At 36.5% G+C, this 72,089-nt stretch overlaps 4 protein-coding genes across 5 annotated transcripts; 3 read left to right on the forward strand and 1 right to left on the reverse strand.

Annotated features, from left to right (window-relative positions):
- Nucleotides 1-36,797: 36,797 nt before the first annotated feature.
- Nucleotides 36,798-38,174, forward strand: LOC107777177 (uncharacterized). The gene is made up of 3 exons (XM_016597167.2): nt 36,798-36,953; nt 37,613-37,727; nt 37,885-38,174. The coding sequence occupies exons 2-3, from the start codon at nt 37,634-37,636 to the stop codon at nt 38,019-38,021; spliced, it is 231 nt and encodes a 76-aa protein (XP_016452653.1). The 5' UTR covers nt 36,798-36,953; nt 37,613-37,633; the 3' UTR covers nt 38,022-38,174.
- A 509-nt stretch (nt 38,175-38,683) lies between these two features.
- On the forward strand, nt 38,684-40,043 carry LOC107777175 (senescence-specific cysteine protease SAG39-like). The gene is made up of 2 exons (XM_016597165.2): nt 38,684-39,164; nt 39,396-40,043. Exons 1-2 carry the CDS (start codon nt 38,753-38,755, stop codon nt 39,986-39,988), a joined length of 1,005 nt encoding a protein of 334 aa, XP_016452651.1. The 5' UTR covers nt 38,684-38,752; the 3' UTR covers nt 39,989-40,043.
- A 4,893-nt stretch (nt 40,044-44,936) lies between these two features.
- Nucleotides 44,937-45,797, forward strand: LOC107777176 (NAC domain-containing protein 78-like). The gene has a single exon (XM_016597166.1). It carries the CDS (start codon nt 44,937-44,939, stop codon nt 45,795-45,797), a length of 861 nt encoding a protein of 286 aa, XP_016452652.1.
- A 4,821-nt stretch (nt 45,798-50,618) lies between these two features.
- Nucleotides 50,619-55,456, reverse strand: LOC107784355 (calcium-dependent protein kinase 32). 2 transcript variants are annotated; one of them, XR_012709605.1, is made up of 8 exons: nt 54,196-55,456; nt 53,477-53,600; nt 53,250-53,393; nt 52,196-52,348; nt 51,977-52,092; nt 51,639-51,806; nt 51,212-51,520; nt 50,619-51,055 (listed from the first exon to the last, which is right to left on the reverse strand). XR_012709605.1 is itself a non-coding variant. In XM_016605480.2 (8 exons), exons 1-8 carry the CDS (start codon nt 54,694-54,696, stop codon nt 50,900-50,902), a joined length of 1,593 nt encoding a protein of 530 aa, XP_016460966.2. In that variant the 5' UTR covers nt 54,697-55,456; the 3' UTR covers nt 50,619-50,899. The 2 variants fall into 2 exon arrangements, 1 of the variants encoding a protein (XP_016460966.2); XM_016605480.2 differs by having other exon boundaries at nt 51,212-51,442.
- Nucleotides 55,457-72,089: the final 16,633 nt, after the last annotated feature.

Below are 72,089 nucleotides of genomic sequence, written 5' to 3' on the forward strand. Positions count from 1 at the left end.
ACGCATCCATCACCAAGGCAAATAAGAACGGGCTAAGCGCAGAACCTTGGTATAATCCCATGACAACCGGGAAATGCTCTGAGTCGCCTCCCACAGTCCTAACCTTAGTCTTAGCTCCATAATACATGTCCTTGATCGCTCTTATGTAGGCTACCGGCACACCCTTTGCCTCAAGACATCTCCAGAGCACTTCCCTAGGGACCTTGTCATATGCTTTCTCCAAGTCAATAAACACCATGTGCAGATCCTTCTTCTTATACTTGTACTGTTCCACCAACCTCCTAATAAGGTGGATAGTTCCGTAGTGGAGCGACCCGGCATGAACCCAAGCTGATTGTCGGATATAGACGTCGTCTTCCTCACCCTCACCTCTACCACCCTCTCCCAGACTTTCATGGTATGGCTAAGTAACTTGATACCCCTATAATTGTTACAACACTGGATATCACCTTTGTTCTTGTACAACGGCACCACTGTACTCGAACTCCACTCCTCCGGCATCCTCTTCGTCCTAAAATTTACATTGAACAAACCAGTCAGCCACTCCAATCCTGCTCTACCCACACACTTCCAAAACTCAATCAGAATTTCATCTGGCTCGGTCGCTCTACCCCTACTCATCTTACTCAAAACCCACACGACCTACTCCACCTTAATGCGCCTGCAATACCTAAAATCTCGAAGACTCTCTGAATTCACCAAGTCCCCTAGCACTATATCCCGGTCCCCCACCTCGTTTAGAAGACCATAGAAGTACGTCTGCCATCTCTGCTTAATCTGGGACTCTCCCATCAATACTTTACCATCCTTATATTTGATGCACCTTACTTGGTACAGATACCGGGCCTTCCTCTCCCTCGCTTTAGCCAGCCAAAACAACTTCATGTCCCCGCCTTTCTCCCCCAATTCCTCATATAGGCGGCCAAACGCTACATTCTTAGCCTCCGTGACCGCCAACTTTGCCTCCTTCTTTGCCACCTTGTACCTCTCTCTATTCGCTCTCCTCTCCTCCTCGCTTGTGCTCCTTGCCAACTTCGCGTATGCTACCTTCTTCGCTCCACTTTACCTTGGACTACATCATTCCACCACCAGTCGCCTTGGTGCCTGCCAGAAAAACCCTTCGACATCCCTAGCACCTCTCTTGCCGCCTCCCTCACATAGTTCGCCGTCGATGACCACATAGTGCACGCGTCTCCACTACTCCTCCAAGCTCCCACAACGGATAACCTCTCATCCAACTCCTGGGATTTATCCTTGGTTAAAGCTCCCCATATAATCCTCGGTCGGCCATGAGCATACCTCTTCTTCTTCTTCATCATAATGCTGACGTCCATCACTAAGAGCCTATGCTGAGTCACGAGTGTCTCTCCCGGGATAACCTTGAAATCCTTGCACAATCCTCTATCACACCTTCTGATGAGAAGGTAATCAATCTGAGTCTTCACCGCCGAATTTTGGAAAGTAACTAGATGCTCCTCCCTCTTCGAAAAAGTCGAGTTCACAATCACCAGCTCGAAAGCCTTGGCGAAGTCTAACAGCGAAGTACCTCCTCTGTTCCTATCCCCAAGGCCAAAGCCACCATGCACCTCGCCATAACTACCAGCAGCTGACCCAATATGGCCATTAAAATCCCCTCCAATAAATAACCTTTTAGTAGGTGGAATACTGCGCACAATCTCGTCCAAACCCTCCCAAAAGCGCCTCTTAACCTCCTCATCCAAGCCCGCTTGCGGCGCGTAAGCGCTTGTTGATACCCAATTTTTTTCTATATATTTTTAATACATAAAAATACTTTAAATAGCATATATGCATATATAAGCATGCATAAGTATTTTATAATTTTTTCTATATTTTTAAAGTCTTCAAATTGATTTATTTTCTCCCTTTTTACCCATAAAATCTCCAATAATTATCCTTCAAATTATTTTTTGTGGTGATTTAGCCATCTAAATTCTGTATTTATGCCAAAATATTGTTAAAATATTTTTAATGCATTTTTATAATTGCATTTACATTTTTAAAGCTAATTTGCATATATTTACAATAGTAGTCCTATTAATGCACAATTACATTTTTTTTGCATAAAATGATCTTCTATATTTTTAAAATATTAAATAGATATTTTAAATCATTTTAGTACACGAAATTATTTTTTTAGAAGTTATTTATTATTTATTATAAATTATATAAGGTTGAATTGTCTATTTAAAACTTAGCCAAATTGTATTTCAATTTCAGCCTCATTCAACCCAATACCCCAACCCAATTCTTGATCCAATTACCCGACCCAGGCCCTAAATACACCTACCCGACCCAAGACCCCCATCAGATCATGGTCGTTGATTTAAAAGATCAACGACCCTCGTTAAAACTTACCTTTTTAAATTCCAAATGACCCCCAACCCTTATCATTTCTATGCACCCGCCGCCCTATGATCCTCTCTGCTCTCAAAACACTCTCGACCTAACCCTAATCTTCAAACACCGATCTCCCATCTCCGGTGACCTCTCATCATCTCTTGCACCTCAAATGGCTTCTCTCATGCCATTCTTGCGTTCTCTAAGGTCCTCAAGGGCCCAGGGCCATGCCAACTTGCATCTAGGGTTCATCTCCTGCCTGTTCCTGGCTATTCCAGTGTGATTTCAAGCGAAATCATTCTATATTTGCTACGATCCTTGGGATTCTAGACAGGTTTCTTCATCTCTATATGGGTTTCTTTCGAAACCCTAATTTCTTTTCTACACCTCCTAGATCTGTACAAATCTAGGATGATTTGAGTTTGTTTCTTGAATGTTTTACACTATCCTTGAGGTTCTTTACAAGAATCATGTGATTTCAAGTGTTTTTCATCTTCTTCTAAAACCAGGGTTTTTGGAACATCTTTTAAAACCTTGTCTAACTGATTCTTTGTGTTTAAACTTCTATTTCTTACATATTTTGATTGATTCTATGAGTCTACTACATCTTAACTCGCCTATGCTGAAAGCCCTAATTTTTAGGGTTCTTCGTTTGGTTCTGTGTATTAGCATGACTGACCGGTTCTCGTTTTTGAGTTTCTGTGATTTCTCGTGACTATCTTGCCTTGATATGTTTCTATTGAGTTTCTTAGCCTAAACTTACACTGATTCTATGTGCTTGTGTTCATCTTAACTGTTCAAGACTTGCCTCTTTCTCATTGAATCAGTATTGTTTAACTTTCATGCTTGCTAGAGTTGTATGTCGACTTTTTCTCTTGACTATACATGTCTTACTTTATTTATATGCTAAACGCTAACTCTTTTCATGACTTTCTCTTTGATTGATTCTGAATTCCCCGTTTCTTGGTTTGATTTGAAAACTTTCCTTTAAACCTTCGATTCTTACCTTCCTACTCAATGTGATTGATTTACTTGCCTAAACTAACTTTCCCTTACCTTGTCTACATGGTTATTTGATTCTTACCGACTATATCCTGAATTAGAATTTTCTGAACCTAGCCCTAATTGTTTACTCTGTGCCTATTATGTTTGAATTATTTCCTTGTCTGTTATGCCCCAGTTACACATTGATTTCATTCCTTATTTGCTACATGTTCTTACCGTTTGAATAGATTCCCTTAATTAAGGGAGTACTTGTACTGATTTTGCTCTAATTGGTTCTGAGTTCCATAATTACTATACAATTGTGATTCTTGCCTTATTTTAACCTAGTTTCGAACTACTATATATATGCTCTCTCATTAATAGTCAGACACGAACACCTTAGTTCAAACTCTCTTACACTCAAAACCTTTCTACTCTCTCTCTTTTATTACTAGCTATTATTCTGAGTTAGCCGGCTGCAAGCTAAGGCTAATTATTGTGCTCTCCTATTCTTCACTTTGTGTTTACTATCTCTTGACTGGTATGTTCTGATTTCAATTCAAGTCCCAAAACCAATATGTTTCTTTTACTGCTTCAGTTCATCATGTTTCTAATTTGTTTCTATCTATGGTTTTGTTGTTCAACATATAATTGACATGTTTACGTTACTGCTTCATCTAGTGTGCTAGTCCAACCCTCTTAGGGCCTTTCAGAACATGTTCTACTCCCCTAGTAGTCTGTCTCAACGTGACTCTACCCTATTTTGAATGCTTGTCTATTTGTTATCCAGTTTTGATATGAATTTACTTTGCAAACTGATCTGTCACTTTAAATGTCTGATTCTATGATTGGTTCTGAGATTCATACTATGTTGATACCACTAGCCATCCCCTAATCCCATAAACCACAAGAACTACTATGCTCCTGTATACTATGTGCTCTATGTGTCCCCCAATTCCCATCACCCCTGTGTGTAGGACTGTTATTTGAGTGTTGCTGAATCTGTCTTGGCTATATGTTTGATCTGCTGTTTGTTTGATTACACAACTCTTGTTAAAAGTGTTTTACTAAACAACCCTCCTATTTATAAAACTACTGAGTCTTTTCAAATACTACTTTCCTATTAAACCTTTTCAAAACCATGTCAAGCACTCTCACTCTACTCTTAGGTCCTTAAGTTCTGCCCCTCTAGTGTGTGACTACCTTGGGATCCCTATGAGATCCCTCTGAACTCTGATACACTGGAGCTGGCTCTTCCAAACTAAACTTACTCAGTTCTGGTTATAAAGTCTAGGTGTGAGCACTGCCCAGGATCCTTGAGATCCTTAGGGAACTCTGACGCACCTAGACAATGATATTGTCTATGGAATTTGGCATTTGAGGCTATTGGAGGCTTGGTAAAATCACTTGGGCCTGCTTCAGGCTCCTTATATTGTAACTTCTTCTTTTATTTTTATCTATTTATGCAATTTATTCAGATGGTCTGTAATAATTATTTGTAAACGAATATTGGAGGTGGCTAGTGAAAAAGGGAGGGTAGTTATATATGTTATCAATATCAATGGGTAGAAACCGTGCCTTAGGTTTACATTTCCTATATGCGCATTAGAATCCATGTCTAGGACCAACACATTAAAAGCATGTCATGCATTAGATATCATGTTTTAGGTTTACTGCTTCAGCATCTCATTTGACCTTATTTATCACTTAGAAATCCTACTTCTAGGATAAATAACAGCATTAACACTAAATTGTGTTGCTCCTATGCATCTGGAAATCATGCTTAATATTTCTGTAACTCTTTGAGCATTTAGAACTCATGCTTCAGGAATTTTTCTGCATTTTTACATGTGCATATTAGATACCCTGTTTTAAGATCTCATTCATACTCGCTCGGTCACACCTAGTTAAACTACTGATGCATGAAAAAGGACATAAAATGGTATCACCTCTGATTCTACTGTTTTAAAATAGATTGGTAATAACTCCATGTATTCTCAGATTCACAACTCTTAGAACAACATACTTTAGGAATAATAACTTCTAAACCATTTTTAATAACTCTGGTAAATCTTGTGCATGATCCCACGCCTAGGCAAGCCCTAGGTAATCAAATTTTTATAAAATTGGAGACTGCCTCTTTATGTGTTCAATGTTTTATGGTTAACAGGCTTAAAATCAGTAGGCAAACTGATAGGGCCATTACTTCTGAGTTTATAAAATAAACTATCTATCTTCTATGTTTTGATATTCATTTAAACATCATGCCTTAGGATCCTGTTTAATAATACTGCCCTTATTTGTGTTTGAGTCGTGCTGCTTATGTGCATTATTTGTGGAGGTAAACTTGAGCCTCTAATTGTTTCTTTTCTACCTTATGTGCTAAACTCCTATTTGTTCTTTCCTGTCGCCTAGTATTTTCTCCTTTTAAACCTTAAGGGTATGTCTAGAACTGCCCGTAGATAGAAGTCCTGATTTCTTCCAGGACCATTAAGAAGGGACGGATAACAGCATGCAATAGAGATCGTTAAACAATACTCACTTTAATAACTGCTAAGGGGTGGGAAGGGTAGAAAGGGATATGATGACTACGCGCTAATGTCACGTGTAGCCCTTCATTGAGAAGTGTTTACCGGACATTGCGTGGGGTGATCCTGTAGGCTAACTAACCTAGGACCCCTCCTTTCCAAATTCCTTTCGCTTAAAACTTCATTTTTTATGTACACAGCTTGTTCAAATCCTTTATCTTATTATCTGAGTCATACAATGTCCAACATGCTTTATTTGTAATTATTTGTTTCAACTACTTATTTGTTAAAGGACTAATTTTATAAGTATAAGTTCGGCCGGGACCCACAGTTGTGGACCGAGAGGGGTGCCTAACACCTTCCCCTCAAGGTTATTTCGAGCCCTTACCCTAAATCTCTAGTAATGCAAACCAATCCAAGAGTTAATCGCTCTAGGTACCATAACACACCATAATCCGTTAGGTGGCGACTCTTCAAATACCCAATTCCCAAAAGGAAATGAGTTATTACCCCCATGAACGTCGGAACCCGAACTTTCTCCATGAAGGAAAAAGGGGCGCGACAGCATGGCAACTCTGCTGGGGATACCTTTAGGCTCTTACCATAATGAACTTATCTTTTGTGAATTAGTCCAAGCATGTTTTACCCCGTACCCTTTCCCCTTATTTGAATTTAACTACCTATTTTAAGAATTTACGTTTATTTTATTCATGAAACTAACTTTTCTCTTTGTTTTCTTTTTTCGTAACTGTATTTCAATTATTTAAATACTGTATTTATTTTTCTTACGTGCAAATACCTGACTACATGCTATTAATTGCTGCATATATCATGCTTCACATCATATCTCACTTGTGCGTATCAAATCCTATAGCAACGCTTAATGAGTGGTTGTGCTCTTCCTATTTATTACCCTTAAATTCGGAAAAGGCTTATTTGCAGTAAAACCAGTCGATCAGCGGTGTAGTCGACGGTTCCGTGCCTTTCCCCCTCAAGTTGTCCGCTTGAGGGTACCAGTCTAAAACTCCATAGTAACCTTACTCTAATCGAAATTGTGCATGAATCATGGTCAAACCTAGTAGGATCAGTTATGTTGTCCACATAATGATCCTTTAAGATAAGCCTTATCCAAATTCCACGGATGTTTCCATAATCCCAACGGACACAACCACGTTCTATGCATTAATTTGGAGAACTAAATACCAATATGGTAATCATGAATGTATAAATAGCTGAGTCTGGGGGGGAAGGCCTAACCCTTTTGTTTTGCAGAAAATGAGGCACGAGGTCCCCAAATTCGGTATAGTTAGCTACATTCCACCATTGCTGTTAGATTGGTAGGAGGACCTTTCCTCAAGTGACAAGAAACATGTAAGGAAGTACCTGGGTAACTTGCCTTCCCTGCTAGACATTGAGCCAAACAACAAGTTGATCGAGGCTGCCACTTTATTTTGGGACAGTGAGAGGTGTGTGTTCCGTTTAGGCAACATAGAAATGACACCACTTCTAGAAGAAATTGGAGAACTTGCAGGATTGACTTGGGATAGTCTCGGGTTATTGGTGCTGGAAAACCGTACCGGTAAAGGGTTCTTAAAGATGATGAGGTTGAAGAAGAATGCTGACCTGGTATGCTTAAAGGAATCTTACATACCCTTCGAATATTTGTATGAGAGATATGGCCATAACAAGTCCTACCGTACCTACCATGATGAGATCTCTCTCACTTCTCTGGGTCACATCCACCGCAGAACGTTCGTGTTCATTGTATGCTTCTTGGGCCTGATAGTGTTCCCAATGAAAAGGGAAAGAATCCACATTAGGTTGGCCATGGTCGCCAAGACTTTGATAGAAGGGATCAATGGACTGATATACACTATAGTCCACATGATCATAACCGACATCTACAGGGCTCTGGAGCGCTGCCAAAGAGGGGTCAAACATTTTGAGGGTTGTAACTTGTTGCTACAGTTGTGGTTGTTAGAACATTTTCAAAATGGTCAGTACCGCCAAAAATTTCCTCGAAGGGCTTGGAACAACCATATTGCCTTCCATCACCCCAAACAGATGACTTACATTCCAGACAGATTTGCTCAGCCAGAAAGTGCCAAAGAATGGGTAGAGTTCTTCGACAATCTGACCGATGAACAAGTGCAATGGATGTTTGAATGGTTCCCGATAGATGAATTCATCATCAGATCCAGAGACGCTCCACACTTGGTGCTGATTGGGTTGAGAGGGATATACCCTTATGTCCCTATCCGAGTTATGAGGCAAGCAAGCAGGAAACAGGTTGTACCCAGGGTTGCCAAGATGAGCTATTTCAGGGCAGACTTTCAAGATGACGATATCCCTTACAAGTGCCAAGCCCAGCACATGTGGCATTGCAAAATCATTGTGGAAAAGACTACCATTGAGCCAGCCAAGTATCATACAGGGTGTAAGCCTCTCTACCTAGCATGGTTGGAGGACAATCTGAAGGGGATGATGATGCCAGGAACTGGTCGAGGGAATAGGATCGGAGACGAGGAAGCTGAGGCTCAAGTCAAATACAACAAGTTGCGCAAGAGGGTCCACAACTCTGAGAATGAGCATCGGGAAATACATGAAAGGAATGTAAGGTTGATTGAAGAATGGAAAGAGATTGCAGTCACTTCCAATAGGAAACTGGAGTATATGGAGCGAGGAATAGTAGAGCTAGAAGGTAAAGTCATAAAGAGGATCGAGGATTGCCAGAACGCTGAAGGAGCTGAAGGAGGGCATCTAGCTAGAGCCTACTTGTTGCTGGGTCTGCACGAGCTGGGGACGTATATGATGGAGTCAGGAAGATCGAATCTGGGGAAGGTCCTTGTTGGACCAAATAGGCTAGATTTATTTTCTTTCCTAAATGTAATAAGGCTCAGTGCCAATAGTGACTTACTTTTCTATTATCTTAGTGTCGTTTTGGGATTCGCCTATTTTTGCATTATGAAATGAAGTATTTATTGGCATCCAAAGTTCTTTAAATCTATTTGTTGCTAGGCCTACCTCGGGCACAACGAGGCTCCCAAATTAGGACATGAATTTACATTCCCGCAATATATGTTTAAATGCTACAAACATTTCAAAATCCTCACTGACTTGTTACCTTTTTATTTTTTCTGTATTTTGATTATTCTCATCCCCTTAGGTTGGTTCGCTCATACTGGTCTCATCTGCATATCACACCAGATCAAGAGGCCCTCCACCTTCTCCTCCTCCAAGCAACATAAAAGGCAGAGGAAAAGCAAAAATGGACGACTTAAGTGGTATTCAAAAAGAGAATATTGAGAACGCAGAAACCTTAGATGACCATAGTACTTTGGCCCCAAATGATCTAGTCTTGAGACTGGAACAAAAGATACTGGAACTGCAAGGAAAACTTGAGCAGGTTCGCAACTTGGCAAATTTATCACTCACCTTAAATGTCCCCGACATCCACCAACAAAACACAAAGAACCCAACACCCCTCAGAACATACAAAACCAAAATCCTCCCGCGCCAAATTAATACACAACTCCACCCCAAAATCTCAATCTACTGCCAATACCAACTCCGCCACAACATCACCATCAGCCAACTCAGTACCCACCAACCACCACTTACCACACTCCCCAAAACATACCACAACCCATTCCCAATCCCCAAAACTCCACTAACGACCATCACTATGCCCAAGTCCCTGGCACCCTTCAAAGCAATCTTATATACATTGAAACGATACCTCATTCTACCCAGCCAATCTCCTATACACCAGAATCCTCTGAGAAGGACCTGCTCATTAAAAACATAGGTGAAGAGCTCAAGAAGTTAACAAGCCAAGTTTAGGGTGTTGAAGGCGACAGAGGAATAGAAGGTTTGAACTATAAAGACCTATGCATACAGCTAGATGTGGAACTGCTAGAGGGGTACAAACCTCCCAAGTTCGAGATGTTCGACGGTACAGGTGATCCCAGGGTTCATCTAAGGACCTATTGTGACAAGCTTGTCGGGGTCGGGAAATATGAAAATATCCGGATGAAGCTCTTTATGAGGAGTCTTATTGCGGATGCTTTGTCCTGGTACATCAGCCAAGATCCCAAGAAATGGTCTAATTGGGTAAGTATGGCGTCAGATTTCATGGACCGGTTCAGGTTCAACATAGAAAAAGCACCACATGTTTTCTACATCTAGAATCTTAAGAAGAAACCTACTAAGACTTTCCGTGAGTACGCTACTCGTTGGAGGTCAGAAGCGGCCAAGGTCAGGCCATCTTTGGACAAAGAACAGGTGAACAAATTCTTCATCAGAGCACAGGATCCGCAATATTATGAAAGGTTGATGGTTATCAAAAATCACAAATTCTCTGATATCATCAAACTTGGAGAAAGAATCGAAGAAGGAATTAAGAGCGGGATGATAACGAATTTTGAGGTACTATATGCCACAAATAAGGCATTACAATCAGGTGGCATATTGAAGAAGAGAGATGTTGGGGCAGTAATAGTGGCCTAGGGCCTAAAATATCCATTTATCTATCAAACCCCTCCACCCACATATCAAACACCTCCACGCACATATCAAACACCTCCTTTACATATCAAAACCTCCGCCCACATAAAAACATCACCTCCTACATATCAGCCTTCATCCCCCAGATATTCCTAACCAGCCATTGTCCATCACACCTATAACTCCTAACCATCCCATTTCCAATAACCTCCAACTTGCCAAAAATTTCCAAGACCAAGACCCAACTTCGACTGCAAGCCGCCCAAACAATATACCGCCATTGTTGAGCCCATTGACCAGTTGTATGAAAGGTTGAAAGCCGCGGGTTACGTCACTCTTGTTCCTACTGTGGCATTAGAAAACCCATCCCAATGGGTCAATTCGAACAAGACTTGTGTGTACCATTCCGGACGCTAATTGACAATTGACAATTCGAACAAGACTTTCATAAGATCCAGACGCTAATTGACAACAAGGTCATACTGGCAAAGGAAGCCGCACCTAATGTCCGCGACAACCCCCTCCCTGATCATATAGGTGGTGGAGTACATGTGATAGAGACGAACGAAGAATGGGACCCTGAGGGGTCGATTGGGCTTATTCAAGAAAGTGATGACTTTAAAGTTGCAGTCACACTTACCCCTATCATGGTACAGACTCAGTCACCGATCGAGGTTGAGGTAACTGCATCAGTTCCATTCGAGGTAGAGGTGGCTCCACCCGCTCCATTTGAAGTAGAAGTGGTCACACCTTTCACTATGACAGTATCAACCACACCTCTATTCCACTCAAAAGCAATACCTTGGGATTATGTTGCCGAGGCTCGGCGAAAAGGGAAGGCCAAGGTAGAGGAATCTAATGCCGCACAAGGAATGACTAGGACTGGAAGAGTCTATATGCCTGAACACTCGGGAGGATCAAGCAAGGATGCCACTACCAGGGAGCTCGTCACTGAGACAGGGCCAGATGACCTGTGGAGGAAAGTACATGCAAAGGAGTATTCCATCGTTGACCATCTGAACAAAACCCCAGCACAGATATCTATCCTGTCACTGTTGTAAAATTCAGAGTCACATAAGAACGCTTTAATAAAAGTGTTGAGCGAGGCTTATGTACCCAATAACATCACTGGCGGAGAAATGGCCAACATTTTTGGGGCAAGTATTGGAAAGTCATAAGATTATCTTCCACGAAGATGAACTACCACCTGAGGGGCTAAATCACTATCGGGCATTGCACATTATAGTGCAATTTGAAGACAAATTCATTGCCAGGGTCTTGGTTGACGGAGGTAAAAGCCTAAATATTTGTCCATTGGACACTCTAAAAAAGGTGGAGAAAGGCTTCCATGAAATATGGGTAGGAAGCATGAATGTGAAAGCTTTCGATGGGTCCCAAAGGGCCACGATCGGGGAAATAAATCTTTGCTTGCAGATGGGGCCAACTTGGTTCGACGTCGAGTTTCAGGTGCTTGACATACCAGCCTTATACAATCTTCTATTGGGCCGACCATGGATCCATGCCGCTGGAGCCGTGCCTTCCACACTACATCAAGCCGTGAAATTCGAATGGAATCGTCAAGAGGTGATCATTCACGAAAATGGGAGTAACCCTATTTACACTAGTCAAACCATCCCGGCTATTGGACACAGAAGAAGGCTAGGAGGAGAAACCTATCATCACATTGAACGGGTCAACGCCGTCAAAAAGGACAAATGGTGGAGTATTAAAATAGAAAGCATATTGGCATGGTCTAGATATGAACCCGGCAAAGGGTTGGGAAAGAACCTCCAAGGTATCACTAAACCGATACAGCTGAAAAATCATGGTACCACTTTTGGGCTCGGATACCAGTATACATGGAAAGTGTATAGGAATTGGTCGCCTCCATGGCATGGACCCTATTACCCTCTTGAGCAGCCAGTGCCACGTTTGGAACAAGCTTTTCATCAAGCTGATATGATATGGGGGACCGCAGAAGAGGAAGCACTAGCTGATTTAAAGAACTTGTTCTTGGAAGATGAAGACATGGACTGCAGTGCTATAATTGAGGAGGAGGAGGAAGAACACCTCACTATTCAGACCATGAAGAAAGGATCTGTTTTTAGGAACTGGACCGTCACACCATCCCGAGCCCGCCGAGTCCCTAGTGTTATTATTACTTTTCCTAATGAACCAGTGACTGTGACATGTAATGAGGCAACACAACATGACAATAGTGATTCAGATGAAGAAGATGAGATACCCGAGGAAATTGTTAGGGAGGTTGAAAACTTTGAGAATAAGCCTAAGTCCAATTTGGACGAGACCGAAGCAGTAAATTTGGGAGACGCCAAGATCGTCAAAGAGACTTGCATTAGCATTCACTTGTCACCTATAGAGAAGGAAGAGTACATTCGCTTATTAAAAGAGTATGAGGATATTTTCGCATGGTCATATGATGACATGACCTGCTTGAGCACATCTATAGTGGCTCACAAGTTGCCTACAAATCCCATATGTCCACCAGTCAAACAGAAACTCTGAAAGTTCAAACTAGACATGAGCCTGAAAATCAAGGAAGAAGTTACCAAGTAGATCAAAACCAAAGTTCTCAGGGTGGTTGAGTACCTAACCTGGTTAGCTAACATTGTGCTAGTTCCGAAGAAGGATAGGAAGGTTAGAGTAGGTGTTGACCATCGAATTTAAATAGATCCAGTCCTAAGGACGACTTCCCACTACCAAATATACATATCCTGATCGATAATTGCGCCAAGCATGAACTCCAATCCTTTGTAGATTGCTTTGCGGGTTATCACCAGATTTGGATGGATGAAAAAGATGCAGAGAAGACAGATTTCATCACACCGTGGGGTGTATACTGTTACAAGATGATGTCATTCGATCTGAAGAATGATGGGGCCACTTACATGAGAGCCATGAAAACTATCTTCCATGACATGATACATAAAGAAATAGATGCGTATGTGGACGACGTCATTATCAAATCCAAAAGGGCCGCAGATCACATAGCAGACCTGAGAAAGTTCTTTGACAGGCTAAGGAGGTACAATTTGAAACTAAATCCTGCAAAGTGTGCCTTCGGGGTTCCCGCAGGAAAATTATTGGGATTCATCGTCAGTCATCGAAGGATCGAGATGGATCCGTCTAAAGTCAAGGCTATTCAGGAGTTACCACCACCTAAGAGCAAAAAGGACGTTATGAGCTTCCTAGGACGTCTCAACTATATCAGTCACTTCATAGCACAATCCACAGTATATGTGAACCCATCTTCAAGATGCTGAAATAAGCTGGACAGAGGATTATCAGAAAGCTTTTGACAAGATCAAGGAGTACCTATCCACACCACCAGTTCCGGTCCTGCTAGAACCAGGATGACCTTTGCTACTCTATCTATCTATATTAGATGGAGCCTTCGGATGTGTTTTGGGACAACATGACGAGATAGGAAGAAAAGAGCAAGCCATATATTAATTGAGTAAGAAGTTCACACCTTATGAAGCACAGTACTCTTTGCTTGAACGCACTTGTTGTGCTTTGACCTGGACAGCTCAGAAATTGAGGCATTACTTTTGTGCCAACACTACGTACCTCATATTCAGGATGGACCCTCTGAGGTACATATTCCAGAAACCCATGCCGACTGGAAAGTTGGCCAAGTGGCAGATACTGTTAAGGTGGTTAAAGGACAAGCATTGGCAGATCACCTTGCTAAAAATTCGGTGGGAGGAACATACGAACCTTTGAAGACGTATTTTCCTGATGAAGAAGTATCATTTGTAGGAGAAGACATTGCCGAAGCATACGACGGTTGGAGGATATTCTTTGATGGAGCCGCAAATTTCAAAGAAGTAGGCATTGGAGCAGTTTTGGTATCAAAAACAGGTCAACATTATCCGGTATCTGCTAAATTCAGATTTCCCTGCACCAACAACATGGCAGAGTATGAAGCCTACATACTAGGACTCAACATGGCAGTCGACATGAACATTCTGGAGTTGCTGGTAAACGGTGATTCAGATTTGCTTGTGCACCAGGTACAAGGAGAGTGGGCCGCTAAGAATTCCAAGATATTGCCATATTTGCACCATGTGCAGGAATTGAGAAAGAGGTTCACGGAGATAGAATTCCGACATGTGCCCAAAATTCAGAATGAGTTTGCCGATGCATTGGCCACTTTGTCATATATGATACAACCTCCAGATAAGAATTATTTGATCCCATTCCGGTGAGGATCCATAACCCGCCAGAATATTGTGCTCATGTTGAAGAAGAAGCGGATGGAAAGCCTTGGTTTCATGACATCAAGGAGTATCTGTCAAAGGGAGAATATCCAGAGCATACAAATCACACTCAGAAATGCACACTCCGGAGATTGTCCAATCACTTCTTCCACAGCGGAGGGAACTTGTACAGAAGAACTCCTGATTTGGGTTTACTAAGGTGTGTTGACGCAAAGGAAGCTTCCAAGCTGCTTGAGGACATACATGCTGGGACCTGTAGCCCGTACATGAATGACTTCATCTTGGCTAAGAAGATACTTAGGGCCGGTTACTTTTGGATGACCATGGAAACAGATTACATCCAGTATGTCTGCAAGTGCTTTCAATGCCAGGTTCACACCGATATGGTAAAAGTGTCGCCAAACGAGCTCAATGCAACAAGCTCACCTTGGCCATTCGCCACCTAGGGAATGGATGTTATTGGTTCTATTGAGCCCACTGCTTCAAACGGACACGGGTTTATTCTGATAGCCATTAATTACTTCACAAAATGGGTAGAGGCCACATCCTACAAAGTTGTAACCAAGAAAGTTGTCACATATTTTGTCAAGGATCGAATTGTTGCCAATTCGGTGTTCCTGAATCCATTGTTACTGATAATGCAGCCAATCTCAAAAATGATCTGATGAAAGCTATGTGTGAAACTTTAAAAATCAAGCACAAGAATTCCACAACCTACAGACCTCAAATGAATGGAGCCATAGAAGCCGCCAACAAAAACATCAAGAAGATACTAAGGAAAATGGTAGAGAACCACAAACAATGGCATGAGAAGTTACCTTTTGCTTTATTGGGATACCACACTATGGTTCGCACATCAACCGGGGAAACTCCCTACATGTTGGTTTATGGTACCGAGGATGTCATCCCCGTCGAGGTGGAGATTCCTTCTTTAAGAATAATACAGGAAGCTGAACTCAGCGACGCAGAGTGGATAAGACGTTGCTATGAACAATTGGCCCTTATCGATGGAAAAAGGATGAATGCAGTATGTCACGACCAACTTTACCCGAACAGAATGTCTAGAGCTTTCAACAAAAGGGTCAAACCAAGACAGTTCTCACCAGGGCAGCTCGTATTGAAGAAAATCTTCCCACATCAAGATGAAGCCAAAGGGAAATTCTCTCCCAATTGCCAAGGTCCGTACATAGTTCATACGGTTCTGATAGGAGGAGCACTCATACTTGCAGAAATGGACGGAGAAGTCTGGCCAAAACCAATCAATTCAGACGCAGTTAAGAGATACTATGCTTAGATTATTTTACATTTCTCATTTGATGTAATTGAACTACGCTTGACCTGATTCCTGTTTAAGAGGGGATATGTAGGCAGCCTTATGGGTTCGGTCATATAATAATAAAATTTTCATTTCCCCCAAGATCAGAAACTGGGGCAAAATTTTGAAGAGGGTCCTCAAAATTCAGGAACAAGTCCCGCCGACGCCAGCACATTCCAGAAAATCAGAAATTGGTTAAGAAACTAGGGCAGAATTTTGAGAAAGATTCTCAAAATTCCAAAGAAGATTTAGCAAGGCCTATTATCCGCAAACAGTCGAAGGATCATCTACTAAACTGGGGCAGAAGTTTGAGGAGGACCCTCAAAATTCTGACATAAGAGAGCTGCAATGCCTTTGAGACGTGTTACAGTCACTCGTTCATCTAAATGTATCAATATATTTCTGAAATAACTCTATTTTTATCAACAATTGCGTATTTTTCAAAAAACTCTATTTCTATAACAGTCTGGTGTTACCTAGGGAAACTCAAAAGGGGTTTCCAGGATGGAGCAAAGCAAGGCCAGCGGATAGAAGCACGAACCAAACTCCCCCCACAAAACTTACAATTTTTCTTTGAATGCAGGCACATTTAACGTAACGATAACACTCGCAAACATATATACACAAAGAAAATTCATTATCCATCTGGCCATCAGACCCTGAATATATCTCCAGCTAAGACACACACCACTCTTATTTGCTACTCGTTCTTTGCATGGGACTAATCCCTGTCCCCCATATCTGCATGAGCCTAATCCTTGCCTACCTATTGCATGAGGCTAATCCTTGCCTCCCTATTTGCATGAGGCTAATCCCTACCTCCACACTTTCATGAGGCAGGGTGCCTCCACACTTGCATGAGGCTAATCCTTGCCTCCATACTTGCATGAGGCTAATCCATGCCTCCATACTTGCATGAGGTTAATCCTTGCCTCCCTATTTGCATGAGGCTAATCCTTGCCTCCATATTTGCATGAGGCTAATCCCTACCTCCACACTTGCATGAGGCTAATCCTTGCCTCCATATTTGCATGAGGCTAATCCTTGCCTCCATACTTGCATGAGGCTAATCCTTGCCTCCCTACTTGCATGAGGCTAATCCTTGCCTCCCTATTTGTATGAGGCTAATACTTGCCTCCATACTTGCATGAGGCTAATCCTTGCCTTCACCCTACCTGCATGAGGCTAATCCTTGCCTCCCCATCTGCATGGGACTCAGCAATGTCCCTCTTTGCACGAATAATGCTCTATTTCTAGTACTATTTATTTGCTTTTCAATCCGGCTAAGCTCTGCCCTCCATTTCACAAGACTAAACCTTGTCTTGATAACATCATGACTATTGCATATCATGGGCTAAAATATCGCCAACCTATCCAAAGGCGTCATAGTCTAAAATGCATCATCCTCATAGCCGAAAGACACCATGTCATAGCCTAAGGATCCCTCAAATTTGCATATCATTATTCAAGGGCGTCATGGTTTGAAGGCACCATTGTTATGGCCCGAGAACATCATTTCATGGCCTGCAAATCCCTCACTAAACAATTCATGGCCCAGAACATCATGGTCCAAGGACGTCATCTTTAACCGTCCAAAGATAACCTTCATGGTCCAAAGGGAATCTGCATCATGTTTAAATTTTCGCAAATACATGTTTGTAGCATCTTTTATCTGTAGATAACCAGTAAGCAACCGCTATCCTAGCAAGATCGATCTCGCTCCAGCTCCTTCAACTGTCCCGAACCTTAACCGCTCACCATAGCCACTTCTGCATCGCTTGTCCGTTCTTGCAATAATTTCATCGGCATATTCCGCTGATGAATCCAGAACTGCACATGGCCTGATTCCTGTAAAGCCAGGGATATGTAGGCAACTCAAAGACCGGAGTCTGGCCTCTGTCTTTCAAAACATCCCGCCCGGTCAAAATTGGCCATCATTTCTTTACCCGAAAACTCCTTCATCCTTCCCAGGTAAAGAGAGGCAACTGTTGATACTTAATTTTTCCTATATATTTTTAATACATAAAATTACTTTCAAAATAGAATATATGCATATATAAGCATGCATAAGAAGTTTTATAATTTTTTCTATATTTTTAAAGGCTTCAAATTGATTTATTTCCCCCTTTTTTACTCATAAAATCTCTAATAATTATCCTTTAAATTATTTTTTGTGGTGATTTAGCCATCTAAATTCTGTATTTATTCCAAAATATTGTTAAAATATTTTTAGTGCATTTTTATAATTGCATTTGTATTTTTTAAGCTAATTTGCATAAATTTGCAATACTAGCCCTATTAATGCATAATTACATTTTTTTGTGCATAAAATAATCTTCTATATTTTTAAAATATTAAATAGCTATTTAAATCATTTTAGTACACGAATATTGTTTTTAGAAATCATTTATTATTTATTATAAATTATATAGGGTTGAATTGGTTATTTAAAACTTAGCCAAATTGTATTTCAATTTCAGCCTCAATTCAACCCAATACACCAGCCTAATTCCTGATCCAATTACCTGAACCAGGTTCTAAATACACCTACCCGACCCAAGACCCCCATCAGATCATGACTGTTGATTTAAAAGATCAATGACCCTCGTTAAAACTTACCTTTTTTTAATCCAAACAACCCCCAACCCTAATCATTTCCATGCACCCGCCGCCCTAAGATCCTCTCTACTCTCAAAACACTCTCAACCCAACCTTAATCTTCAAATGCCGACCTCCCATCTCCGGTCATCTCCGGTGACCTCCCATTGTCTCTTATGCCTCCAATGGCTTCTCTCATGCCATTCTTTCCTTCTCTAAGGCCCTCAAGGGCCCAGGGCCATGCCGACTTGCATCTAGGGTTCATCTCCTGCCTGTTCCTGACTATTCCAGTGTGATTTCAAGTGAAATCATTCTATATTTTCTACGATCCTTGGGATTCTAGATAGGTTTCTTCATCTCTATATAGGTTTCTTTCGAAACCCTAATTTCTTTTCTACACCTCCTAGATCTATACAGATCTAGGATGATTTAAGTTTGTTTCTTGAATGTTTTACACTATCCTTAAGGTTCTTTACAAGAATTATGTGATTTCAAGTGTTTTTCATCTTCTTCTAAAATCAGGATTTTCGGAACTTCTTTTTAAAACCTTGTCTAACTGATTCTTTGTGCTTAAACTTCTATTTCCTACATATTTTGAAAGATTCTATGAGTCTACTACTTCTTAACTCGTCTATTCTGAAAGCCCTAATTTTTAGGGTTCTTCGTTTGGTTCTGTGTATTAGCATGACTGACCGGTTCTCATTTTTGAGTTTCTGTGATTTCTCGTGACTATCTTGCCTTGATATGTTTCTACTGAGTTTCTCAGCCTAAACTTACACTGATTCTATGTGCTTGAATTCATCTTGACTGTTCAAGACTTGCCTCTTTCTCATTGAATCAGTATTGTTTAACTTTCATGTTTGCTAGAGTTGTATGTCGACTCTTGACTATCCATGTCTTACTTTATTTATATGCTAAATGCTAACTCTTTTCATGACTTTCTCTTTGATTGATTCTGAATTCCCTGTTTCTTGGTTTGATTTGAAAACTTTCCTTTAAACATTCGATTCTTACCTTCCTACTCAATATGATTGATTTGCTTGCCTAAACTAACTTTACCTTACCTTGTCTGCATGGTTACTTGATTCTTACCGACTATCTTCTAAATTAGAATTTTCTGAACATAACCCTAATTGTTTACTCTGTGCCTACTATGTTTGAATTATTTCCTTGTCTGTTATGCTCCAGTTACATATTGATTTCTTTCCTTATTTGCTACTTGTTCTTACCGTTTGAATTGATTCCCTTAATTAAGGTAGTACTTGTACTGATTTTGCTCTAATTGGTTCTAAGTTCCATAATTACTATACAATTGTGATTCTTGCCTTATTTTACCTAGTTTCAAACTACTATATATATGCTTTACTCTCTTATTAATAGTCAGACACGAACACATTAGTTCAAACTCTCTCACACTCAAAACTTTTCTGCTCTATCTCTTTGATTACCTGCTATTATTTTGAGTTAGCCGGCTGTAAGCCAAGGCTAATTATTGTGCTTTCCTATTCTTCACTTTGTGTTTACTATCTCTTTACTGGTATGTTCTGATTTCAATTCAAGTCCTAAAACCAATATATTTCTTTTACTGCTTTAGTTCATCATATTTTTAATTTGTTTCTATCTTTGGTTCTGTTATTCAACATGTAATTGACATGTTTACATTACCACTAGCTATCCCCTAATCCTATAAACCACAAGAACTGCCATGCTCCTGTATACTATGTGCTCTATGTGTCCCCAATTCCCATCACCCCTGTGTGAAGGATTGTTATTTGAGTGTTGCTGAATCTGTCTTGGCTATATGTTTGATCTGTTGTTTGTTTGATTACACAACTCTTGTTAAAACTGTTTTACTAAAAAACCCTCCTATTTATAAAACTACTGAGTCTTTTAAAATACTGCTTTCCTATTAAACCTTTTCAAAACCATGTCAAGCACTCTCACTCTACTCTTAGGTCCTTAAGTTCTGCCCTTCCAGTGTGTGACTGCCTTGGGATCCCTATGAGATCCCTCTGAACTCTGATACACTGGATTTGTCTCTTCCACACTGCACTTACTCAGTTCTGGTCATAAAGTCTAGGTATAAGCACTGCCCGGGATCCTTGAGATCCTTAGGAAACTCTGACGCACCTAGACAATGATATTGTCTATGGAATTTGGCATTTGAGGCTATTGGAGGCTTGGTAAAATCACTTGGGCCTGCTTTAGGCTCCCTATATTGTAACTTCTTCTTTTATTTTTATCTATTTATGCAATTTATTCAGCTGGTCTGTAATAATTATTTGTAAACGAATATTGGGGGTGGCTAGTGAAAAGGGGAGGGTAGTTATATATGTTATCAATATCAATGGGTAGAAACCATGCCTTAGGTTTACATTTCCTATATGCGCATTAGAATCCATGTCTAGGACCAACACATTAAAAGCATGTCATGCATTAGATATCATGTTTTAGGTTTACTGCTTCAGCATCTCATTTGACCTTATTTATCACTTAGAAATCCTACTTCTAGTCTAAATAACAACATTAACACTAAATTGTTGCTCCTATGCATCTGGAAATCATGCTTAACAATGATGTAACTCTCTGTGCATTTAGAAATCATGCTTCAAAAAATTTTCTGCATTTTTACATGTGCATATTAGATACCCTGTTTTAGGATCTCGTTCATACTCGCTCGGTCACACCTAGTTAAACTACTGATGCATGAAAAAGGACATAAAATGGTATCACCTCTGATTCTACTGTTTTAAAATAGATTGGTAATAACTCCATGTATTCGCAGATTCACAACTCTTAGAACAACATACTTGAGGAATAATAACTTCTAAACCATTTTTAATAACTCTGGTAAATCTTGTGCATGATCCCACGCCTAGGCAAGCCCTAGGTAATCAAATTTTTATAAAATTGGAGACTGCCTCTTTATGTGTTCAATGTTTTATGGTTAACATGCTTAAAATCAGTAGGCAAACTGATAGGCCCATTACTTCTGAGTTTATAAAATAAACTGCCTAGACATCATGCCTTAGGATCCTGTTTAATAATACTGCCCTTATTTGTGTTTTATTCGTGCTGCTTATGTGAATTATTTGTGGAGGTAAACCTGAGCCTCTAATTGCTTCTTTTCTGCCTTATGTGCTAAAGTCCTATTTGTTCTTGCCTGTCGCCCAGTATTTTCTCCTTTTAAACCTTAAGGGTCTGTCTAGAACTGCCCATAGGTAGAAGTCTTAATTTCCTCCAGGACCATTAAGAAAGAACGGGTAACAACACGCAATAGAGATCGTTAAACAACACTCGCTTTAATAACCGCTAAGGGGTGGGAAGGGTAGAAAGGGATATGATGACTATGCGTTAATGTCACGTGTAGCCCCTCATTGAGGAGTGTTTATCGGACATTGCGTGGGGTGATCCTGTAGGTTAACCAACCTAGGACCCCTCTTTTCCAAATTCCTTTCGCTTAAAACTTCATTTTTTATGTACACAGCTTGTTCAAATCCTTTGTCTTATTATCTGAGTCATACAATGTCCAACATGCTTTATTTGCAATTATTTGTTTCAACTAATTATTTGTTAAAGGACTAATTCATACGTATAAGTTCGGCCGGGATCCACCATTGTGGACCGAGAGGGGTGCCTAACACCTTCCCCTCAAGGTTATTTCGAGCCATTACCCTAAATCTCTGGTAATGCAAACCAATCCAAGGGTTAATAGATCTAGGTGCCCTAACGCACCATAATCCGTTAGATGGCGACTCTTCAAATGCCCAATTCCCAAAAGGAAAGGAGTTATTACCCCCATAGATGTCGGAACCCAAAATTTCTTCGCAGAGGGAAAAAGGGGCGCGACAACGCTAACTACATTGAGGGTGCACTCACCAATCACAAACTTAATAAATATTAGCCTATTGTTCCCTCGCCTAACCTCCACCACAGACTCTCTAAGATCCCTATCCACCAAAATACCCACTCCATTCTTACCTCTCGCGACTCTAGAGTACCACAACTTATACCCGTCCACATTCCTCGCCTTCGACCATGCCCACCTAGTCTACTGGACATAAGCTATATTAACCTTCCTCTACTGGAGAATCTTTTCCAGCTCAATAGACTTACCCGTCAGCGTGTCTATGTTCTAAGACCCTATCCTCAATCTACAATCTCCCTCTTTCCCCTTACCCTCCGTGCCTCTCGTCCCATCCACTGACCCCCTCCCCACCCCCTTCTCACCCCCTGTACCCTTCGAGGACATGACCTTACTCTACCATCCCAGACCATAACCACTATGCCTACGACAAACTCCGAAAAACACTAACACATACCCAAACTAGAAAATAACGGGTAGCAACTACAAATGCTCTAATAATATGCTTAAAGTGATGCTAACTAAATAGTCACAATTTAACTAACATAAAGAAAGAGACAAGAAAGCGGGAGGTACCAACTCCCGATGGAAAGAACCTAGAAATATGACTTGATGCACCCACCGCCACGTACCACCACTGCCGCTAGGTGCAACTGCTGAAATCGTCGCCTCCGTGAACCCTAAGCTCTATTCTGATTGACCTGGACAAAGAAAAGGAAGAGACGAAAAAAGAAAAAGATAGTCCCGCTGCCTCTACTGCCATTGTATAGTGGGTAGCAAAGTTAAACAGGAAAGCAAAAGGGAGGAGTAGCAGGGAAGAAAGAGAGGAGAAAGAAAGAATGGAGGAAAGAGATATATGGGTGAAAATAGAGAGGGGAGAAGGTGTAGGGTAAAGAAAGGAGAGATGAGGGGGAAAGAGAGGAAGATAGAAGAGGGGAAAAGAACTCGAAGGGGAAATCGCCATCGCCGGTGTTCGCCGGAAATCTGCCGGCGCCGGTCACACCTGAGGAAAGGACAATGAAAAAGGAGGAGAGAGAAAGAAAATCAAGAGAGGGGAAAAGAGAAAAGAAAGGGAGAAGGGACGAGAAAGGAGGGGGGGACTTACCTGTGCCTCGCCTGCTATTGAGCGGCGATGGAGATGAGCATCGTTAGCAGGTGAACATTAGGGAGATGGAGAGGTGAACGTTTTAGAGAGAGAGAGAGATTAAAAATAAAATACTCTAAATCATATTTTCATATATTTAGGGTGGAGGGTCAGGGGTAGGGATGGGTGGATGAGAGTGGGGGCGAGGTTGGGATGTGGGTAAGGGTTGGGTAGGGGTAGGGGTAAGGGAGATGGGTGGGTGGTGTGAGTTGGTAGAGATGGAAAATGTTGAAAACGAGTTTTGAGAAATAGTTTCCCCTCTCTTGACAAGGAAAATATTTTCCTCCAATTGGAGAAGAACGAATTCATAAAGAAAATGTTTTTCAAACATTTATACCAACAAACATGGAAAAATTAGAAAATATTTTCCAGCACTTGGGTCAATGTAGAACTCTAAGATTGAGCATTTCCATGGGTCAAGGTTGGACATCATCATAGATCCATTTGAGCTGATGATTTTTGATGGGTTAACTTAAGCTAGCCCAAAACAACCTATTTTTAAAATTGTTCTTGCCCAAATCCATTAAAACTTGGGTAGTTTGGGTCCGGGTTAAATGAGTTTGGGTTAGTTTTTGCACCCCTAGCTAAAGCCTAAGACTCTACATAGAAAGGAAGGGACAACATCGGGTCAAAATCTTCAAAAGGAGCATGTTTTGTTTGTTTTTCAAAAAGGGAAACATTTTGGTCATTAAGTCTTTAAATGGGCTCTAAATGTCATTTTCTCATTCAAAAAATAGCACGAGCAAGCCAGTTTTCTGACGGGTAATTGAAACATAGCCATTATTTTGCTGCAATACGAAAAGTTCCAGCATAATATACTGGAGAATGATGCACCTGTGTATGAACTTCCAACATATTATGCTGGAACTCCAACACACGGAAAGTTCTAGCATAATATACTGGAGATTGGAGCACATGTGTATGAACTTCTAGCACATTATGCTGGACCAGTATATTATGCTGAAATATTTTCCGGATTTTGAACAGTGTTTTCATTCAGATTTATCTTTACATAAAAAGTGGCTAAATTTTGATTAATTTTGAAACTGTGGCTATTTTTCAATTACTACTTATAAATCTGGCTATTTTTTAATTTCTCCCAAATAATCCTTTGAATTCTCGGCCCAAACTGAATTTCAAGTCCATATCTTCGTAAAAATTGCACGGGGCGCCCTATTTGGACGCCCCTTTTTAACCTGTACCTTCTTTGTCTTTCTGTTTGCACTCGTACCTATTTTTTTGTTAAAAGCCATTTGAAAACACTATTTTGCCCTTCTTTATTAAAAGACTACTTTCTCTCCAAGTATACGCTAGTTCTCTACTGTCTCTGTCTCTCACTCCCGTTATTTGTGTTTGTTGATTTGTTATTCTCTGAAATCAAACGGTTTTCGTTGTTGTTTTGATTTTTCAACTGCTAGTCGTCATTGTTCCCACATAACGATTTAATCACAGGTACATTGCAATAACTTTCTGGGTTTTATTTTACGATTTAATTTCTGGTTTTGGTTTTGATAGTCATGTATTTATGATAAAATATTTTCTTAGGGTTTAGTTTGATAAGTGCATTAGTTTTACTTTTACGATTGTGTTTTTAGGTTTTTTGAACGAGTGTTTATGTTATTGATGAAAATTCTATATTTAGGTTTTCTGAACGAGTATTTAAAAATTTTGAGAGTTAAATATATGATACTATTTTAGAGCTGTAGTATTATTTGTTTTATAATAGTTCAATGATACCTTCGATAAACAGAATTTGTGTTTTTTTTTGTCAAAACTACAACATGTTTTTTTGCTGAATGTTTTGTGTTTGTAACTGGTAAAGTTCAGCTTTAGGAGCTGAAGTTTTTATGTTTGTAACTGGTGAAGTTCAGCTTAAGGAGCTGAATTTTTTATGTTTGTTACTGGTGAACTTCAGCTCTAGAGCTAAAGTTTTTGTTTTATAACTGTCGAACTTCAGCTTTAGAGCTGAAGTTTTTGTCTTTGTAACTGTCGAACTTTAGCCTTCTTAGGTATTGAAGTTTTAACTGATCTTTTTTATAATGTCCTGAAGCTATTTTTTGTAACTTTTACTTTTTTTGAACAGATGGCTCCTAATGCAGCTAAAGTAGGCAAAGCACCTAAAGCACCTAGACAACCTATAATACCCCCAGGTCTTTATATCCCTGCTCCTCCACCTACAAGACCAGGGCAAAGATATTTTGAGTTTGGAGATTGGTTTAACTGTAAGGGTTACTAGAAGAGGAACCATGATTTGAAGAAATTAATTGCAACTTTCTTGACTCCTACACAATGGGATAAGCTTAATAATGGTACATTTCGATACATTATGGCTATGGAGAATTTCCAATGCAGCATGAAGTTGGTTCATTGTCTGTGTCTTTCTCGAATATTCACCAATGATCGAGACTCCATTAGTTTCAAGATTTTTGGTCATGATGTTTCCTTTACCCTTGAAGACTTTCACATTATGTGTGGTTTGCGGATCACAACACATAATGTTGAAAAACCAATTAATCGAGAGAGCAATATTCTGAAGCGGTATTTTGGTAAGTCCAAGGGTGTGACTTTGAAGGATATTCGAAGTTTTATGACTCACAATGAAATTCTAAAGAATATTGTGAATCACGTACACGTATGCGAGAGTGATGTTGATGTTGTTAAGCTTATGGAAATTCTTGTTGTAGAGTCTATTTTGTTTGGGAAAAATACCGAGTCATGTGTGATGGAGGAGTATGCATCTATTTTTGAAGATGATAAGGTTTGTGCTGAATATCCTTGGGGTAATGTGGCTTATGAGAAGCTCATTTATTCACTGAAACATGCATTGGACAAGCAGAACAAATTACATACAACTGAGTATAAACTTGGTGGATTTCCATATCCGTTATGTGCTTGGTTCTATGAGCACTTCCCAGATGTTTGGGAGAGGTATATAAGAGAGGATGAGTACCTTGACACCCCTCAGGTTCCCAGGATATTACGTTATGTATGTGTGGGAGAGCCTAAATTTCCTGAACTTTATCATATGTTCAGTAATCATGAAGAAAGTTACTTTTTTTTGTCTTTGTGTTAATATGTTGATGTATTAGTTTTTTTCTCCTCATAATATACTTTTTTGTATTAAACAGAGATATCACGACTTTAGGGTATTGGATATAATTCCTACAAAAGAGGAATTGAATTCAATGCCTTTAATTCGTTCAAAGGTAGTTAATGCAGTTCCTTCAACTGGTGAATCACCACGTACTATGAGTCGATCAAAAGAAGCGAATCGAATTCATGTCATTAGTGAATCACCACTAGTCGGAGTCGATCAAAAGAACCGAATCGAACTCCTTTTATTGGTGAATCATCTCGTACCCAGAGTCGTTCTACCCGTTCTACATCTGACTTTGATGACAATGAATTACTTGAGACAATATGTTCTGTAAGTTTTGATCTGAAGTTTTTTGGTTTTGTTTTTGTAAAAGTACAACATGTTTTTGAGCTGAAGTCTTCTTCTATATCTGAATTTTTGTTGTGTATCTATTCTAGAGGTTAACGACGGAGGTTCAAAGGCATGCAGAAAAAGAAAGAAGCACGATCGTGAACGAAGTTTTCGATAAGTTTAAAAGGATGAGCGATCTGCTATTGTTGATGCGGGTTTTGTAAAAGTGAAGGTAAGCTAATTTATAGAGAAGTCTTTTTATTTCTGCTGATGTTATTCAGATTAATCATTGTTAGTAATTTTTTTTCTAGGAATATTTCGATGAGAAGTTTGAACAGTTGTTTAAGATTGTCAACAAATCAAATGAAATGGACGATGACAATTTTGATTTGAGTAACTATCAAGAATATGATAGGGTGATCGACTGTTACGAACCTCCATCGGATATTAATGTTGTTGATGATGCATCAGATAAAGTTGCAGATGTAAATGCTACACGTGAGGAAGCAGCTTTTGAAGGCGATCAACATGTTCAGAAACAAGTTGAAGAGGAACGTTCCAATGCTGATATATCGAGCAGAAATGGAAATGATGAAGAACAGTTAGAAACTGAGAATGTTGGAAGCAAGCAATGTGCAGATAATCAATTTGAAGAACATGTTGCTCATGATCTATCGCGTAAAGTCGCAGATGATAATGCTACACGTAAGGAAGCGGATAGTGAATGCGATGAACATGTTCAACAACAAGGTGCAGATGATCAAGTTGTTGGTACTGAAAAACATGCATCGAGTTGTTCTTTAGAAAGCGATATTGGATAGGGCAATTTGTTTGATGGAGCACTAGCTATTTGCAAGGAAATTTTAGGTGGTGATATGCAGGAAATTGTTACTACAGGTATAAAGTGTGAAGTTTATAATAGTTCATAAAAATATATAACAAAAAAACACAAAACATGAAACAAAACATCAGCTGAAGATTTTGTTTTGTGCTTGTCGAACTTCAGCTCTAGAGCTGAAGTTTTTGTTTTTGTAACTGTCAAACTTCAGCCTTCTTAGAGATTGAAGTTTTAACTGATCTTTTTGATAATGTCCTGTAGTGAAATTTTCACTATAGGTATAAATTTTTACTATGTTATATATATAGAAAAACTAGTTGATCTATTCCCCCTCTTTATGAATATGCAATGGAAGTTGAAACTAGTTGTGCTTCAATTGACACAGCTCAAAAAATCTCTGATGATGCTGAATTAAATGAAGGTAGAGTTGAGAAAAACCTTCCAGACAATACTTCAATACTCCTCGACGTTGGTGCACAATTGAATGAAGATGGAAATGCTGATATCGAGAAAGTTATGCAGCCTGGAGAAACCACAACGGAAGACAAACGTCAAGGTATTCTATAGATCATGAATTTATTACATTTGATCGAAGTATATTTTTTACAGTTTGAAACTTTACATATTTTATTTTCTTTGTTATGTTTTTGAATGATTTTTCAGAAAGACTCGAGGCAGCTCAAAAAGAATTTGGTAAGCTTATGCAGCTATATCAAAAAGGAGAAATACATTTATTCACACATGTTGGCTCACAGATAGGTGTGAAGTGTGTTGGTATTATTTTATAAAATTTAGTCAGTATTATTTATATTTTTTTTATTTTTTTCGCATGAAGATACAGGCATATCTGAAGGTAAAGGAAATGGATTTGTTGGAATGCAAACACCATCTATGTCTCAACACTTAGACCAGATAGTTATTTTCTGCAATTCGATTACAAGCTATTTTTTTGCCTAATGTGTGTTTTGTATCAGTTTTATTTATGTTTATATTTTCCTTGGTTTTGCAGATATCATCTGATGCATCGCAACTTCTTCCAAATCCTAAGAGAAGGAAGATTTCCGGTTCTCCTATGTGTGACACCAGTGATATCCCCAACTTCAATTTATGTTCATTTTCACTTGGTAGTACACAAGGGACTAATCCAGAAGGTAATTCTACTGTTGTTGTTGTTCGTGAAGAGAGACAAGAACGTCGTGAACAGCAGGGAGTTGATCAAGTATCCGCCACTATGGTTGTGGTTTCTCTCCCTGCTGGTGAACAACGGCAGTTAGTTGTGATGGAACAGCAGGAAGAGCAAGCAAAAGGAAAACCAGAAAAAAAAAAAGGGAAAAGGATTCGTATGGAGAGTATTTGGTTGAGATCTCCTTACGTAGTTCATAAACGAAAGGAAAGGGGGCAAGATTGGAAAGTAGGAAAGAATATACGATGGTGTCCCTTCCATTATGTTAATAAAGACAGTGGATTGATGCTAAGATTTATAGAGTGGTTGGAGATGGATGCCAGTGAATATGATTCCAATCCATTCAGATTAGCTGGAATTGATATTCGAAAATCATTCTTTACCGAGCTTATGGATCCTAACTCTGATCTTGCGGATGAAGTAAGTTATTAAGTTTGTTTTTTGAATTGGTTTTCAACTGTATTTCCTAAAATTTTAACTTATTTTTTATAGTAAAGTTGTTGTACTATAATTTGGAAAACTTCGGCTTTATTCATACTAAAATGCTGAAGTTTTTAGCTTATTTGCTAACACTTCAGCCTAACCGTGCTGAAGTTTTTGACATGCATTCTCTAGTTTTTTCAAAACTTTTAAATCAAACATGCATGTTTTGCTATATTTTTAACTTGATACTTATCTTTTTTGCATTTTCTAGCTACTTTTTGTCATTTATCACCTATATCACCTACTTTTTGTGGCCTTATTTTTTGCTATTTTTTTATTGCATTTACCTCTTACTTGTTTTGCCAACTACTTATCTTGTTACATTCAATTTCTCTGGGGAAAAAAAAATAGTTAACAATATCTTTAGCATTTATAGATATTAAATTGATTAGGTGCACTCTTTGACTATATTAATGATCTCTTCACTTGAAAATTTTCATTGTCATCCATAGACTTCTATCATATTTCTTTAAATTTATATTAAAAAAAACAAGAAAATATTGGCAGAGACATGCTTATTGGGTGTAGCAGTGAGTTCATGGGAAACAAAGATAATGAAGGAAAAGTCTAAATACTTCATATGTGAAGGAGAGTGGCCAGATCAAACACTCGAGCTTCTGGACAATTTGCTCTTTTTACTAGTTGACAAAAATATAACTTTTAGTAAAATTGTCTCGGGGCTCGAGTATTTGATGTGGCCACTCTCCGTCACATATGAAGATTTTTGGACTTCTCCTTCATTATCTTTGCTTCCCACGAATTCCCAGCTGCACACCAGTAAGCATGTCTTTGCCAACATTTTCTTATTTTTTCTTATGAAAGAAGACGGGAGTTGGTAAAAAAATCATAGTACTAAACTTTGTCAACCTGTGTGTGACAGAAAACGCTTTGGTGGAATTAAATTTGGTAAAATAGAGGGTGACTGTCTTATAGCTCATGGTGCTACAGCGAATTTGCATGAACGGCTTTTCACACTTAGTGAGCCCTCACAGATGCACATATGTGGAAAATGCAATAATATGGCAAATGTAATTCAGAGGTCCATACAAGGTGGTAAAGAAAGGTGCTCATATTGCCGCTTTTGTGAATCAGTTGAAGACATAGTGAAGGTTCATGGAATTTTGTTAAGAAACCCAATAAGAGCAACTAGGACATGACTATGGCGAATATGAAGACACTCTGTCAATTTTTTGAATAGAGAATAACTTATAAACAAAAAACTAATTTTTTCTTTTTTTTTCAAGGATGTAAGCGAAAACAAAATTGGATTGTGTGAATATACATTATTTTGTGTGATTTGTGTGATGTCTTTTAAATTTTTGTTCTATTCGCATTAATTAGTTTTTTAGTATACTTGGATTGATTCAAATATGCTAAACTTAAGTATGAAGTAAATAACTTCTGTTTTTTAAGCTGAAGTTTTGGTTAAAAGTCATAACAAAAGTGTCAAATGTAGGACAAAAACTTAAGCTTTTTCTGCGTAAGTTATTTGAAAAAGCTTTACAACAAAAAATATCGAGTCCAGGATAAAAACTTCAGCTCATCAAGTGCTGAAGTTTTCAGAAATGAACTAACTAACTTCAGCACATTGAGCTGAAGTTGTTGAAAAAGCATTTACAACAAAAATATTGAATGCACGATGAAAAACTTCAGCTTATTATGTGCTGAAGTTTTATAAATGAACTAAATTACTTCAGCACATTGGGCTGAAGTTTTTGAAAAAGCTTATGACAAAAACTTCAGCATGTTTTGGTATTTTTTTTAAGTTGATACTTATCTTTTTTGCATTTACTATCTACTTTTTGTATTTTGTCACCTACTTCATCTTTCATTTAAATTTGTTTGACCATATAGTAAATGATCCAAAAAGTTATTTTTCAGGCTGAAGTTATTTTTTTACTATAGAAAAACTGTGTGCTTATTAGGGCTGAAGTTACATTTCTTTTTGCATTTACCACATACTTGTTTTACCACCTACTTATCTTGTTTCATTCAATTTCTCTGAACGTAAAACAGTAAAAACACCTGAAAAGTTACTTTTACATTTATAGATATTAAATGGATTAGGTGAACTCTTTGTCTATATTAACAATCACTTCACTTGAAAATTTCATAGTCATTCATAGACTTCTATCATATTTCTTTAAATTTATATTCATCCTTAGTCTTTCAGCTTTTGTTAAAGAAAGAATGTCTAATGGAAGCGGAAGTAGGAAGCCTAATTTTGATGAAATCATGTAGAAGTGGGAGACTTTGAAGTGTGAGTGGTACAATAACAAATCGATGGCTAATCTTATGCTTTTGTGGGATCAAATAAAGATTGATTGGGAGAGAATCAGGCCACAGTTCTTTGCCAATGAATCATTCCAGAACAGGCTTAACCTGGAACGTAGTTGTGGAGATTATTCAACCTCGTTCGACAAGGTTATGCAGCAGTTTGATAGTTTTCAGTTTCCCAGATGGAACGACTATTCCAAGCTGCAAAACAACCTGAAGACTCTTCTTTCTCTTATGGACAGAGTAATCGTCGAACAAAGTCAGCTGCGTGATGAATTCGACAAGTTGAAGATTGATCTCCTTGGAGTCAGTGGTCTTTTGCCCGACTACCCTATAGTTATCTCCGATACTGATGATGAAGAGATATTTAGAGAAATTGAGGAGTACTGTGATGATGATGATGGTGGTGGTGGTGGTGATTGTTAGTGTTTGTAATCCTTTTTTTATGTCTTAATGTTGTATTTTTTTGTTTACTTCAGCCCAGAGAGCTGAAGTTTTTAAGTTCATTTTGTATAACTTCAGCCCTGAGAGCTGATGTTTTTGTTTGTACTTTGTATGTTGTTCTCATCTCTTTTTGTATCAATGTAATTCTCATCCTTTTTCTTCTTACCTTTCTATTGCACTATCCTTGTTATTTGTTGGTATTTGCTTTATATTTCTTAGTTGGTTTTTATGTTTAGTTTTTGTAATTCTTTTTTATGTTTTTATGATGTGCTTTTTTGTTTACTTCAGCATATTCATTAATGAATATGCTGAAGTTTCAGCTTAGAGATGCTGAAGATTTTGTTTGTACATGCCTTTCTTTTGTGTGTTATACGCGTATGTGTATGTGTGTGAGAGTGTGTGTATGTGTGTGTGTGTTTGTGTTAAGGATATGTATTTCACATAACCTAAAGTTTTTTCTCGCAGAAGTCATTGCGTACTTTTTTAAAATGCAACTAAACCTGTAAGTCTGTGCAATAAAAATAAGTGATTTGTACTTTAGCAGTATATAAAATAGTCCAAGAGCTTCTTATTTTTTTATTCCTATTAAAAAAATCACATTTCAAATATGTCATACAATAATAAAAGTCTAAATTCAGACAAAGGACTATTGAAGGTTGGAGTATTTTTCAGTGTGTTTCTTTGAATATGGATGAGGTGCTGGAGAAGACAAGCAAGATGTTCTGTTATGCCCAACTTGTTTACATCGACTGCATTTGGTAGACTTGAATGGTACTGATTCAGTCACAGGTATATGCCTCTTTTTTGTCTTCTTCCTTGTAAAATCTCTACATCGGGAGATTTTGTGATCTCAGATTGTACATTTTGTGGTATATCCCATGATTTTTTATCTCCCACGGTATTCACATGTCCTTCATATGTTTTCAACCATGTTTCCTTTGAATACCAATTTGAGCAGTAATCAGATTTCTGCAGATATCTCTTATTAATAGCAGCAATTGCATGTGGACAGGGCAATTCATCGAGTTGGAATTCCAGGCAGTCACAAGTTCTCTTCTTTAAGTCCACAATGAATTCGATTCCTTCATTATTTATTCTGAACAACATTGAATCAAGGTTGAACACCTAACAAGGAATAAAAAATTAAGACAAACTATATTAGTGTATTGTTGCTTCAAAAAGAAAAAGTATGAAATTATTTAAATGTAAGCAGTAAATCACTACAACAGATATAAAAAGATGAAGTTAATAAACATACTCACAAATATTTTACAAGCCAAGTCCATCTTCTTAGTCATCTCTTCTTCTGCCCATATTGATACTCTATGAAAAATTTCATTTGCCTTTTTTCTTCGTTCGTAAAACCACTCTCCTAACTTTTCTTGGATGAAATCTAACATTCTTAAAATAGGCATTTCTCTCCTTTTTAGTAAAACGGAATTCATTGATTCTACCATGTTTGTTGTTAGCATATCATAACGTTGCCGTGGGAACCACGATCGAGCCCATCTCTCTGGAGGCTCTTCCATTATGTAATTGTATGTTTTCTTATCAATACTTTTGAGTTGGGACATTAACTAATTAAAATCTTCACGTTTGTATGACCTTGCAACACTTTGAAAAAGATTTATTACTGTGGCTTTTGCATGTCTTTGCTTTAAATTTTTCTCAAAGTGATAGAGGCAGATACCATGGTGAGCTTCAGGAAAAACTTTTCTAATTCCATTTGCAATCGATTGGTTTCTATCTGACAAGAAAACCAATTCACGATGGACTTGAATTGCTTTTCTCATTTCCCTGAAGAACCAAATGTATGCCTCATTGTTTTCTAATTCTGCTACACCAAAACATAGAGGAAATATTTGATTGTTTGCATCCTTTGATACAGCAACAAATAGAACACCACGATATTTGGACTTTAAAAATGTTGCATCTACTGCAATAACGGGTCTACAGTAGGACCAACTAGCTACTGATGTCGTAGGAGCAAAGAACATGTAAGCAAATCTGTACAGTGAAACACAAAAAAACAAATCATAAGGTGTGAAATTTTTCAAATAGGAACATTTGAAACTTCAGGCTGATGGTTACCTATTATGCGCATCTCTTTTTATGCTTGTGTACGTTCCTGGGTTTTTGCACACCATCATGTATATATATGAAGGAAGAATATGGTAGTTCTCTTCAGGTGACCCCCTTATGCAAGCAACAACTTTTTGAATAGCACGTCATGCCTTGTGATAACCAATGTCAATTCCAAATTTTTTTTTCATTTCATTTTCTACAAAAGCTGGTGTAACCTCTATCTTTTTATCTCGAACATGTTCTATAATTTGTTCACTTATAAAATTTGATGTAGTATGCTTCTGATCTAATTTTCTTGCATCAACCGAGCATTCATGGATGTTATGATATTTTATCACCCTAAATAGTGTGGAATTTTTTATTTTGGTAGCACATACATTCCGACCACATTTGTCCACGATGCATTTCAGCTCGTATCTCTTTGAACATGATCTAACAGCAGTGAATTCAACTTTCTGGTTTATCTCCAAGCTGCAGAAAAATTTAGTCATGTTTTGTTTGTTCTCAAAAATTGATCCAACTCTTACTTTCTCAGGCAACGCATTGTGCTTAAGTATTTTACATGGTGGAGATTCTTTCAGCTGTCTCCTCACCCTTTTTCTTGATTTCTTAGAAGCACAAGAACTTTCAGGAATTTCTTCAATTCTATCTGATGTTATAGGTATATTCTCCATGTTTACTTCATCTTCATTGTTGCTTATCATTGCAGAAGGTAACAAAAAGGTTTGTTGGATTGTGTGTTGGTTATCAATTTGCATTATTAGTTGTCCTTCTTCTTCTTGGTCATTGACAAACTGGTTTGAATTTATTGGAGGAGGGGGTAATTGTTGCAGCATTATATATTCTGAAGCAGCTGTAATGTTAGAAAGTTGTAGCTCGTTGTCTACTTCCATTATTGGTTGTCCTACTTCATGTTCAAAAGGTTCTGAATCTATCGCATATGCAAGAGATTGTTTGAATGTTGCAGATTCTGAAGGTTGTATTTTTTCGATGATGAAATGGCAATTCTTGTAGGGTGAATCAGTTGTAAGCAAATATATACAGGTACTGAGTTCTTCATCTGAAGTTACAAGCATTCCTTTGCTTGTATTTAGTTTGATATCAAACCATACTTTTAGTGCATATCTGGTTGAATCTATATTTGCAACTTCACTAATTTTCTTCAGGAAAGTATTGAATGATATGTGCTTATTAAGTAGAACAAGTTTTGTATCATGATCCAAGTATTTGAAATCAGAGGTCTAACTCCCATTGAAAGTTATAACAATGCAAATCGAACTCATCCTGCAGATTCATTTTTAGTGGCAAGTATTAAGAAAGTGAACAGAAGAATTTTTAGGTTGTTTATGCTGAATATTTTACAAATGAACTAAATCACTTAGGCATCTTCTGCTGAAATTTTTTGGAAAAAGATGTATGACATAATTAATGAATGCTGCACAGAAAATTTTAGCTTTGCAGAAGTTTTTAGAAATAAGCTTAATAACTTCAGCATATCAGCTGAAGTTTTTTTGAAAAAGCTGTATGACAAGGATTCATGAATGCAGGGACAACAACTTCAGGTCTTAAGTGCTGAAGATTTTAGAAACGTACTAAATAACTTCAGCAGGAATTAACAAAAACTAATCTGAATATTAAGCATTTTTTGGTATGAAGTTTTTTCAAAAAATAATAATAAAATAGACAGTGTAGGAGGAAAAGTTCAGCTCTTCTTGCTGAAGTTTTTAAATATTAACTAAAAAATTTCAGCACTTATGCCGAAGTTTTTTGTGCATTATGAAATTTTAATTGATTTTTTTTTGTATGAAGTTTTTCCAAAAAATGATAATAAAATACATAGTGCAGGAGAAAAACTTCAGCTCCATTAGCCGAAGTTTTTACAGATTAACTAAAAAACTTCAGCACCTGTGCCGAAGTTTTTTGTGCAATATGAAATTTTAATTGATGTTTTTTTTACCCAGTGTAATAGGAAAACTTCAGCTTTTAAATAATAACAAAAAAACTTCAGCACCTATGCCGAAGTTTTTTGTGCATAGGTGTTTTAAATATTAAAACAATCATATAATGTTTTAATATAATTTTTTAGCATATTTGTCGGATTAGAATGTTAGAATTCATCGTCAAACAGATTTAGAATGCAAATTCAGCATATCAGTGAAGTTCGTCAAATAACTTCAATCAATCAATCAGAAAACATATAATTCAAAAACTATTTTGAATTCTGGAGATGAATTTGAATACTTACAATGTATTTGAATTTGAATTTGGAATTTGAATCTGGTTGCGAGAGGCGATTTCAGGAGAGACGGACTGATGGAGGAGATACGGATGAGATCTAGAATTTGAATCTGGGTATGCTTGATGCAACTTTTATATGTTTTGGAAGGGATATAATGGTCATATTATTACGGATTTTTTGTTAGTTGGTTACGAAATCAATAGTTTTTAAAAATAAGGTATAGGTTAAAAGGTGACATAAAAATAAGGTACAACTGCAAATCGCCCATATCTTCCGCCATATGGCGAAAATAGGGCAGAAAAAAGCTTAACGACGTTGAACGTTTCCACCAGGCAACTACTTTTCAAAAGTTTCTCCTTAGCTTTTGTTTTTTACAAAGAAGAAGATCATTATTGTTGGGACTTTTCCTCTATTCCGATTAATCACTTCATCGCAGTAAGTTGCCCCTTACCCCCTCCTTCTGTTATCTGTTTGTTACTACTATACATGCATGGAAACGGTAGAACAGGATGATTTGCTGTGTGTGCGCGCACGGGCGTGTCACATATGAGTAGTTGGCATGCAAGTTATTTGCCTCTTTTCAGCAAGGGTGATTTAAATTTAATCTTTTAAGATTATTCGCATTGAAACTCATTATATTTTTGGAATTATACTTAATAATTGTCAAAATTTTAGTAGTTTTTCACATACGTATCTATAATACCAAAAAATACTGAGTTCTGTTAAGCTCATTGCACAAAAACTCCATCTACCACTGCTTTTCACAACGTTAGTTATGGGCCTATGGCTAGTTTCTTCATGAGATCTTATTAGTATTGTGTTTAATTTGCTAAAGCTGCTTAAAATCGAAAGAAAGTTCATTTTTGGTTGTAATAAATTGTGCAAAATAGATATACAAAGGATCTATACTATTGTCCCCAATGGCGGAGCCAAGATTCTGATAAGGGGATTTTTAAAATGTCCAAAAATGTTAAGGGTATTCAAATTGTATATATGTATAAAAATAATAATTTTACCTTATTTACGCCGGGTAACTTTCTAGTAAAGGGGATCAATGCATTTGGAGTCTTATTGGTTTTTTGGTTATGTTGCAGTTGTTGGTGTTTGACAATATAATGGCACTGAAGTACATAGTTGGTTCTGTGGTTGCATCCTTTGCATTTGCATACGTTTGTGACACTGCTACTTCTGACCATAAGTTGTTTGGAGGCAAGTTTCTATTCCTCTATCTGTTTAGCCCTTTAATTAAATGTGAAGAATTTCTAGAGCTAGAGCATGATCCAAGACTGACTTAAATGGATCAACATGGATCGCTTGGGATTGAGACATACACTATAGTTATTTTGTGTCATTTAATTGAAAACAGGTACTGCTCCAAAGACCGTTGCTACCGATGAATGGTGGAAAGAGACGGACAAAAAATTCCAGGCGTGGCCTCGTACTGCTGGTCCTCCCGTGGTTATGAACCCCATCAGACGCCAAAATTATATTGTCAAATCTTGACTCAGATTCATCTCATCACCTCATGTCTTTGTTCTGCTGCTACATTTGCCATTTTTCTAGTCATTATCATAGTTTAATGTTTCTTCAGTTTGTTTCTGTTTCCCATGGGTACAAACATCATCTGCTGGGCTAATATGAGTAATTGCTTATGTTTTGGCTTTTTTCTATTAAAACTTTTTGGATCTCTGCTCAACTTAGCGTCAGTATCTTTATTTATTACAATCTTTATTATACAACAAAAGGTTTTTGTGTGCCGGCTTCCTCAATCATACATATTCTTTTCCTTATGTTTCTATGCAACAGATATATAGTAAATAAAAAGAAGAGTGGCTTAGTGGTTGAGTTCGAGACAAAACATCCTTCTAACCTATGCGTAGCTATAAAAAAAATAATATATTAGATCTTCATCTACCCAAGAGATAAACACATAAAACAAGAGTCGAAGCGATTAAGCAGAACAAATTATGAATCTTTTACTGTTGGAGTAAAATTACTAAACAAACAAGCATCCACGGCAAAGAACTAGCTAGTCCAAATCACAATATTTGGCTCGGCAAACTGAGAAAAACTACTGCTATTTTCATACCAATACATCTGATGGAAGATCATTCATTCAGCTAGAAGCAAATACAAATTCAAGAATATATATATATATACCAGTATCTCCAAAGGAACATATACACCACTACCTACAGCTTACAATTAACTTCTTTATAAATAATTTCTTTAATATGAAGTTCCTAATTCTTCTTTTTGCAATTCTTGGAATATGGGCTTCTAAAACTACAGCAAGAACACTTGTTGATGAACCCCTGATGCTAAAATATGAGCAATGGATGATTCAATATGGACGTGTATATAAAAACAATGCTGAAAAAGATAGTCATTTCAAGATATTCAAGAAAAATGCAGAGCGAATTGAAGCTTTTAATGATGCAGCAAACCAGCCTTATAAGTTGGGAATCAATGCATTTGCAGATTTAACTAATGAGGAATTTAGAGCAGCTCGAAATGGCCTGAAGATTCCATTTTGTGAACCAAAAATTACCTCATTCAGATATGAAAATGTGACAGCAATTCCAACAACTATGGATTGGAGAATAAAGGGTGCAGTCACACCAATTAAGGATCAAGGACAATGTGGTAAGTGGTCTAACCTTACATTTTTATAACGATGAAAGATCTAATTTATATACACTGACAATATAATCTAACATGTTATATCAAGTTGCTTACCTTTATTTTTCAGATTACTAGTTCCACTTATTATTGAGAAGTACATGTAATTATCTTTTAGGTGACGCGACACTATCAGTTCACATTAATATCGTTAATTTGTGGTCCTCTAACATTTTTTCTATTACAAACAAACAGGGAGCTGTTGGGCATTTTCTGCAATAGCGGCAACAGAGGGGATTACCAAACTCTCGACAGGAAAGTTGATCTCGCTATCAGAACAAGAATTGATGGACTGTGACAGAAATAGTGAAGATCAAGGATGTGAAGGCGGTTACATGGAAGATGCATTCGAATTCATAGTGAAAAACAAAGGCTTAACAACTGAAACAACTTACCCATACAAAGCTGCTGACGAAAAATGCAACACCAAAAAGGAATCTTCCCATGTAGCAGATATCAAAGGCTACGAAAAAGTACCCAAATACAATGAGAAAGCACTCCTCAATGCTGTGGCAAATCAGCCAATTTCAGTGTCAATTGACGCCAGTGACTTTTCCTTCCAATTCTACACGAGTGGAGTTTTTACAGGAACGTGTGGGACGGAGTTAGATCATGGTGTTACAGCAGTCGGATATGGAAAAGCTGAAGATGGTACTAAATATTGGTTGATTAAGAACTCTTGGGGTAGTAGTTGGGGTGAAAATGGATATATAAGGATGGAACGTGACATTGATGCTAAAGAAGGGCTATGTGGGATTGCCATGGATGCCTCTTATCCAACTGCTTAAGTATATACATTATGTATAGCCAAATCAAAGGCTTAATCTTTATTACTATTTGATATGTCAAGTGAATTGTTAAATTTTACTTGATTATGTAAATGTGCTAAAGAAGCATGCCTTGTGTGTGCATATGCTCCATTTGGAAGCTGCTTCAAGCTTTATTATCTGTACATAACTTGTGTTAAAAACTACATTATGAAGTAGATAGTTCTGTTTGTGACACTGTAAATGAGCTAGCCCTTTTTTTGACATTCCTGAACTACAGTCACCAAAAATTAGGTTAATATGACACACGACCGCTAAATTTTATTCACTATAACATCAAAATTATTAAACAAAAATAATAATAATTTGTCCCGTTTAAGTAACTAAATTATGTGTGAATTTTTTATGACATCCAATCCACTACTAAAAAGTAAGCGGAAATGGTCATATGCAATATAATATACCCAACTATAAGTCGGGGTCGAATCCCACAGAACAACATGTAGGCTATTAGACAATGTAAGAGAACTATCGCTTATTATGGTTAGCCAAACATTTAAAAGGGTTTTGAAAAAATATTATGTCTAAATGCAAAAATATAAACTAACCTAGAAAGCAAGTAAAATGATCAATGGCTACAAGCATGGATACACGGGGAATTACACTCAAGTAACGATCCAATGTATTTAACGATTTTACAAATATGAGCGAGTTTAAATTAATTAGACTCGGATATTAATACTTTATTAGCTTCTTTCGAAGACTAACAAGCCTTCCTAATTGAATTATCCCTAAAAGAATTAAGAGATTAAGTGCACTAAATGTAGCTACAAGTAGTTCAATCCTATCCCTAGGTAGAATCTATAAAATGAGGGTTAACGCCTCAAGTTCTTGTTAATTAATCTTTCCCAACCACAAATTATCTTTTCCAAGATTAATTCGAAGTTAATGGGTGAGTCTTAGGGTTAGCTAATCCATTTGGAAACATTAAAGAACAAGAATAATTAAAGAAACAATAACTCATAAAATATTTAATGAAAATCATTCAATACAAAAGTACAACAAGCGATTTAGTCCACACTTTAATAATGAATATTCTCATAAACAACATTGAAGTGTTGAAATAAATATTACACACTTAGATATTAAATACAAAGCAAGAAAACGAAAAAATGAGTAAAATGGGTAAGAAAATCTCAACTAAAGATTCAAATCTTCAAGTCCCAAGTGTGTGCAAGAACCCTAGCTCCAAGACTTGTATTCTCTAGTCAAAGAATGCCAAAGATCTCTTCCAAATAAGTTGTGTCGAGTATTAAATGGTTTGGAAAAAAAAATATAAATTTTCAAATCTGCCCAGTTTTTCTGCCTAGTTCTTCTTCGTGTTCGAGGTCAAGGCCTCGCGTTCGCGAAGAAGAGATTTTCTGATCATCGCGTTCTCGCGAAAGGTTCGTTGATCAGCTGACTATCGTGTTCGCGATCCTCCTTCGCAATCTCGAAGGGTAAATCATTGTTTTTATTTTCATTTTAGCTCCTTTTTGACTTATTTCATTTGGTTTCTTCCCAATTATTTTTAAATCACATAAAACTTATAAAGTGGAAGTAAACGACATTAAACACACTATTTTATCAATCAAACATAGCAAAAATCTAAGATTAAAGACGAGATAAGTTGGTAAAATACCAAACCCCAAAATTTAAACTATTGCTTGTACTCAAGCAATTAAAGCACAAATCTCCTTCTAAGTAATCAACTCAATAGTGCATCAACATCATACCAAGTCAATAAGTCTACTTTATGAAAGTAGGGGGTGAATTATATATTTAATCTTAATCTCTATTAGTTGACTGACTTTTCAATTAGTCGACTAGATGCAATAACCTAACAGCTATAATGGCAGAATATAACACACAGAAAGTAAGTGCAGGAATCAAAGACACCGGAATTTTATACTGATTCGGATTCAATGTAAATCCTAGTTCAGTCCTCTTGGGTTGCAAGGGAGTTCTCTTTAGTAAATGTGTTTCTTCGAGTACGATGAAAATGACGTGATAGATCAGTTCTTATAACATTCGTCTCTTTTGATACACTGGCTCACTAGTTGTTGTTCTCTCTTTTTTTCTCTGACTTGTTTTTTTTTCCGGGGCATTTCATGTGTATGGACAATTCCTATATGTTCTGAATTTTAATAAAAAGTTTGTTGATCTTTTTGTTTGATAAGAGATATATCTCTTCTTACATTAATGAGTTGCTTTAATACACTTGTGTAATATTATTAAAAATATTGTTGCTGCTTAATTATTTTTAAAAAATTAAATTCTGTTGGAAAAAATAGGTTTTAGGGGAGACCAAACTTTGCTACAAAATAATTACTGTTTGTGGCGACCAATATTGCTACTAAACCAAATGTTATTGTAGTGACAAGAGCTGCCACTTAAAGTATAATTCCTTTTGCGGCGACTGCCAACGCTACTAAAAGTCGTTCATCAGTGGCGACCTACCTCAAGCCTATTTTGTGGGTGGGTATTTACTGCACTTGTTGTGGCGAACTTTCAGTTGTCGTCACAAAAAACATTTGGTAATGGTAATACATGGAGCGACCAGAAAGTCGCCACTAAAAGTGTATAGTAGCGACTTTGCATGATTTAGTAGCGACTCTTGTCGCCACTAAACGTCAGATTGCGATCGGATTTATATGAAGTATGTCAAAGATCAAGTACCATTATTTAGTTCATAATGAGGTAATGGTTCTTGTCAGGAGTATAGACTCAACGATTGTTGACTCGGTAGTTGGTTATGAATTTCTACACATCTCTTCCGTCGTGGCAGCATTGCGAGAGTTGGAAAAGGACTTATATATGTCATGGGGTGCATTGTGAGCATCAGATTCAGAAAATATAGGTTATTATGATCAAAGAGTGTTATTATGGTCTTGTGAATGATGTGGTGCATGGTGTGAATTCATCAAGGGTATTCAATCATGTTCTAGTACAACGTGTGGTGATTGATACGACATTCACATGTTGAAAGCAGGCTTGGCAGAGAATTTCGAATGTTGGAACTAGGCTCTAAGGCTTATTTGCCTAAATGAAAGAGGATATCTTCAGATTTGATCGAGCTAATGTGCTCGACTGAATTGTGGTAGCACGGATAGGTGCACGAGGTGTTAAACAGTAATTTTAGACTACTCCAGCACAATTCTTAGCACGTTCGAAGACAAACGTATGTTTAAGTGGGAGAGAATGTAACGACCCGACCGGTCGTTTTGAGATCTAGCGCGTCGTCCGGCAGTTTGAGACTATGAGTAGCTTCACTTCAGTCATTATGACTTGCACACATGGCCGAAATTGAATTTCGGGAAGTTCGGAGTTGATTTGGAAAGAAAATTCTCATTTCGGAAGCTTTAAGTTGAAACAATTGACTAAGGTTTGATTTTTTAGTAAACAATCTCGGAATCGGAATTTGAAGATTACAATAGGTTCGTATGATAATTTTGGACTTGGACGTATGTCCGGATCAGATTTTGGATGACCCGTGAGGGTTTCGGCGCCTATTGTGGAAGTTGGCATTTTGGAAGAATTTCATAAATTTGGGTTGCAGTGCATTTCAATGTTATCGATATCCGTTTGGGATTTCGAGTCTGGGAATAGCTCCGTATGGTGATTCTGGTATTGGGAGCGCATTCGGAAGTGGATTCAGAGATCCGTAGGTCATTTTGGGGTCATCTGGCAAAAGTTAGAAATTTGAAGGTTTTTGAGAAGTTTGACCGGAAGTGGACTTTTTGATATCGTGGTCGGATTCCAATTCCGAAAGTTGGAGTAGGTCCGTAATGTCAAATATGACTTGTGTGCAAAATTTGAGGTTAGTCGGACGTGATTTGATAGGTTTCGACATCGAATGTAGAAGTTTGAAGTTTTAAAGTTCATTAAGCTTGAATTGGGGTGCGATTCATGATTTTGATGTTGTTTGATGTGATTTGAGACCTCGAGCAGGTTCGTGTTATGTTATGGGACTGGTTTGTGTGATTGGACGGGGCCCCAGGGGCCTCGAGTGTATTTCAGGGTGGTTTCAGATCATTTCGGGCTGTTTTGCAATAGCTGATGCTGGTGTCTGGTGTTGTTCTTCGCGTTCACGAGGATCCTCTCGTGTTCGCAGAAAAGGATTTGGCTCCAGGGACTTTGTTCTACGCGTTCGCAAAGAGATCCTCGCGTGCGCAAAGAAGGAAATCTCTATTGCATAGGTCTGACTTCGGAGGCTCATATCTCGCAATTTAAAGATGGTTTTTATTTTAATTGTCTGTTGTTTACAAATCAAAGAAAACAATTCACAGTTAAAATAATTAGAGTATCACATTGAATACCCCTATAACATAACCAACTATGGGAATATATTTCAAAATCGGCCACTTAATCCTAGCTTGTACAACAAAATCATATACTCAAACATTAACTTATATTAATATTTTCATTAGGGAAGGGGGCTTAAGTATTTAAATTTGAAATATAAGGGGTGTAATATGTGTAATCAAGTAGATTAGATAAACTGAAGTCACACATTCAAAACGAAATAAATTAAAAATTCATACATATTAAATTCTATGAAGCTTATAAAAGAGAAATAAACGTAAAAGTTTTTCAGTATTTGCGTTTTCATTATATAGGTGATTTTAGTATATAATTTTGAAATATAAGGAACATTACATTTACAAATAAGAAATATTATAGGGGTGTTTATTACAAATGTCTAGAACTGTGGAATTGAAAATTTCCTAATTCTTCCTAACGTCGGCTTTCTGTTGCTTCCCGCGTAGGGCTCAACCCTACCTATATAAGTAGTACCAATAGGCAACAACTTTATTACATTACATTAAACCTTCAGCAGTCCCTTTGTTCAGTACCATTCTTGAAGAGCGTTCTTGAAAGTATTTCCTTTTTGTTTTCAGGCTAATTTCTTCCACTGAAAACAAAAAACATGACTATCAGCAGCCATAATTATGGTCCATATCCAGTACTGGGATTCAGGTTTCGACCCACTGATGAAGAGCTTATTCGCTATCTACTCAAATTCGTTTCGTGCAAGAGTTTCTCGTTTGATCATATTCGAGTTGAGAATCTTTACGGAAAAAAGAAGCCATCGGATATATTCGAAAACAATTTTCTGGGAGATGATACAAAGGTAAACTATTTCTTTACTAAGTTGAAGAGAACAAAAACGGGTGGTTCAAGGTTCAGTCGAGGGCTGATCGGAGGAGGCTGTTGGAAAGGACTTGACAAACACAAACCAGTTTTTAAAGGGTCAAAGTTGGTTGGGTTCAAGAAAAGTTTTCGATATCTTGAAAAAGACAGCCGCACGGAGAAAAGTGTCGATCAAGAAATTAAAAATATTGTTTGGAATATGAAAGAGTATAGTCTTAATGACAGCATACTAAAGGTGTTAAGACAACGAAATATAATTCAGCATGAGGACTATGTTTTGTGCTGCATTAAGCGTAAATCTGTACATGCTAATGATCATAAGGAATTAGGAGATCATATGGAAATAGCGGACAGTGGAAACAACGTTGTTGATGTTATGAATACCATGCTTTCGACAACTCAAGAACATGAGCTTGACTATGTTACAAGTTCTTCAGAGGATCAAGGGATAGGCTTTCACGATTTGTGTCCTTCCAATCAATTCGCATCATCCGAACATAATAATGCGTTTGATCAGTTACAATTAGTGGATGTACAAGCGCAGAATATTGAAGAGATCGCACCTTCAGTTCAAAGTCATGTTGAATATGTTGGAAGTTCTTCGACAACTTCAAATCAATTCACGTACTACTTGTGAGCACGTGATTTTTGCCCTATATATGAATTACTCCCACAAATTCAAAACAAAAAATAATTTTTCCATTGTTTGCAATTTTGTGGGTTTTTGTGGCATTTTCTGTTAATTTTTCGCGTTTTGGTTTGTGCATTTTAATTAGTGAAAAATATAAAAAATGTGTTGCAGGTGCATTTAGGAGTTAATTTTTCATTTTAAGAATTATTTAGGAATTAAGTTGTTTTATAAAAAGGAAAATCACAAAAATAGTCATTTTGCACCCTTTAATTTTAATTTTTGATTTTCAGGTAGTTTTTTTTAAATTTAGTTTTAATTGGTCGTGTTAGTTATTATTAAGAATTAGTTAGTATTTTTGATAGATTAATTTAGTTTTAGGATTTAATTTAAGTTTTTAATTTTAATTTTTGAAAAAAAAAAGAAATGTAAAGGAAAAATGAATTGAAAAAAAAAAGAGAAGGAAAGAATGGAAAAGGGTCAAATTTTTAGGCCAAACTAATTAAATTCCCCAGCCCAAATCATTTTTTCTTCCCAAACCCATGTAAACCCAGCCCAGACCCGTCCCCTAACCCGGTCTGCCCCACCTTAAAGCCAAAACGACGTCGTTTCGTCAAGCTTGATCTGAGCCATTGATAGTTCCCAATCCAACGGACAGGAACTGGTTTCCTGTTAGTATATATATGTCCGAAACGGACCCTACCCCCCTCAGAATCCCTCCACCTCTTCGTCTTTCTCAACCTAGAGCCCTAATCCTAGAGACGCCGTCTATGAATCCACCATAGCATCCAATGGTGGCGCCACTACCAACCACCCTGAAAATAACACCCCACAATCTTCTCCACCTCCACATCCCAAATCCCCAAACAACTCCTTTCAAATCCTTCCAGAACATCTCGAATTTCAGATCAAAGATCGAAACCCTAGCGCCGCCCTTATTCTCTCCGGTGGCGGCGCCACCTCTGTTCAACCCCAAACTAACACCGGAGAACCTCCAGGGCTCCCTCACTCCAAATCCCCATGTGTTTTCCCTCGAATCACCCTATCTTTCGTCGAATCTTGAATCGGAGTTTGAAGTTTTAGAAGCCCAAAATCAGAATTTCTTGAATCTGTGGCATGCATGACCTTAGGCTCCCGAATTTTCGAGTTTTCAAGGGTTATTTTGACATAAAGCAGTGTTGGTCGTTTGTTCTTGGCAAAGAACAAGTGATTAACACTGGTTGTGTTAAACCGAGATATCCAGTGTTGGTTTCAAATTTAGTTGGTAAGTTTTCTTTATTTTTCTGTCCACTTTTGTTATTTCACCTCCTATTCCTCTTCTCTTCTTCTACTTCTCTCTAAATAGACTGGAAATTGGTCAAGGTTTGAATCTAGGTTTTCCTTTCTCGATTGGTCCATGCTCGTATTTTGTTCTGTTTGCTTTCTCAGTTTTTTCTTTCAAATTTTTGAATGTTGTTTTCTGATTTTTGTTTAGATTATTCACTCGCCGTGCTTATTTGTTATTTATGACATTTAAGTTTTCTGATTTTTCTAGTCGTATAATTAGCTTAATCAGATGTTGTTATTTCTAACTCATTATTTAGTTTAAAAGGAAGTCGGTCATTTAGTTTAGATTTTGGTTTTGAAATCATTTAATTGGTTTCTTCTGCTTCTCATGAAATACCAAATGGATTTCTGATTGGTTTTCGGCCTTGGGGTCATTTCTGACCCATTTTTAAAGAAAGCCCGTTCGTCGTGGTTTGAGCCTTGGGTCAACTTGACCCATGTGGTATGCTGCAGCAAAAACAGGGCTCTAAAGGGGTAATTTGGGGAAATAGGGGTAGGGAATTTGTTGGTAACTGCCTAGGAAGCTTCCCAGAAGCTGCATGATATACTTACTTGACCAACAAGTCAGTAAATGAAGGGCTAAGCAACAAAAAGGAAAATAGGAAAAGGACTAAAATGAAAAAAAATTGAACCCTTAAGGCTGCCCAGTAACTTGCCTATAAAGGCATAGTTACTCGGGGTTCCAGAGGGATTTTTTTTTAGATTTTGGAGAGCTAAGAAATTCTGAAAATCCTAAACAGCTGAAAATTCTAGAACAAACACTGTTTCATTGAGCTCTGTTGGTGATTTTTTGAAGTTCCTCCTAGTGCTGAAACAATTTCTGGGTAGCTGATAGTTGAAATGAATTAAAATAAAGTGTGGTTCAAGTTTTCTGGTTCATTACTTGGTTTGAAACTGTTTTTTCTGGGCTGTTTTATTCACTTTCTGGGCTTGAAACTGGTTAAAAATTGTTGTTGATTGCTGCTCTGTAGCTGTTAATCCTTCATTCTCTCTGATTTTCTCTTCGAATTCCAGGTACTTCTCAGACCATGGATGACAAGTGAATGTGAATATGTACTTCGAAGGGAAACCTGATTGAATACAAGTTGATATTGAGTTTTATTTCTTCTGTTTCTTCCATTTCTTTAGTATTATATAGTAAATCCAATGCTATGTATGTTATTTTAGCTTTTCTCATGTTATTGAAATGTTGTAAAATGAATCAATGTTGTTTGTCGATTTGATTCTGTGGAGAGTTTAGGTGTGATTTTTGGGATTCAAGTGAATGACATGTTAATCTCCTGGGTTCTGTTACTGTTGGTATTGAGAAAGGATTAGTTGAGATTAAATTTATATGTTTGTTTGTGAGTTAGCCTAGAATTAAATTTAAGCATGAACACTTTGATAGTTTGGCTACCAATACAATTGAATTCAAGAATGTGTTGCTTTTTTGGGAGTAATGTAAGCCAACAGCATTTGAAGTTTTCCTTGTGTATTAAGCTACTGTGTACTGCTTGAAAGTCCATTGAGCTTATTTGTTATTTTTTTGAGTACAAATGTTAGTTCTGCTTTGGTATGGATTCGATCCCAATCCCTGCTCCTCAGGCCTTAGCTTTTGCAAGGTTCAGGTCCCTTTCGGGCTTTGGACTTTGAAGTTATTTGCAAATGGGAATTGCATTACCATTTGCTACTTGGGCCTGCTTCTCGAGCTCAATAGCTCGTTATTTGCTACTGCTGGATTTTACACAGTAGGCCTAGCGCAAAAATGCATGAAGGTTTAAACTCCATAAGTTCAAACATATTGCTTTCCTCTTTCAAAGGTTTTACATATTGCCATAAAACTCAGTTGTCATTTCTTTATTCGTATGAACTGGATTCTTTTGTGCTTGTATTACAAGTTCACTTGTGAATGGGAGTGGCATGCCTTATAGCGTTTGGGCCCGCATTTCGAGCCCAATTGTACGTTTTTTTTAAAAAAGCCCTTAGTAATTCTAGTGGTTGTGCGAACAATAATTCCATATTGTGTTTGTTTAAATAATTCTTTTACCTAAGTTGAGGTGTGCCATATTAAATAACACCAATAGTTTATGGCCCTCGTGATTAAAAATAAGAATTTTTTTTTAAAAAAAAAATCCTTAGAATTCGAGGCGCGCCATTTAGCAAAATTTCATGGCCCTCGCAAAGTTGCAAACGCGTAGCTGCTTTAGGCGCGTCATTTAATAATATTATCTTTCTAAATTCGGCTGCGCATTTATGTGATCAAATCCAAATCTCAACAATGTCAAAATATATTGAAGACCGCGGGTGCATATGCAACGTGGTCCAAGACGTGTTTTAACAATGTTGCAATTTTCCTTAAAAATAATTAAAGCGGTTATAAAGTTTAAAATTGAACCATAGGTTAAAACATGTATTAAAATCAGTTAATAGGCCAATTATAACAGTTGAGCGACCGTGCTAGAACCACGGAACTCGGGAATGCCTAACACCTTCTCCCGGGTTAACAGAATTACTTACCCAGATTTCTGTGTTCGCAGACTGTAAAGCAGAGTCAATCTTTTCCTCGATTCGGGATTCAATCGGTGACTTGGGACACCATAAATCTCCCAAGTGGCGACTCTGAATCTTTTAACCATAAATCCCATTTCGATTGTCCTTTAATTGGAAAAACTCCCTTATACACTCCTTTACGGGGGTGTAGGTGAAAAAGGAGGTGTGACACTACTTGCCTGATAATAATGGCTTTCAGTTGCAACAATACCATAGTAATATTGAATGCGATGATAGGGCTACTGTTCCATCAACATTGGTTGAGATAATGAACAATATTGATCATGTGGATATGAAAGTGTACGAGTACCTCGGTAGTTTGCTAGCAGAAAAATCTAATACTGCAGAACCCCAGTTGCCTATCTGCATTGATGAGCAGAACATCATGTGTCCAATGGCTCAAGGAAGTTGTAGTGCTATGGTTAATGAAGAAAATATTAATGCTGGATTTGCGTCTGATCAGTGGTCAATAGAGCAAGTGCATAACATTGAAGAGAGGGCACCTATCACTTTTACTGATATGTTAACATCATCAGATTATTATGCTGAGCCATCCTTAGTTATAAGCAGCGACGAGTGCTTCAGAATGGAGGAATTATTGGGTTCTGATGATGACGATGTTATTGCAGCAGACTTAGGTTGGATGCCCACTCAGTAGACAGGCTCCTTGAATCAAGTCATTAGCTGATGCACATAAAATAGGAAGCAACTGTCAGTAGTCTCTATTTTTAATTCACTCTATGTACTCTGCTGCTTGGTTTTTAAAAATATAGGTAGGTTTGATTAATGTATAATGTACTAAACAAGATTTGATGAAGAATTATTACTTTTTATTTGCTAGTAATGTATGGAAATGTAACACCTCATTCGTGGTCACTTGTGCTCTGTGGGACTAATATTACCTCAAACATTATGTTACAAACATACTGGCTGTCATATCCAACCCCATGACCAAAAAAAAAAGAAAAAGGAACGAGTTCAAATGTTGATCCTTAAATAATTAGTCTACATAACTAAATACAATGATACATGCCAACCTATATACAATAACAAAATAGCCACCTTTCTATCCTTCACCATATTTCTTCAAATCGTCGATATAAAAAACAAACGAAAAGAACAACATAATTCCCCCAGAGGAGAAATCATACATACAACAAAAAATGGCAAAATGATAATTGAACAGGAAAGAACATAAAAATTTAGAAAGCCAAAAGGCGAGTTCTGTTCTTCGAGATGTCATACTCTGCCTTAAGTTATCTAGTCTCATTGTTCATTTGTAAGGAACCATCCTTCATTAATTTCAAGCTGAGACTATTGTATCGTTCTCGTGAATACTGTCTTGACGCCTTCCTCCAATCTGTGCCAGTCTTCATCATTGTAGAGAATTCATCGTAACTTATCCGTCCGTCCTGCATGAGAATGAAATGTAAGCACATAAAACAGACGACACCATTTTCTTTTTCCCAATCCCAGGTCCATAGAATCAACACGGCGTCATCCACAAGTAAACAAAACATACAAGGAAAGAGGCCAGATGAGTTTTATGACATGAATATATCACTGACCTTGTCTGTGTCCACATCGTGCATAATAGCATTGATAACTTCTTCGCTGTTGGTTTCAATCTCGTCAGCTAAGGCCTCCCTCAACTCCTCAATCTCTATATAGCCACTTTGGTTCTTATCAAAAAATTCAAACGCCTTTTTCAGGTGCTCATCATTTGCCATCTTTCTTAGGTGGACTGAAATGGCAACAAATTCCCCATAGTCCAAATATCCATCTTTATCAACGTCACCCTGTGAATATCACTGATTAGTTTCCTGTGTTTCTCCCAAGTAACATTATATTACGTACTTTGATTGGGTGCAGGAAACCTAACAGCAGCAACAGAATATTGATTTATTTTTGTCTATTTTAGTGTTTTTAGATGGTTCAAGGATTCAACTAGGTAATAAAACAGGTAAACAAGCCGAATAGAATTTTAACACTTACAACATCCATAAGAATATGTACATCACTTTCAGGAATTTGATGGCCAAGTTTCTGCAACCCAACTCTCAACTCGTTAAGATCAATCTTCCCTTTGTTACCTATATCCATCAATTGGAATCCCTCCTTTATTCCAGCCACTTCGTCCACTGTCAAATGCTCAGCAATCACCTGTGAGGTAGAAAGGCAATTATTGAAGAATGTTCAACCCAAGTATAGCAGCTTCTATGAGAAAAACATTCATAGTAAAGAAAGAACGAAAAAAAGAAAGAAAGAAAGAAAGAAAGAAAGAAAAGAAGAAACATCAATCTCTTGCTCATTTTACAGAGTTGTAATCGCACCCTTAAAGCTCTTTTCTTTAGCTTGTTCATCATAGAAAATTGCTTGAGCCTTGCTTTCACTGTTTCACCCAAAGAAACATTTGGAGCCTTCTTTGCATTTTGTATCCACGGATGATCTGTAAGCAGTCGGAGACCAAAGAAAGTTACACTATGAGGAGTGATGAATTTTCGCTTGGCATAAGAAGTAAATCACTTGAATTAATTTAGCCAGTGGTTTACCTAGAACTTCTTGAGCAGTAAGTCTCTTGCTAGGGTCAGGGTTAAGCATCTTCTTCACAAGGTCTTTTGCATTGTCAGAGACCTTAGGCCAAGGATCCCTTTTGAAATTCACAACAGAACGAATGATCGCTTGAGCAACACCTTGTTCAGTTTCTGCAATGATGCAAAAAGAAATGGTGTAAGTTAACAGTAGTTAGATAAAATACTATAACCGCATCACTTTTAATAACCTTCTTCCTTTCAGCAGTTATCGTGGAGTATAAACTAAAGGAGCTAGTATAATTTATTAGTCAATCACAGTTGGCTTGGAAACAGACATTCGGATCACACAATTAATATAGCAAAAGAAACTCCAATGAGAAATTTATTGACCAGCAATGTTTATTTATGAATACTATAAGATAAGAGCAAGCTATTTTGGAAGTTTAAAGTATCAATTTATAGGGAAGGATCGGTACTGATGGAAAGTCAAGATACATTTCAGCAAGTCATTTTCAAAGGGTAAATATCATGTGTCCTGGCCCAAAAATTCAAAAAGAAAAAGAACTGCAATACACAAAAATAATACTCCATATAATCTACATCACTAAAAGTTGTCCCTTTTTACTCCAAGAATCTCATTTTAAGAATTCTTCTGCTCGTCAGAGACGAGACAGATGTGGAAGAATTACTTTCCCTCGACAAATAAGCAACAAGAGAATATGGAATAAAGAGTTTGCATCGCCAAATAGTCTGGTGAAGAAGTACCCTCGTGCTCTAGAATTGACAGTAAAATTGCACTCTTCTTTCTAAGATGTAACAAGCTTCAGGCATTCTGTTTCAAAATTTTCCCATAGAATTGTCAAGGAGTAGTAAGTCCCCTGTAGTGTCTTCCATCCCCAGAAACAAAGAGAGTTAATGATCCTAATACTGAAATATGGAGAGTGGGGTGGGATGCAGGCTGCCCTCTGGGTGGAGAATTTGTCGGATCTGACCAGCAGTAGAACAGCAACATGCAAACTATTTCATAATGTGAATCACCAATAATTTACCCTTCAAGAGTAAGGACACTAACCTGCCCAGAAAGGCGGAACACCGCACAGCAAGATGTAGAGAATTACTCCAGCACTCCATACATCTACTTCTGGACCATAGTCTCTCTTCAGCACCTCGGGAGCCATGTAATATGGACTTCCCACAATTTCATTAAATCTCTCACCTGTAAAACCAACACGACAGCTAACAATGAGCATAATGTTCAATTATTCAAATGCAGCAAGATATAAATATTAGGAAATTTACCAGGCTTAAAGAATACTGAGAGACCAAAGTCAATTGCCTTCAATGGTGCTGTCTCTTTCTTGTTTTCAAACAAGAAGTTTTCAGGTTTGAGGTCACGATGCATGACCCCATGCTTATGGCACATCTGTAACCCAAAAAAAAAAAAAGGTTATTCAATATTGAATAACTAACCAGAAATGATGAGAAGAATGACAAAAAGAAATGGTAAATTTGCATCTTGTCAAGCAGTTAATCTATTTCATTCTACAGGTGTCGGATAGTTGATCTTTGTTTACTGAATAGACACAAGATCTATGGGACAAATGGTGCAAATAAACCATATGCCAATTACTCCACCAAAAAGTCATTTTCCCAGTGGGACAACTTACACCATGAACTGACTCGGAAATGGCAATTAATGAGAAAATGAGAAAGGCTCAAGCTATCTCACTCCTTTTTTAATTTTACAAATCCTAATTGCCAAGAGATAGTTCCTTTTATAGAAAGCTGATCTACTTAGCATGACACTAGTTTTCTCATTCCTCAACATGATTAAATACATTACTATATCACTAGCACCCTAAAATCATATTAAGCAAGCATGGCAAATCATTAAACCGTTGAGACAATTCTCACATTCTACATTGCTAATAGAAAGTTCAATCTAAACAACACTATGAAGAGTATACCACTAAATAAAACACAGGTTATCTTAAAAACAAGAAAAAACAAATCTTCACCTGAATCACTTCAACAATTGTGCGAGTCACAGCAGCTGCTGCCCTCTCAGTATAATGCCCCCTTGCAACGATCCGATCAAACAGTTCACCACCCTCACACAACTCCATAACTATATGGACTGCATCATTATCCTCATAAGTATCCTTTAAAGTAACAATATTAGGATGCTTAGGCAAATGCTTCATGATCTCAACTTCTCTCCTTACATCCTCGATATCCACTCGAGTCCTGAGTTTCTTCTTGGATATTGATTTACAAGCATACACTTCTCCATTTGCTTTGTCAGTACACAAATATGTAACCCCAAATTCACCTCTGCCAAGCTCACGACCTAGTTCATATGTTGCCTCAATATCAGCTCCAGTCGGATTGTCTAACACGTAAGACTTGTATCCACCATTCCCATGGGCATAATCAACAGAAAATGGATTTGGCTTATTTTTTCCCCTTTTCTTCCCCTCTGTATCTGAAGTTTTTGGTGCTGCACAACAATTACCCATGAGACGAATTTTTAAAACCCAACTTCTTCAAAAATTTCAGCCAAAGGGGTCTCAAGATCCTAACTTTCCCACCAAACTAATACAACAAATTCTTCAAAATCCAAGATCTTCAAAAGTTCCAGCCAAAAAGGTCTCAAGATGATAACTTTTTCATCAAACAAATACAACAAAAAGCTTCAATTCTCACAGGTAAGCTCCAAACTTGACCAAGCTTATCTTCACCTAAAAGGGTCTCAAAATTTTGCCTTTCCCCACCAAATCAGCAAAAAAATTCTCAACTTTCACAGATAAAGCTCCAATTTTTACTGTGCTGATCTCCACCCAAAAGAGTCTCAAGATTGCCACTAGGCACTAGTCAAACAGCAATCAAGATCCAACTTTGCTAAGTGATTTACAGAGAATCAAGAAAAGCGGCAAGTGGGGTTCCTTGGAATCTGAAAAACTTCAAAATCTCAGATCTCCAAAAACCCAATTGGGTTTTCAAACTTTCAGGTAAAAGGGGGCAATAAACCCTAAGGTTCTTGAAAGGAGGATTTTAAGAAATGAAATGGGGAGATTTTGTGGATGAAGAAGAGGATGTGAATAGGAATTTAACGTTTGAAGAAACTCAATATAAACAAGAGAGGAGTGAGAGAGCAATGGTCAAAACTGGTTTCATGGAAACTTCCCTCCTATGCCTGTTGCTCCACAATCTGTGAATGTGTTTTTCCGCCTATCCTTGTTTTCCTAAATTGTCCAAATTAAGGACCACATTGGAATAAACAAAATGGAAATTAAAATGTCATCTTTTGTAACAAATGCATATCGGTGAAAAAGCATTGGCTATTACTTTCTCTGTCCAAAATAAGGGATTTTTTTACTTTTTACACACATATTAAAAAATTCACTTTTTAATATTAATTAGTAATAAAATTAATCATATTAACCTTTGCTATATCTTCACATAAATACTCCTAACACATACTTCAATATTATTTACTCCAAAGGTAATATAGAAAAAAATAATTAATTCATTCTTGAAATCTAAAAAGAACACTTATTTTAGATGACAAAAAAAAGGTCAGAAATCACTTATTTCGAACAAGAGGGGTAATAATTACTTCACAAAAGTGCACCTCTTTTGTACAAGTGCTCATCTCTGGGAGTAAGTAGCTGTGGGCGGTAAGTATTCATTTTTTTCTTTATCAAAGATTTTGAGCCTTAAAAAATTAATTTTAGTAGAGAGTGATTTACCTTTTAAATTTAAAATAATTGGCCTCAAGCAGGTAAGAATTTTTTTTTCTAGTTTTATAAGGTAATTATTCCCTTTAAAATTGAAAATGAATTCAATACAATTCAATAGAATCTAAGAGTGAAAAATAGAGTCATATTTCCCTTCTCTCTTTCGCTATCTCCAATAATGTTTTATTTGTTAACTAAACATTCTCGTTATTTTTTCATAATTTGATTCTTGTAAAGCATCAACTTCTGATGTGATAATACTCGTAAAAGAATGCAACATTTTCTTGTTTCTCTCCGTCGGGGATGAGTACACCTTGCGACAAGCGGTGTCAGATATCACTTCGTTAGATTTTTCAGAAAAATACCTAAAATGTCCCTTTATTATATAAAATATAGCAGGCTAGCTCTTCGTTAAAAGTTAGTCTTATTTGTCCTCCATCACTAACAGGGGACTAATAAAGCCATGTGGAATATATTTTTGCATTTTAGAAATCCAAAACCTGATTAAAAAAGCCACAAGTATTTGCCAGGGCAAGTTAGACCCTGTTCAAATTGTACAGGGGCATATAAGAGTCAGTTATCATAATCATTTCTCAAATATTTCACCACTCCATATAAGTTTTCTTAGACACCTATTTGACAACACCAAACTAATTATCACAGCAAATAAATTTAGTCATAAATTAAGACATTCAAATAAACGGCAATGACTTCATTAAATCCTAATAGCTCAAAAGGGTCGAATCATAACAAAAGACAACAAAAGACAATGTCAGAATGTTCAAATAGCTCAATGGGGTCGAATAGGAGGTGTCGTTGTGGACTTACTGCCAATTATTTCATGGTATGGCCTCCTTTAAATGCTGGGAGAAAGTTTTTCAAGTACCCGAAGCATGAGGTAAGTAAATTTTTTGATGGGTTCTTTTTATTATTCCAATTTGCTTGTAAATTTGTTTTATTTATTTTTTATTTTTAGGATGAAAAATATTCCTATTGGTAATGGCAAGATAAAGAGGTTCCTCCTGGAGTTTCAAATCTCATATGCAGTTTAAAGAAGAAAAAAGAAGCTCTAATCCATGAAAGAAATGCTCTCCAAAGGAAAGTTGTCGATCTTGAGAATGTTATGATGCTTGTCGATCATGGTGGAATAGAAGTCTTAGAATTGAAAAGAAATGTTATAATGAAGAAAGGGACTGATTCAGAGTACTCAGTTGTGCTTGATGCTAAATTTCTGAAGAAGATGTGAATTTTCATGTGTATGATATTGGGATGTTTTGTTCTGTTCTTTGGATCAGGGGGAAATGATATGTAATGTTAGTGGTATTGTAGCTTAATTGTTGTCTTTCGTTATGTAATGAAGCATTATGTTTTTGAACAAGGATTTAATGATGTCATTACCGTTCATTTGAATATTTGTATCTATGGCTGAGTTTATTTGCTTTGATAATTAGTTTAGTGTTGTTAAATAGGTGTCTAAGTAAACTGATATGGAGTGGTGAAGTATTTAAGAAATGACTATTATAACTGACTCATATATGCCCCTATACAATTAACTTACCCTCACATATACATGTGGCTTTTTTAATCAGGTTTTGGATTTTTAAAATGCAAAAATATATTCCACGTGGCTTTAATAGTCTCCCGTTAGTGATAGAGGGCAAATACGAGCCCATTTATTGACGACATGGGCAGATTAGAGACCAACTTTTAACGGAGGGCTAACATGTCCTATTTCATATAGTAAAGGGACATTTTAGGCCCTTTTTCGTAGAATTTTATTAAATATGTATATAAAGATAGTATTCAAAATCAGAATATTTGGTATAAATATAAAAAATGACACCAATTTTCATTATAATAATTTATTCATTCTTTCATTCACTTTTAAATTTTCATACCGCTTACTAAAAATTTTGTGTATGCCTCTGCTCTCCATCTAAAGTCATATCCAGGGATGACAAAATGGTTTAAAAAAATAGTTATCCACCCATGTTATTCACTAAAAATGGGTTGGATAATGAACTTTTTAAAAACGGGTCAAATATGGATAACAATCATATCATTTTCTAAAGGGATAACCAATGTATAACTAATGAGTTTAACTTTTATATTTGCAAAACCTTAAAATTAGGAGTTCCTCAAGTTTGGGAGACTAGGAATTCTCCCAAAAGTGATCATATATATTCAAGAAGTCATGATATCCGCCGGTTAACCCCTTTTATCCGTATTAAATATGAGTCGAATCGAATAATTTATCCATTTTTGCATTACCTATTTTCGACCCGTAATATATCCGCTTGACCCAACCCGCTTGCCGCTTGTAGTCATATCCATGAGTCGAAAATGGGGGAAAAAAAACTAAATGAAAATTTTGATATCACTAAAAAGATTAAGAGTCCAGAAAGATAATGAGTGTAGCAAATTTATGTTTGCAATTTATATCTACTTGTAAATAAGCATGTTGCCTTTTTATTATAAAATGCTCACGTTATTATTCCTCCTAGGGGTGTACATAGATCGAGTTAGTTCGAGTTTTCTATTACCAAAGCAAACCATTTGTCTCGGATTTTTAAATTTATAAATTAAACCAAACTAACAAAAATCGGATTTTTCAATCACGATTTTTCTCGAGTTTTTCGGTTTTCTCGGGTTTTTTGGGTTTTTTTCTGACAAAATCTTCATAACATAAAATTATAATTTGTACTCTAATATTTCTTAGGTCCTAGTAGGATAAAACTATATAAGATGTTACCCAATAAAATAATATAAAATATAGGAGATGAGTCATGATTATACTAAAATACTCAGCAAATTGCATAAGATAAATATTGCTAATAATAAATCATAGTAAAAATAAACATAATTTAAAAGTACTAAGTCATATTAAAATAAGTACGACTAATAAGTACTAAGTATTAATTATATGACTAAATAATATTAAAAGTGAGTTATGCATTTTCACTATCTAAATTAATGCAAAACTAAAAAACAAATATCCAATACTATTGTCATTTCTAGTATTGAATTGATTTTCTTTTTGTTGGCATTAGTATTATTTTGATTTTTCTTTGGGCTTTATTTGAGTTACTAATTTTTATGGGATATAAAACATATTTGACCATTCAAAAGTTTTAAGTCCACGCTTGAAGTAATACATTAAAAGAGAGAACTATTAAAGAGTTTAAACTAATTTATAAATTACACTACAATAATTATTTTTATGTTTAAAATATTTTTAAAATGTGTGCATATGTAATGTCGGGTTGGTTTGGTTTCGGTTTGACTTTTTTTAGTTAAAACCAAACCAAATCAATTATGGTCGAATATTTTTAACATCAAACCAACCATAATCGGATTTTTTTTCTCGGTTTGGCTCGAATTATCTGTTTGGTGCGGTTTGTCGGTTTTCTTTGTACACCCCTAATTCCTCCATTAGATGGCATTACAAGGTCTCTGTTGTTTCCTTTTTTCTCCCCCTTCTTTTTTGCTTCTATTTTTGGTGTAATCATGCTAGAGCCAATGCACATATATAGTATCACTCTTATATGTCAAGTATTCCAAAAATAAATCTTTATTTTTACTTGTCACTTTTCGCTTATCAAGAGAAAATAATTTATTTTCCTGTTTTGCCTTTAGCGTTAATTACTCATTTCAAATCATTTTTCAAATTCATTAAAATAATATACCAATTAATATGAGTATCATGATAAATTATACACTTTATTTATTATTTCTAAAGGGGTATACAAAGTCAATAGTGAATAAGTAAAAGTGAACGGAGGGATTTATTATATCAAAAAGTTGTTTCATTCTTGTTTTATATACTAGTTTACTAAAATGTGTAAAGATATTAAGAGTAGTAAATAAGGAGCTAAATAAAAGGCAAAATTATATCAGCTGCCGTATTAATATCTCAGTAATAAGGAAAAAAGGGACCTCCAAGAGATCCACCTATTCAAGTGGGCCCCAGATTAAGTGCTAGTGTTTGAAGGCGGCATGTGGAAGAAAAATGAAATTTTTACCTCTTATAGCAAAGGTTAACACCTTATTTATTTTAAATAAATATCATTTAAAAAAATTATATTCTATAGATACCTTTTAAGGTTTATAGCAAAATATTTAATTTTGGTTACCTCCTAGCCCAAAGCCACTAAATACACTAATCAGTTATACTTTTTTCTTTGTCTCTCTACTTTGATACATCCCATTCTCTTCCTCTATCCCATTAAAATTTCCGTTGGCGGAATGGAAATGATCTTTGCTTGAGTATCATGGAGTTCCAGTTTATCAATCTATGGATAGCTTGAAATCCAATAATGGCATATTTTGGGGTTCTGCAGTATTGCTTCATATGTCATGAATGTATTCTCCTGGTTTGATTCTTCTCCTGGTTGCTTCGATTCACCGGGCAAATACCCAGGGCAATACGTCGTTTGAGATGGCTGGTGCCTGGTTTGAACACGTTAGCTACTGACAGATCTAAGAAGTACGATTTCGTCGTGCAAAATGACGATAACGTTGTGACATTGAAGACGAAGATTGTGAAGATTACCGGAACTCCAATTGATGAATAGTCGTTGGCTATTTTTATGGTTTGTTGAACTCTAATTTGCCGGAAATTAGGGTTTGTTCTTGAACAAAGACGAAGGAGTTTGGGGCTGAGCAACTTGATTTTCTGTCAATATATTTCAATGTATTTTCATATATTTCATTGTATTCATTGTCTTTTTTTTCATTGTAATTCAATGTATCTCGTTGTATTCCATGTATTTCATTGTATTCACTGTCTTTTTTTCTCATTGTATTTCAATGTATCCCGCCATATCCTATGTATTTTATTGTATTCATTGTCTCGCTATATGCCATGAATGTATTCATAAGTTTTTCTTAATAAATATAATTTATGTATTCAGATGTATTACATAATTTCTTTGAAGATTGATGTTTTTGGAGTATTTTTCGGTTGAGAATCTTTTTTATAACTGAATCTCATGTTTCACTCCATGAGTACAGTCAAATACACTCGAATACAACAATGGATTAGCTGGACTTCCCTGATTCACGCCTATTTTTGCTACGATATTCATGAATACAACAACTTAAATACATCAAATACATCTTATAACCACATAAAAGGTATCTATAATCCGTAATATAGCAAATGGTATCTATAAATAGTTAATTACTACTAAAAGATAGTGCTTTATGAAAATTTCTCAAGAAAAATTCAAGTGGGCCTTAGTTTTGCCTCAAAATGTCCACGCGTATCTATGCATGTTTACGGAATGACCTAATTAGCCCTATGATGTAGAGCTACCTGATTATTCTTGACTTATTTTTTGGTCAATTCACATTGACCAGAAGCTCCTCTCCATTCCCCCTTATTAATAGTAGTAATATATATATATATATATATATATATACACACACTAAAGGGTGTTTTAGTCATTTCATGTCGTTTCTTTAAGAATCATTGCCTCCTCATGGGGATTTGTATCTATACCCGCTTTTGGGTCACGTTTTAACTTGTGTCCGTTTTTGCAAAAAAAAAAACTGCAAGCATACCCACTTTTTTCGCGTAACTTCAGCATACGGGGCTGAAGTAGCAAAGCCAATCACGCAAAACTTCAGCATTCTAGTAGACGGCCCTGAAGTAACAAAGGCAATATGCTAAATTTTTTTTTATCCTAGATAAGATGCTGAAGTTATTTAGTTCATTTGTAAAAACTTCAACACTAAAATAGCTGAAGTTTTTTTGTCACGGATTCATTAGTTTTGTCATAAAACTTTTTCAAAAACTTCAACAGAAGATGCTGAAGTTATTTAGTTCATTTGTAAAAACTTCAGCATTAAAATAGCTGAATTTTTTTTGTCCTGGATTGATTAGTTTTGTCATAAAGCTTTTTCAAAAACTTCAGCAGAAGATGCTGAAGTTATTTAATTCATTTGTAAAAACTTCAGCACTATATAAGCTGAAGTTTTTGAAAAAGCTTTCTAACATGCTAGATAAATAATCACCTTATCTTTCATAGTGTATTACTACTATAAAATAATCAGATTGCCAACATTATCTAAATCATAAATTTTGGAACCAATAAACGTGAAAAGAACAGAATTACGTGAAAATATTCATAAATTATTGTCTACTAACTTACGTAATTATTTATAAATTATTTTTAAATAATCTGATAAACATACTTATGGCAATCATCGCATGAACTGAAGTTTCATAGCAGCACCAACAGCAGCAGAAGAAAGAAAAAGAAGAAGAAGAAAACGAAGGAGGAGAAGGAGGAAGACAAATGGGGCTGAAGTTGTTTAAAAGGTGGGTACAAGTTAAAACCTTTTAAAAAAAATGAGTATAGGTTAAATGGGGGCGACCAAATAGGGCGTCCTGTGCAATTTTTACCCTCATAGGCTGCACGCTGCATCGAATTGGTCAAACAAACTCGGGGAATTTGACTTTGGATACAGTGTTTACAATAATAAGACTCTTTCCATCCTAATTTACGTAACATTGTATGACCGGACACAAATTTTAAAAAGAAAAAAATAAATAGGTATAAATTATCTCATTATAGTAAAATAAGTATTTAAAAAACGTTAAATTGTTACTAAGTAAAAAAATAAACTATTCTTTTTGGGACCGGCTAAAAGTAAAAAAATGTCACATAAATTGAGAAAAAAATGGTAATAATAGTAATAATAGTGATATTTTCCTGACTCTGATCCAAATGAATTGGACTCTGAATCCTTTTGCTAATTTTTATTTCTTGATCTTAGGCAGAAGGCTTATAGGCTATAGCGTATTCAATATATGATATTTCCTTTTTTTGTCTTTTCCTTTTTTATTATTAAGAGAAAGGAGAAGAAGAAGACAGCTCTAATATTTGTGAAGTGTTAATCAACTGTGAGATAAAGTGCAGTTTACATAATAAATACTTTATCAGTAAAATTATTAAATATCTTTCTTAAGAGCGTGCAAAACATATAAACGGGAAGTAGTAAAGTAAAGAGCAAATGCTTACTTCTCAATAGGAGTGGCAAACGGACGAGTCGGGTCAGATATGGTTCGGGTTGAAAATGGGTAATGAAAAACGGATCAATTATCTGATCCGACTCATATTTAATACGGATAAAAAATGGGTTAACCGGCGGATAATGGGTTACCCATATTATCCATGACTTCTTATATATGATTACTTTTGGGAGAATTCTTAGTCTCTCTAACTTGAGGAAACCCCAATTTGAAGCTTTACAAATGTAAAAGTTAGACCCATTGGTTATCCATTTTCTAAATGGATAATATGGTTCTTATCCATATTTGATCCGTTTTTAAAAAATTCATTATCAAACTTATTTTTTAATGGATAATATGAGTGGTTAACTATTTTTTTGAATCATTTTGCCACCCTTACTTCTCAACGAGAAATTATTAGTTTTAATTTCTTGTTGAGACTATTACTTTTTGGTTCCCATAATATTTAAAAGGGGTAAATTTCCCTCTTATAATGTTAGGGACCTTCTGGTTTTGTTGACACTCATTTGTATAACTTAGCTGCTTAAGTCAAAACTGGCATGTTGTGGAATCTTTCTTCCTCCTCTTAACCACAAAATAAGAAAGAAATAGTTTTAAATAAAAATTGAATAATCTCATCCAATTGGCTTTTTGACTAATTCTAACTAGCGTATTCAATTGGCAATTTGACATGCCGGCCCAGTGGTTGAATTTCAGTTCATTTTCTTTAGAAATAAAGTGCATTAGGTCAAAGTCCACGCAAACCTATTCCCCCTTGACTGACGGGAGAACACAATCATTGAATCTGAGTCAAAATCGAACTTGTTTACTCTGTCAAATGTATTTTACGTATTTTTCATACCGAATACTGTTATTTTTCTTCGTTTTCTAACTCCTTGTGTCGCAATTTTATTTTAGGGTGCTAATTGGTTTCCTAGGCCTCTTTTGTTTTTTAAATTTGAATTTAAATGTACATCTAAATATTAAGGAAGGTATAAAGATTAAACGTTTGAATTTGAATATATATATCTGAATATTAATATGTGTATTAATATTTAAATATTAAATAATTAAGACTGATTATTTTTCAAAATCTGAATGTATAAAATTTATTTATATTTAGAATTTACTAAATAATAAATTCAAATAAAATGTAATAAATTTAGTATTATTAATAAAATATTTTTTAAAATAATATGATAGTAGTGATGATGGCTAACGATGGTGCTTGTGGATGCCGACTGAAGATGGCGATTGGTGGTGGTTTTGGTTGATGAAGATGGTTTTGGGTAGTAGCTAGTGGTAATTGGTAGTTGTAATTATGATTGATGAAGGTGGTGGCGGTGTCAATAGTTTATAATGGTGGATGGTGGCAGTTATGATCCTGTTTTTCGAAAACAAATAGAAGTTCAGAAAAATTAAGGACAGTTGTAGAGACTTAATGGAAACTATTCTAACAAATGGAATTAAATGCGTTGATAGAGGACTCTTTACATTGAAGCTTCAGAAAGAGAAAGAATGAAGTGAAGGTGTGAATTGAAACTTCAAAAAGAGAAAGAATGAAGTGAAGGTGTGACGACCTGATAGGTTGTTTAAAGTACTGGCCCTTATTTTCGTGTTCCGAGATCTCTATTAACTTCATTTGATATTTTTTGATTTGCGTGCATAGTCCGTATTATTTTTCGAAATTTTTTTTATATAAAAAGTCAAAAAAAAATGTGATTTTTGGCTTTAAAAACATCTTGAGTTGACTACGTCAATATTTTGGATAAACGACCATGGATCGATATTTTGACTATTCCACTAGGTTCGTATTTGTGATTTTGGAGTTGGGCCTATGCCCGAAATTAAATTCGGAGGTCCCTAGGTTGATTTGACTTGTTTTACCGAAAATTAGCAAATTGAATGTTTGGATATTCCCTGGGTTAGACCGTATGTTGACTTTATGATTATCGGGTTCAGATTTTAGTTTTGGGACTTGAAATAGGTCCGTTTTGCTATTTAAAACATGTATTCAAAATTTGTTATAATTCTGAGTTGGTTTGATAGGAATCAAACGCTTGGTTGTGTTTCTAGCTACCCTTGAGTTTCCTTTTGAATTTCATGGGTTTCTATGAACGATCCTTATAATTTGATGTTATTTTGTTGATTTGAGATAGCGAACAAGTTTATATGATGTTATTACACTTGTGTGCATGTTTGATTTGGAGCAAAAGAGGCTCGGGTCAGCTTCAGATGCGGTACAAATGAGTTTGGATGGTATGAAGATAACTGGTGTTTTGCATTTGCTGGTGTTTAGTTGCATATCTAGCTCGCATTTGCGAGCTCGCTTTTGGAATCAAATGATCGCATTTGCGACGAGGGACTAGGCAGGGTAGTCTTCGCATTTGTAAAGAAATGTTCGCAATTGCGGACATCCCAAGATTCACTTTTGCGATGGCTTGGTCACATTTGAGACTGAGGAGTAGACTTAGATAGGTTCGGAAGTGCGAAAGTGGGATGGATTATCGTAAATGCGATATTTTTGTCGCATTTGCGACTTATGCAGGCTGGGGGCACAGTTCGCATTTACGACCTGTGTTTCGCATTTGTGATGGTGACGAGCGCAAAACACAACACAAAATTAATGCTCGCTATCCAAAGATAGTATAGTAAAATTGTTGTCTCCACAGAGATTGAATTTAAACAATGTTCAAATATCTTATGTTTTTTTGCTATACAGGATGATCAACACTTGATTGAGGTAATTACTAACTACAATTAACTACTAAATTAAGATTACGAATAATTGAAATTGATCACAGAGAGTGAGGGTTGAACTAAATCGGATTATAATCAATATAAGAAATAAGGGTCGCGACAGGATAGGTGTAAGATAGCTACTCGGGATCTAACTCTAGTTGAATTCGCTTCTAATGTTCTAATGATTCTCACGAATTCACTCGATAATTAGCATAAAAGTAAGACAAGATTCATCTCTCGATTAAATCTATACTCTACAAAATGAACTAATATGAAGCACTGTGAAGATATGCAAGAACACATTAATGGACTCGTCTTTAGGAAAACGTCTCTCGAATAGTATCCTAACTTGATTTAATCAACAATTCAAAAAGCTCTCTCGATTACTTAGAAGAATTACTAAATTAAACCAAACTAAATAATGCAAAGATAATCACCAAAATATTCCTCTTTCGAATAAATAAATCGGTGAATAATTTCACAATCAATTCAAAGATCCATAAGCCTATTTAAACAAATAATCTGGAGTTAAATCTACAAACAACGCTCAAAGCACCATATCCGTCAAAACCCTAGGGAAGAACTACTCCATAGATATGGAGAAAGTCATCACAAATAAGTTTAAGAACATAAAAAATATCAAAGATAACTTTACAATTTAAACTCCCGTCTTGCACCGATTGTTGACAAGAATATTGATGAAATCTTGTGTCTTCAAGCCATGGTAGCTCTCCAAAACTCTCTTAGGTCGAATCCCCTTAAAAAATTTTGTTTGTAGTGTAGACTAAAATATACTTTCTGAGTCAAACTAAGATTAATGTGGCGAAAAATGGCACAGGTGTACCGCATTGGGCGATGCACTTTGCGCTGCGTTAGTGGCCTTTTTTCAGAGACTTGGACAATTTCATTTCTGCTACTGTTTTCTCTTGCCTAATGATGAATTGGAAAGGCACCTAGCGGGAACACGTCAACTTGCATGTCACAATTTTAGAGGATTCAATTCCTTAACATGATGAGAATTTCGGAAGCCACCTCGTGTGACACCTTGATTGTCATGCCATGATAGGCCATCTAATTGGCCTTAAGCAATTTCTTCACTTTGTTCACGTAGGTACACGTCCTTAATCTCCGTACTTGATCTCGACTTAACTTTCAAACTTCTACACAGACTTCAAAGTTTTCTTTTATTAATTTTAGCTCAAAAAACTCATCTTAGTTCGGAATCACGTCCTACAAAATAAAAAATACATAATGAGTATATATTCCTCATATTTTAGCTCAAACAAATTTAAATTGTAGCGAATAATAAATGCAAAGTAGCTAAATATTCATAATTGTAGTCTACCATCAATACCCCACACTTAGATCATTGCTCGTCCTCGAACAATACAACTATACTTTAAATAGAGACAACGACATTCTCATCAAACAACCTCCCTAACTCATCATGCCAATAATATTTAAAGCTTATTAAGTACCATACCGTAACATCCTAGCCTCAAGACTCAACTCACAAACACAACCATATTTTTCAAAACCCGCTTACTTACTTTAACACAGAGGCCAAAGTCATTACCTTTCCTTTGCAAGTCATGTGCCCTCACACAAACAATATAGAGTAGTTCCACACATAATAAAGTTCAAGAACAAATAGTAACTCAAGATAGAAAGAATTTACTCACTCTTAGAATTAAGATTCATGTGCCACAAAAGACGTATCATAGGCTTGCCCGTAGTATTATACTTTACTAATTTGAGCTCATTCAGTCAAAGATCAAGTATGACTTAATTTGGATGTAATGTAGGCTATGAGAGAAGTATGATATATTTGGATATAGTGAGTACACCTCCCTAAGCACTTTAATATATATACATTACCAATTCAAATCCTGTGTTAAACCACAACCTAACCTTTACAAAATAAGAGCACCATACTCCCAACTCTTAAAGCATAATAAAATAAGATTTACCACTAGCAAGAACTAATTTTGTCTAATATATACAAACACTATTTTTTTTTTCTATCTAAGTTCCAAATCTTTTTCAAGCAAATTTTCTTCTTCTTTTTTTTCTCAATTCCCTACAAGTGGCTCTCACTTTTTTCTTTCAAAATAATAGGCCTTTCTTCTTTTTCTATAGTTCCACTAAAAAATACAATCATACCTCCACTTAGCTTTTAACATGCTCATAATAATTCAAGTGCTAAAGAGAGGTAAAAGGTTCAAATAAATATTCTAATTCAAAAAAAGAGGCAAGATTTGTAGTGTGATTATCAAAGAAATAAGATTATAGACTCAAATGATTTAACTAAGATACACATTAATTAGGTGGGTATTATCATATATCTGGCTCAACAAAGAACGCCTCTATCACTTCCTAAGCCGAATAAGACTACTATTTCGTTTTGCAAATACACAGAGCAAGTTCTAGACTTTAATTGACGTGCATAGAATATCAACAAACGTAGCTCACACCATGGCACCTAACTTACTTAGAACCGGATCTATCCGGATTCTCAAGTCAATGCAATTAAGAGAAATAAAAATTAAATATCTTAAGAAACTTATACATGAGTCAAGAATTGAGCCTATGCATCATAACTAGGCACTCACTGCTCTCAAGCAACAATAAAGTCAAGAAAAATTATGTCACGATCCAAAATCCAACTAGTCGTGATGCAACTAACCCAACCCACTAGGCAAGTCAATTAACAACAATCCAAAAACTAGTAGTACAAATCATGAGCTTCTAAAAATAAAATTTACAAAACTGGTATAAAATAAAATATATCATCTGTTAAAGTAAATATGAACCGATTAAAATTTCAAAACTACCAAGGACAAGAGGCACCTGTAACCGGATCGCAAATACATCCTCAATGCTAGCTCCCACTATACACAATTACATCATCATCCAAAATCTGCACGCAAGGTGCAAAAGTGTAGTATGAGTACAACCGACCCCACATATCCAATAATTATATTTTCTAACCCGTCGAAGTAGTGACATGGATTTTTAGTTAAAAGATACTCACTGTTATAACCTGTGCAGTAGACTAGTAATAGAAACAGTTATAGAGCATAACAGATAAAGGTACGATAAAACCACTATGCAAGGCAGTAAATGATTACTAGGAGAAATCATAGTAGTAAATTCATAATTTTTCTGGTGTGAGAAATATATTCAAGATATCACATCGACTGACATGGTAACACCTTCGTGCATTTATCTCATTCAATTCATAACTTTTCTAGTGTGAGGAGCATATTCAAGATATCAAATTGAATGGCACAATAATATCTTCGTGCATTTATCTCATTCTCACCCAGTGTATGTTTGTATATCAAATCAATTGGTACTTTAATACCCTTCGTGCATTTATCTCTTCCTCACCGAGCATACATATAACAGTACCAACTAGGTGGGAGAAATGCTAATAATGATAAAACTAAAGTGGGAGACACACAGGAAGCAATAACGAACAAGGCAGTACATATGGACAACAGAAACAAACTGGGAAAATGTATAGATGTAGATGAGACAAATGGAAAAAGCATGATAATTGCAAGTTAAATATATAGAAAGCATGGACAACACAACATCAATTGGAATAAAGGACAAGTCAAAACAACATTGACAACCACATAGAAAACATAGGTGTAACAGTAACAGTCAAGGTAAAGGCATGAATACATATACAACGAAAAGATAACACAACATAATGCATTTCCTTCATTCTCACTTGCACGGAATCACCCTTCGTGCCATAAACATATAGTAATATAAAACACGATAATATATCTAAAATGGCACGGCATCACCCTTTGTACTTTTTACTCTCATCCTCATATGATAATGTGCATGATAATATAATTAGCACAACATCACCCTTCGTGCTTTTTTACTCTCATCCTCATATGATAATGTGCATGATAGCATGATAATGTAATTAGCACGGCATCACCCTTCGTGCTTTAAACTCTTCCTCACATAATAATGAATATAAAATGGCACGGCATCACCCTTCGTGCTTTACACTTTTCCTAACATGATTATTTAGATGAAATGGAATGGCATTATCCTTCGTGCTTTATGCTCTCCCTCACATAATAATATATATGAAATGGCACGGCATCACCCTTCGAGCTTTACATTCTTCCTTACGAAGTATATGTATATCATCAACAAGCAAGGTAGGAAGCATAAATAACATCAAGGAAAGTGTTTACGTGAATATCCCAATTGAACATTAATCACGACTTTCAAGCCAATAATAATTCAATAAACCTCAAGTACTTTATTAGTCAAGTATTTCAACAAGTCTCAAAGATGATCTTCGAGTCAAGTATAGAATTCAAAATCTCAAGAATAACGATCGTAGCATCGTATTTGTGATTAAGTATAATAACAACCGGATTTAGTATATCAATTATTTAACAAAAATCCATCAAGTTTTAATCAATTATAATAAGTTATGTCATGGTATCTAGCATTTAATTTTCTATTTATAGAAATCCAGAAATCAAGGAAGACAAGAAACAAGAATATCACATAATTTTTCAAGGCACACTTAATCGTATAATTTACTCCCGAGCATGATTAAACTTGACACATACATATAAACTCGTCACCTCGTATATGTATCACCTCAGCATGTAGCAAACAATGAAAATTAGTAGGAAAAATTGCCTCAACAAGGTTAGGCAAAACACTTACCTCAAACAAGTCGAATCCAATGCCGAGCAAGCTAAACAATACTCCAAAAATTCCATTCTGCGCGTAAAGCAACTCGATTACATCAATTAACGCCTAAAAAAATAATCCAAATAATAAATGCCAAATTTTAATAAAAATCCTGAAGTCAACCAAAAAGTCAACACAGGGCCCACGTCTCGGAATCCGACAAAAATCACAAAATTTGAACTCCCATTTGACCATGAGTCCAACCAACCAAATTTACCAAATTCCGACATCAACTCGACCTCAAAATCCTCAATGTAAAGTCTAATTTTTTTTTACCATTTTCAACCAAATTCACTAATTTGTTGATAAAAACAATAATAGATTCATGTAATTTAACTAAAATCGAGTTAGGAATTCTTACCCCATTGTTTTTCTTAAAAATCTTCCAAGAAATCACCTCACACCGATGTCACGACCCTAAACCCAGACCCGATCGTGATGGCGCCTCTCGTGAAGACAAGGCCAGCCGACACAAATTCCTAATTAAATTAACAGATAATAATTCATAATTAAGTCATTAATAATGATAAATCCCATAATAGAGTGAAATATATTAACTACGAAAAATCAAACACAGCCCGACATCGGGGTGTCACCAGTCATGAGTATCTAACATAGTCTAAGTTTATGAAAGAGTTTATACAATCTATTACATAACTAGAACAAGGGAGATAAAATTGGAGGGAGAAACACTGGGCTGTGAACATCGAGCAGCTACCTAGTGGACTCCGAATAGCCTACTGAGCAATCAACCCTCATTGGCGGGACCTGAAGCTCCTGAATCTGCAAACAGGGTGCAGGGAGTAAAGTGAGTACTCCAACTTAGTGAGTAACAACAATAAATGAAGACTGAGCGATAAGAAATCACGTAAAGCACAACAACATGCTATAAAGAAGTAGTGTAAAACCAATAAAAGGCAAGAAAACAGTGAAATCTTATAAAAATACCTTAGTTCAGAATAAGCTTCTTTAAAACACCTTTTGTAACAGTTAAACAAGTAAAAGAAAAACAGCTAGAAAAGATAAACATATAAAATCCGCGCCTCGGGCACATTGTCAACAGAATCAGCCCCTCGGGCAATAACATGGAACAACACCAGCCCCTCTGGCTATATCTCATATCACAATGAGTAGCCGCGCTCAGTGGGGGTGTACAAACTCCGGGAAGGGCCCCTTACGGCCCAAGCGCAATATCAAGCCATCTCGTGGCATAATCAATAGGCTCTCGGCCTCATATCAAGTCACCTTGTGGCGTACAACTCAAACCCTCGGCCTCATAATCATAATCAATACAACATTGCTGTGGCGTGCAGCCTGATCCCATAATAGTCCTCACAACACAAGCCCTCAGCCTACTCAGTGAGAAATCTCTAAAAGCCACTCGGGCATAATAAAACATGATGCTCAACCCAAAATATCATTTAAAGTGTGAAAACAGAGTAAACATGGCTGAGTTATGAAATTAGTAGAATATAGCATGACTGAGTACAGATATAAAATCAAAACAGTGAGGAAATAACAATAAAAATCTCCTAAGGGTCCAAAACAGTTGGCACGAGGCCCAAATATGGCATTCAGCCCAAAACATGATGATAGCAAATAATTTTTAATTAATTACGAGGTAAAACATTTATTCGGGATGGACTAAGTCACAATCCCCAACGGTGCA

Source organism: Nicotiana tabacum, chromosome 5 (genome assembly GCF_000715075.1).
Source record: "Nicotiana tabacum cultivar K326 chromosome 5, ASM71507v2, whole genome shotgun sequence".
NCBI classification, from domain to species: Eukaryota; Viridiplantae; Streptophyta; class Magnoliopsida; order Solanales; family Solanaceae; genus Nicotiana; species Nicotiana tabacum.

What these genes read in the sequence shown, in the direction of transcription:
- LOC107777177 (XM_016597167.2), top strand. Translation starts at nt 37,634, where the DNA reads ATGGCACTGAAGTACATAGTTGGTTCTGTGGTTGCATCCTTTGCATTT. An exon ending in TGACCATAAGTTGTTTGGAG is followed by an intron (nt 37,728 to 37,884) that starts GCAAGTTTCTAT and finishes AATTGAAAACAG; the next exon opens with GTACTGCTCCAAAGACCGTT.
- LOC107777175 (XM_016597165.2), top strand. Translation starts at nt 38,753, where the DNA reads ATGAAGTTCCTAATTCTTCTTTTTGCAATTCTTGGAATATGGGCTTCT. An exon ending in TAAGGATCAAGGACAATGTG is followed by an intron (nt 39,165 to 39,395) that starts GTAAGTGGTCTA and finishes ACAAACAAACAG; the next exon opens with GGAGCTGTTGGGCATTTTCT.
- LOC107777176 (XM_016597166.1), top strand. Translation starts at nt 44,937, where the DNA reads ATGACTATCAGCAGCCATAATTATGGTCCATATCCAGTACTGGGATTC.
- LOC107784355 (XM_016605480.2), bottom strand. Translation starts at nt 54,696, where the DNA reads ATGGGTAATTGTTGTGCAGCACCAAAAACTTCAGATACAGAGGGGAAG. An exon ending in CAATTGTTGAAGTGATTCAG is followed by an intron (nt 53,601 to 54,195) that starts GTGAAGATTTGT and finishes TTTGGGTTACAG; the next exon opens with ATGTGCCATAAGCATGGGGT. An exon ending in TACTGCTCAAGAAGTTCTAG is followed by an intron (nt 52,093 to 52,195) that starts GTAAACCACTGG and finishes GACTGCTTACAG; the next exon opens with ATCATCCGTGGATACAAAAT.